The 68,836-nt window shown below is 46.5% G+C and overlaps 1 protein-coding gene across 1 annotated transcript; it reads right to left on the reverse strand.

The window, feature by feature from the left end:
• Window positions 1–25,290: 25,290 nt before the first annotated feature.
• Window positions 25,291–58,642, reverse strand: LOC147659026 (uncharacterized). Its single transcript, XM_086952029.1, has 2 exons — window positions 56,684–58,642; window positions 25,291–27,791 (listed from the first exon to the last, which is right to left on the reverse strand). The coding sequence occupies exons 1-2, from the start codon at window positions 58,614–58,616 to the stop codon at window positions 26,878–26,880; spliced, it is 2,847 nt and encodes a 948-aa protein (XP_086808155.1). The 5' UTR covers window positions 58,617–58,642; the 3' UTR covers window positions 25,291–26,877.
• Window positions 58,643–68,836: the final 10,194 nt, after the last annotated feature.

Genomic DNA, 68,836 nt, shown 5'->3' on the forward strand with positions numbered 1-68,836 from the left:
CACTATCCTGACACTTCTTTATGCAGATGACGCAATCCTATTACCAGCCCCTGGATACCCTCACGGGTGAGAAGCTGTGGTCTACAAATCTGAGAAATATTATGAATATTATTAAATAGGACATCAATGAGCCTTCAAAAAGCCCTGGATACCTTTGTGGAGTTTGTCATCCCTAGATTTGCATATTAATCAGCAGAAGTCATTTGTAATGCTCTGTTGGACAAGGAAATGTAAATCTAAAACTGTTATCATTGAGAGACCTCCAGTTGCCAAAGTAGAGAGTTTTAGGTCGAGACTAGAGTCAGCGCATAAGCGCAGCTCTGGGGATGATCTGTGGTAGTTCAGTACAGGAGAGAAGCCCCACCCATATTTGTCATTGGCTTATGTCTTTGTCCTTTGTAAATGCTGTCTTCTGATTCATTATGAGGCTTGTTAGTCCCTCCTTAGTACGGCCATGTCGTCATTTGTAACCTCCCATGGCTACTGGTCCCTTTACATTGTTGTTACATGGTATGTGTACTTTTTTATTTATTGTTTTTCTTTTACATTAGGCGCCACAACCTGCTTGCTTACATTCAGCGGGCCATGCCCGCTTTCACTTTTGCAGCAGCCAGCCTGGCCCGCCGCTCTTTCCTGGACTTGGAGCCGGAGCTGGAGCTGTAGCTGTAGCTTCTGGAGACGGGCAGGAGTCATGGCTGCACGTGTGCAGGATAAGGCGTGCTGCTGCAACGCTTTACCCGGATCTCTCCTGTTTTCTTTCCCTGGCTCGGGCTAGCCTCGCAGGCCGGTGCCCGGGTTGCGTGCAATGGTAAGCTGTGGCATAAAAGTGACTGTGTGCTTCGGGAGGACCTGGGGGGGGGGGTGGTGCCCTGCGGGGATGGTAACCTACAGGTCTCCAGCATCATCCATCAAGCGGTGACCCATTAGAGGAAGGTCATTGCGAAGGTGAGTCCAGGAGCGCTGGGGAGTACAACATGGCGCTGCCAGGGGAGGGAGAGGGTTGGCAGATCACTTCGAGGAGGGCAGCGAAGCCCCAGGACATGCTCACTGCTGCTGTCCTGGTATTCAAGGAGAGGCCGGGGCGCTTGGAAGCCCCCACAATGTTTACTTTATGATAGAGGTCAAAGAAAACACACAATAAAAGGCCTATACTGTTGATCAGTATTTGATAAGACTTTAGAATAATGGTAATTTATTTTTCCCGTAGAGCACATATGCAACGCGATACAGGATCCCAGTACATTTATACATTTATGCTTCGAATATACACGTGCACATTATCTGCCAGTTAATCTGCCCACACTGGCAAGCAGTGGATAATCGCAGACAAGAAGTAAGCAAAGTTGCTGAAAACCTACACAATTGCTTGATGGTTGGTATTCATAAATGTTTGCATGGAACATTCTCACCTTCTATATGACAGTAGAAATACGTGCACGGGGCTGCCAACTCATGGTTGCAGTGTTTAAAAGTTAATATACTAACTGCGATCATGAGTGTAATGGGGCAGTGTCAAAGGGATGGCTACAAACATCACAACATCCTGTAAATATTGTGTAGACCTCTCATCTACAGGTAACTGGAGATAAAATATTTCTTCCAACTACGCACTTAAAGATCATATCTTATGTGATTTCTAAAGAATAGACAGTTGACATTCAAAGGGAATATTTTAGGTGATTGCTAAAGAATAGATTGTTGACCTTGAAAGGCATCCTCAATATGGGTGATGGTAGTCATTTTCGTTCACCTGTCACAGTTTGTTCGGCTGTCGGGTCTCTGCTGTGACAGATATCGTGGCAGGATCGGAATTTGTGACATAGTGGCAAGGCAAACATCTCTGCTCTTTGTGCGAAGCCCAACTAATCTGTCTCTCTATGATTGGAGCCCGTGGCCGATATGCAGGGGTGATGGAATTATGTGGCAGGAGAGCACCAAGCTATGCGGCGGTGTTGAGTAAATTATGCAGCAAGAAAAGGCAAATTATGGTGCATCATTGTTTCCTCATTTTTAGATCGAGCCTAAGCAGCGCATGCGCTTCTCTGCGGCATCCCGTATTGGGGCATGGAATTGAAGCCCTGCCCATATTTGTCATTGGCTTGTGTCATTGCCCTTCGTAAATGCTGGCTTATGATTCGTTAATAGGCTTGATAGTCCCTCCTTAGTACGACCTTTTTCTTCATTTGTAACCTCCCAGGAGAACTTGCCCTTTTACTTCAGTTGTTACACGGTATGTCTTTTTTTATCCTGTAAGCACGATTTTCTTTAATCCGTTTTTCCAACTGCAAGCACAACATGTTTTCCTGTAACATGTGGCCCTACATTTAATAATATTACCCGTGCCTGCTGTGATATCACAATGTCACATGCGCCGATAAGCCACTCACTGTAAATTATTTGCACCTTATGCACAGTGCGCCACCAACGCTGTTCACTTTTCACTTGCATCGCCACTTGCACTTTGTACACGTTTTTGCACCAAGTTCCATGTGGTTGTCACTAATTCAAATTATGCAGTGCTGTTCTTAACTGTATACCTCCGACCTTGGAACTAATGATACTATATAAAGATGAATAACTATCTTTTGATATAAAAACGAGTACTCTCCTTCTTTTCTTCCAAAGTAATGCTATGTGCATGCTATTTATAATTGTCTACCGACTCCTACCTTTCAGGACACTGTGTTTCTGTTGCTTCCTGCAACATTCAGCATGCCATACACGCTTTAACCATCCGAGTAGCCCAGAACAACGGCGGACGCTTCTTTGAATAGGTCTCGCATTTACAAAAGTTTGAGCTATTGGCATCATAAATGACAATGCCTTTTATTTATGTGTTAATTAGCAAAACAAATAAATAAAAAGGTATTGTCATTTACAATGCCAATAGCTTAAACTCTCGCGAATATGAGACATATTGCATTGCAAATGCGTGTTGTTTTTTGGGGTTGCCCTTCAATCGACAAACTAACTGGGAGTTCTTGATGGTGTTGACGGTACAACAAACTAACAGTACCCTGGAAGCAATGTTTCACTCACCAGCACAGTTAGGTCATAGGCCAGTGAGGGAAATGATCACTTTATATAAAGCAAAGTGTCTTTCGATAGCCTCGTATCGGGCCGGTGTTTGGGGGATGTGTGATAGCTCTAGACTCCAAACAGCAGAGAACAGTTTTCTCCGAAGGCTCTTGATGATGCCACAGGGCACGCCAATTTTATTCTGTCACTAGGGAGTGTGCTTACATTTTGTGGGGCATATCCTGGGTCTGGCCACACTGTTATTATGGTTAAAAATTTAGCAAACTCTGGCGCTAGTGTTCTCTAAATGCATTCTTCAGGAATGCCTGACCTTGGATAATTCTTGTTATTCCTTAACTAGGGTGTTTTAAGCACACTTTTAGTAGGCTGGGAGCTTTAGAGCTTTTTAATAACCCCAACCATTTTGACCGCTCAGCTAGAGATCAGATAAAGCTGCCATTTTAGGAGCAGGCGCAGCGTATGCACAGCAACAAGCCGCTCAGCTTCCCTCTCTGGCAAATGACCTTGCTTCAACATCTGGCAACGAGCTGGAATTTTAATTCTCTTGTATTTAAAGTGCCCACAATAGCTTTTATATGAGCAGGCTTTGATTGTGGTCCCTGCATTTTCTCTTTGCTTTCCCACATCAAGGGGTTTGGTTTGAGAACCTTCATCCCGCCCTTAGTTACGGCAACGCACATTGGCCTTTCTGCTTTTCCGAGCACTTTATAAATCAGTGAGAACGCATTGTTTTATTTCCTCATAGTTTTACTTCTTTTCAGGGAGGTTTTAGATTTCTGCAGCACCTTGACCCACCTGAGATTTGCATTGATGTGATCACTTTCATTAAAGGGTCACTTATAATTAGGAAAATATACTGCTAATGGGTTGGGCTTTAGTCTTGGGATTTAAGTTATCGAGATTTTATACCATGTTTATATTTGTTGAGATCCTGAATGTGTTTATCTATGTGTTTTAATAAATGAAATTTGAGTCTAATATGCTTGTAACTTGTACTTTTATGGCCTATGTAATCCGAATAAAATGTTATGTCTGGCTGATATGCCGTAATTGTGCCAACGCAGCTGTAACAATCTTGCGACCCACTGGCTTGCTTGTGACAATTATCCGTGTGAGACTTGGCCCTTTCCCCAGAAATTTTTCGCTTTTTATCCCCTGTTAAATTAGGATGCCCCTATTGAATCAACAGTTTGTAGGCCTTGGGTGGTGGAGAATGCCCTGTGTAGTTTAAAACTAGTGTTAAAATGCAGGTGCCTTCTACCCCTAATATGGCTGCCACAGACCACTGCTGCAGCAGCGTGGTTTAGTGGGCGCATTCTAGTAGCCAGGGGCTGGCTGGAACCCTCAGGAAATGTATCCATCTAAGCCTGCCAGCCTGTCCACAGGTAGAATGGTGGAACCTCCTGGAAGCCTCTGGAACCTTCTGGGAGAGGTGAGGTGACACCAACTGCCACTACCAACTGTCAACTGGCACTATAAAAGGAAAGGGAGGGAACTTTCCTGAGGAGAGAAGCTGAGGGGAAGACCTGGGGAAGTACCTACGCAGGAGGATAGGCAGTGGGGGTCAGGGCAGGGTCTTATGATGCTGGAATGACAGGGCCTAGTGTGCTGCTTTACAAGTATTGAGGTATCCTGTTCCCCCCCCACTGACCTAGCCCCGCGGCAGGGAACCCCCAGGGACCACTTGAGGGGATTGGCTGAGGAGATCCAACACCAGCCACCAACTTAACCCCCTTCAAGGAATAAGAAACCAAAGGAAACAAGAAACCAACTGCTATTTACAAGGGCGCAAGAAACAGCTGCGCCAAGAAGAAATCAAGGAACCAGTAACCAAGAAACTTAAAAAGGCGCAAGGAACATAAGGCGCCAAGAAGAGACTGAATCACCACAGGACATTTGAAGAACCACCCAGGTATTGGCGCTGTGTTGCTCCCTGTGCCCCTGACGCCACCTGGGGTCCCTGCGCTAACCTACCACTGCTGTGTGGCTTGTCCTGTGAGCTGCCTCTATTTTTAAGCAACTACTGATGAAGCGCCAACCTAGAAACTGCCTAAGCGCTACATTGCCCTCCAAGCGCTTGACTGGTGAAGAATTGCTGTGTCCTGTGGGAGCGCTGTGAATTGCCTGCAGGGCTGTGATAATTGCTCCCCTCAAAAGCGCTGTGAACTGAGACTTGTACCCGGTAAAGCGCTGCGAAGTAACCTGCCAAGCGCTGTTAATTGCTCCACTGCTGACCCCTGAAAAGCGCTCTTATGTCGCTGTGCCGGTGAAGCGACCGGAAGTAGTGGAAGAGCGCCACTGATCGCAACCTCGCAAAGCGCCTACCTGTAGCGCCTAGTGAAACGCCGTGCTTTGTCCCCAGGCGGCCCCCAGTGCCAGGAGAGGGCCGCCTCAGCAACCGGAGGCGTGAGGGAGAAAAGGCGCTGTGTCTCGGCGTGACCTGGGGCCGCTGTCACCGCCGCGGCCCGGCCGGAGAGTGAGGGATTCCTGCGGCGGCCTCCAGAGCCTGAGGTAGGCCACAGCGTATGAGGGAGAAGGTCGCCGTGATCGTAGAAACAGGCCGCGCTAGGCCCCGAAGCCTCAGACCAGCGTCAATTGACGGGGGCGTCAACAGAGATTCCGCCCCCGCCCTGCGCTCCTTGGTCCTCGATTGTCGCGCCCCCGCAGGCCGCACTGCCATTGGCGGCTGCGGGCGCGCCCTCCCGGGAGCAGCCCTTCAATCTCGGGGAGGGCTCTGAGGGAGTCCGAGCCCTCCATCTGCCCGTGCAAGCCCCGGATGGGCCGGAGATGAACCGTGTGCCCCCAAATAGCCATAGAGCTCTGTGAGAGAGCGAGAGCCCGTCCTGTCAGCGCAGGCCTCCAGTGGGCCCGAAATCCACCGGTAGACCGAGTAGGGCCTGCCAGAGGACCGGAGCCCTCCCTGCCAGCCGGAGTTCACCGCAAGGGCCTCGGTGGCCGAAGAAACAAGGTAACCCCCAGGGAGGAGGGCTGAGGGCCCTGAGTTTGCCCCTCCCCTGGGGAAAACTAGTGACTGGGCCTGGTGGCCCCAATTAGCCCCTAACTGAAGAGGAACTGGGCTAGAGCCCTGAGAGAGTCTTATCAGGGACCTGACCTTATTAGAGGAGTTGACCCTCTGATGAGGGGAATGGTTGTTAAGCTATGTTTCCCAGTTCTTGTGCATAGAATGGAAATGCCTGGGTCTCTTTGCCTAATGCCAGGTTGGAAGTGATGTAATGCCTAATTGAAGCCTGATGCAGGGCTTATAGGGTGCTAAGGAAATACTTGGGGCCTATTGAAATACTGGGTACTGGCTAATTAAATGTTCACTCCTGCCTAGGGCAATGCCTTAGAAATGTCCTAACTTCTGCCTAGAGAACTGTTTATTTCTAGCTAAATGCCTTAGTGAATGCCCAATGTAAGGTTCATTCAAATACGCTTTGCGTAATGCTCTAGGTAATGGAATGGTTATTCCTCCCAAGTGAAACTGGTAATTAACTGTCTGGTTAGTTTATGACTAATGAAATGTTCTGCCTTTACTCTCATGATATGTATATTTCTGCCTAAGGCACTGTTATCTGAATGCTGTTGCTACCTCAGGAAATGTTTATACTACATAATTACATGGTTCCTGGGTCATATGTCATGCATACTCCTGCCTAATGCAATGGTTCCCAAAGACCTCTAGGTATATAAGGAGATGGTTACTCCCATTTGAGGAGAGGTTTATTCCTGATTAATAGGGATAGCGCACTGCTATACCAGCCTCAGGTGTTGTGATAGTTTACCCTAGTTAAAAGAAAGGTTTATTCTTACCTGATGACATGGGTAATGCTGGTTAAATGAAATGTTTTCTTCCACATAGTGCTAAATTTACTAGAAGCCTACAGTGATTTATTTACATGTTGCTGTTCTGAAATGCTCAGCTTTGTTGGTGAGTGAAAAGTAGAAATCTACTGTTATTTATTGAAGTGCTTTCTGTTATAACTTCTTAATGTATTTGATGCAGGTGCTGACCAGGAGCAAGGCATAGGTCAGGCCTGTGTTATACTAAAAATGTATTTATTCAATATTTAATATTTATGGAACATCTAATATTTATTATTTATTCATCCAGTATTTATTGCCAAGTGTTCTCACACATGTATTTTAGTGGAAAGCTAATAAGCTAATTTTATGATGAATTCCTAATACCCTGACCCAGCTCTATCTTAATAAAGTTAACTTGAGTTTTTATACAAACTCACTGGAGTGGCGTCCCTAATTGCGTGCTCATGTTTCTGACTCAGTGGTTGCGTGCGCTGTATGGTCGCTTTACACATATGCTTTCTGATGCCTACCCGCTCGTGCCATGCTACCCTAGGGGACTGGTGACCCCAGTTCCAACATATTGGTGTCGAGCGGTGGGATCCAGGACTTGTGACCATGCAGCACCCTCCATTGGCACAGGGTGCACAGCAATTGGGCTGCACAATTATCGTGTGTGCAAGCCAAAGTAATTGACCCCTCCACTGTCTAGCCTGTGAGTGTATCAAGATCTGTTAGACCTAATCCTGTCACCCACGTCCTGGTATCTTTTCCCAGATTTATCTGAGTCCCCACCTGGCATAATGGAGTTTTGTCAGGGGATGGGGGTGCCTGTTGGGCGGAGGGAAGATGGAACTCTGTACCACTTTGGGGGCACGGGTAGGAGCCCACCCAGAGGGGAGAGGGGATGGGGAACAGGAGGGGCAGGTCACACCCAGGGAGGCGGGCACACCAGAAGACCCAGGCCTACTCAAAATTGTTGTGTCTGACAATGTACTACCGGGAGGATGTTCTGGGGCAGGGAGTAGAGTAACTGGGGGGTGTGCGTCGTCTAAGATGATAGAGCATGAGAGGGAGAGTGAGAGCCTTGCAATGGATGAGAGGAAGCTGGTGCACAGGCTTCAGCTAGAAGAGTTAGAGCTGAAGGCCTTGGAATTATGTGTACCAGGTGCTTCCAATGGTGGCAGCGTACCTGAGGTTCGGAGTTTAGACCAGTCACAGAGTGTAGGACCTGGACTGGGGTTTCAGGATCAGGAATTGCCTGACCTGGAGGGTGGGGTACCGGTAACTAAGGACCCTACCGGTGTGACTCCCAGGGGTACCTCTCCAGGTAGGAGGGTGTGCGGAACTCTGGGAGGGGGTGCAGAGGGAGGAAGGACTCTCCTCTGGCACCGGTCCAGCCACAGGGCGCTGATCCTGGGTTGGGTGGCTAGGTTCAGGGGTTGCCTGACCTGGCGGGAGGAATCTCTGTATTCAGAGTTCCTCCGGTTGTGACTTCCAGGGGTACCTATCCGGGGAGGAGGGTGCGGAACCCTGGAAGGGGGGTGCAGATGGAGGAAGGACTCTCCTCTGGCACCGGTCCAGCCACGGGGTTAAGATCCTAGGTTGGGTGGCCAGGTTCAGGGGTTGCCTGACCTGGCGGGAGGAATCTCTGTATTCAGAGTTCTCCCGGTTGTGACTCTCAGGGGTACTACTCCAGGTGGGAGGGTGCGGAACCCTGGGAGGGGGTGCAGGGAGAGGTAGGTCTCGCCCCTGTCACCAGGTCAACTTAAGGGTTTAGACCCTAGGTTGAGGAGGAGAGTGGAAAAAGGTACCACGGGCCTGGGGCGACTGCCCCCCACTCTGGGAGAGAGCAAGGGCCAGAGACATCTGGATTGGAGGTCTGTCCTGGCCGCATCCCACTAGGAACACCAGTGGGGTGGTTGGATTAGCGAGGATGTCATGGTGGTATTGGGCCTGCGTCCACCTTTTTCCGCCCCAAGCAGGGAAGCCCGTCAAGGGAATGATCAGTCTACCCTGGCTTTTGGCTGGGGGGGAGATGTGTGAGACTTGGCCCTTTCCCCAGAAATTTTTCGCTTTTTATCCCCTGTTAATTTAGGATGCCCCTATTGAATCAACAGTGTGTAGGCCTTGGGTGGTGGAGAATGCCCTGTGTAGTTTAAAACTAGTGTTAAAATGCAGGTGCCTTCTACCCCTAATATGGCTGCCACAGACCACTGCTGCAGCAGCGTGGTTTAGTGGGCGCATTCTAGTAGCCAGGGGCTGGCTGGAACCCTCAGGCAATGTATCCATCTTAGCCTGCCAGCCTGTCCACAGGTAGAATGGTGGAACCTCCTGGAAGCCTCTGGAACCTTCTGGGAGAGGTGAGGTGACACCAACTGCCACTACCAACTGTCAACTGGCACTATAAAAGGAAAGGGAGGGAACTTTCCTGAGGAGAGAAGCTGAGGGGAAGACCTGGGGAAGTACCTACGCAGGAGGATAGGCAGTGGGGGTCAGGGCAGGGTCTTATGATGCTGGAATGACAGGGCCTAGTGTGCTGCTTTACAAGTATTGAGGTATCCTGTTCCCCCCCCCACTGACCTAGCCCCGCGGCAGGGAACCCCCAGGGACCACTTGAGGGGATTGGCTGAGGAGATCCAACACCAGCCACCAACTTAACCCCCTTCAAGGAATAAGAAACCAAAGGAAACAAGAAACCAACTGCTATTTACAAGGGCGCAAGAAACAGCTGCGCCAAGAAGAAATCAAGGAACCAGTAACCAAGAAACTTAAAAAGGCGCAAGGAACATAAGGCGCCAAGAAGAGACTGAATCACCACAGGACATTTGAAGAACCACCCAGGTATTGGCGCTGTGTTGCTCCCTGTGCCCCTGACGCCACCTGGGGTCCCTGCGCTAACCTACCACTGCTGTGTGGCTTGTCCTGTGAGCTGCCTCTATTTTTAAGCAACTACTGATGAAGCGCCAACCTAGAAACTGCCTAAGCGCTACATTGCCCTCCAAGCGCTTGACTGGTGAAGAATTGCTGTGTCCTGTGGGAGCGCTGTGAATTGCCTGCAGGGCTGTGATAATTGCTCCCCTCAAAAGCGCTGTGAACTGAGACTTGTACCCGGTAAAGCGCTGCGAAGTAACCTGCCAAGCGCTGTTAATTGCTCCACTGCTGACCCCTGAAAAGCGCTCTTATGTCGCTGTGCCGGTGAAGCGACCGGAAGTAGTGGAAGAGCGCCACTGATCGCAACCTCGCAAAGCGCCTACCTGTAGCGCCTAGTGAAACGCCGTGCTTTGTCCCCAGGCGGCCCCCAGTGCCAGGAGAGGGCCGCCTCAGCAACCGGAGGCATGAGGGAGAAAAGGCGCTGTGTCTCGGCGTGACCTGGGGCTGCTGTCACCGCCGCGGCCCGGCCGGAGAGTGAGGGATTCCTGCGGCGGCCTCCAGAGCCTGAGGTAGGCCACAGCGTATGAGGGAGAAGGTCGCCGTGATCGTAGAAACAGGCCGCGCTAGGCCCCGAAGCCTCAGACCAGCGTCAATTGACGGGGGCGTCAACGGAGATTCCGCCCCCGCCCTGCGCTCCTTGGTCCTCGATTGTCGCGCCCCCGCAGGCCGCACTGCCATTGGCGGCTGCGGGCGCGCCCTCCCGGGAGCAGCCCTTCAATCTCGGGGAGGGCTCTGAGGGAGTCCGAGCCCTCCATCTGCCCGTGCAAGCCCCGGATGGGCCGGAGATGAACCGTGTGCCCCCAAATAGCCATAGAGCTCTGTGAGAGAGCGAGAGCCCGTCCTGTCAGCGCAGGCCTCCAGTGGGCCCGAAATCCACCGGTAGACCGAGTAGGGCCTGCCAGAGGACCGGAGCCCTCCCTGCCAGTCGGAGTTCACCGCAAGGGCCTCGGTGGCCGAAGAAACAAGGTAACCCCCAGGGAGGAGGGCTGAGGGCCCTGAGTTTGCCCCTCCCCTGGGGAAAACTAGTGACTGGGCCTGGTGGCCCCAATTAGCCCCTAACTGAAGAGGAACTAGGCTAGAGCCCTGAGAGAGTCTTATCAGGGACCTGACCTTATTAGAGGAGTTGACCCTCTGATGAGGGGAATGGTTGTTAAGCTATGTTTCCCAGTTCTTGTGCATAGAATGGAAATGCCTGGGTCTCTTTGCCTAATGCCAGGTTGGAAGTGATGTAATGCCTAATTGAAGCCTGATGCAGGGCTTATAGGGTGCTAAGGAAATACTTGGGGCCTATTGAAATACTGGGTACTGGCTAATTAAATGTTCACTCCTGCCTAGGGCAATGCCTTAGAAATGTCCTAACTTCTGCCTAGAGAACTGTTTATTTCTAGCTAAATGCCTTAGTGAATGCCCAATGTAAGGTTCATTCAAATACGCTTTGCGTAATGCTCTAGGTAATGGAATGGTTATTCCTCCCAAGTGAAACTGGTAATTAACTGTCTGGTTAGTTTATGACTAAAGAAATGTTCTGCCTTTACTCTCATGATATGTATATTTCTGCCTAAGGCACTGTTATCTGAATGCTGTTGCTACCTCAGGAAATGTTTATACTACATAATTACATGGTTCCTGGGTCATATGTCATGCATACTCCTGCCTAATGCAATGGTTCCCAAAGACCTCTAGGTATATAAGGAGATGGTTACTCCCATTTGAGGAGAGGTTTATTCCTGATTAATAGGGATAGCGCACTGCTATACCAGCCTCAGGTGTTGTGATAGTTTACCCTAGTTAAAAGAAAGGTTTATTCTTACCTGATGACATGGGTAATGCTGGTTAAATGAAATGTTTTCTTCCACATAGTGCTAAATTTACTAGAAGCCTACAGTGATTTATTTACATGTTGCTGTTCTGAAATGCTCAGCTTTGTTGGTGAGTGAAAAGTAGAAATCTACTGTTATTTATTGAAGTGCTTTCTGTTATAACTTCTTAATGTATTTGATGCAGGTGCTGACCAGGAGCAAGGCATAGGTCAGGCCTGTGTTATACTAAAAATGTATTTATTCAATATTTAATATTTATGGAACATCTAATATTTATTATTTATTCATCCAGTATTTATTGCCAAGTGTTCTCACACATGTATTTTAGTGGAAAGCTAATAAGCTAATTTTATGATGAATTCCTAATACCCTGACCCAGCTCTATCTTAATAAAGTTAACTTGAGTTTTTATACAACCTCACTGGAGTGGCGTCCCTAATTGCGTGCTCATGTTTCTGACTCAGTGGTTGCGTGTGCTGTATGGTCGCTTTACACATATGCTTTCTGATGCCTACCCGCTCGTGCCATGCTACCCTAGGGGACTGGTGACCCCAGTTCCAACAATCCGGTATCACAGCTTCAGCTGAGGCCCCCAATTCCTAGTCTCATCATTCACTTAGCACCCAGGGCGTCTCATCATTGCACACATACATACATGCCACCGTTACCACTTTGTTCATTCCTGGAGACCAACACACGTCACTGCAGATCCAGGGCTTGCTACCAACCACAGCAAGCTCCGTGCACTCACCCAAATGTGGGTGGCAACCTGGGCACTGGAATCTGAGTGACTCCATAGGAGCCTCGCACAAAGCCTAGCACCAGGCATCAGTCTGTCTCTTGCTCCATGGTCACATGCAGTGTGGCTTAAATGAGGGAGAGCTCAGTGGGCCCTAAAGGAAACTCGTCACACATGGTCACTGCTGACCACTAGTTGATCTTGTGGGGGACACAGCATTCACAAGGATACTTCACGACTCAGTTCAGTTCAGTTCATAAGTCTTTATTTCGATAATAAAATCATAAAAGACAAGAATATCAGGAACATAGAAAGATGAAAACTTGATAAAAACCATCATTACAATCATCATTAAAAGGATATTAAACAGTATAAAAAGACTTTGAAAGTATGATACCACATATATCATTTCAATATTAAAATACATTTCAGTTCCTGGAGCGAATAACCCATGCCCACCCAAGGAATTTAGCAACACCAACCACTACCAGCTCAGAGGTATTGGTGCGAAAAATCTTCATGGCTTCGGTGCTCCCTTTGATTCCTAGCCTACAACATATAGGCCTAATCCATTTCAATCTTGGGGCATGGTATGCAGGACAGGCGAAAAGAAAATGACCCACACTCTCCGGATGGACTAAACAAAAGGGGCAAGCATCTTTTGAATTAGCAGACCACTTTTTGTAAAAGAGTTAATGGGTAGAGACCCGACTCGGAACTAGTGGTATAATTTCCGGTCGAGAGTCTTAGTGATCACGTCCCAGTAGATCTCCAGGGAGGGGGTCACTTTATGGGCCAGAAAAAGACCTGTTAGACTAGTGGTATCATCTGACTGAACAATAGCTGAGTGCTTGACAGAGGCCCAATACAGATCTTTAAAATCCTGTTTAGAAGGAAACAAAGAGGTACCCGGGGAGACCCAAAGCTGGGTTAAACCCATCTCTTCCAACACCAGTTTCACTTCCCTCAACCATGCAATATTTGAGGCGCCCCATAATGATTTTACCTCGGCTAGTTCACTGGCAAAGAGGCTGAGCTCTGGAGAAGTCCAGATCCGTCGCCACAGCGCCACCAAACGATACCGAGCCAACTCATTAACGGGCTTTCAGCCCAAATCTAACAACAGAGGTTTGATAGGTGTAGATTGGTGGAGACCTATCAAATTCCTCAAGAATTTATTTTGGGCTTTGACCAAAGAGGCTAGGTCTTTAAAACCCCAAAGGTCAGCACCATACAGAGTGGCTGCATTAATTTTTGCTTCGTAGATCTTAAGTACTGGAGCAATACGTTTGGTGAAGGACTTCTTGTGCTCCTGGATTAAACAACCCGTGAGGCGTGCAAATTTGAGGTATAATGCCTCAACCTGGGGTTTCCAGCAGAGGCGATAGTCCAATGTCACACCCAAATAAGTCATTACCTCTACCTGTTCAATACAGGCACCATTTAAACTAACCGAGCTTTTAATGGGGCGGTTTTTGCTAAAGACCATACATTTAGTCTTACCAATATTGATTTGCAGATCGTTTACCCTGCAAAACTCATCGAATCTGTTGAGTGCTATCTGTAGCCCCCTCCGAGTTTTTGAGAGAAGCAAAGTATCATCCGCAAAAATTAACAACGGGTACTTTGTTCCTCCCAGAGTTGGGGCGTCTGTCGGGGTGTCAACAAAAAACTTAACTACCTGATTAATAAACAGGAGGAAGAGGGTAGGGGCCAGCACACACCCCTGACGGACGCCGCGTGTTACTGGAAAGCTGTCCGTCACCTGCCCTTGTTTCCCCCATCTCACCCTGGCAAAATTGTCCTCGTGTAACCTAATTACTAAATTCAGGAGTTCTGGCGGCATGGCCATAGATTTAAAAGCATTCCACATTTTCTCCCTGAGCACAAGGTCGAAAGCCGACTTGAGGTCCACAAAGACGGCGTAGATTGCTCCTCCTCCTAATAGGACCACCTTCCAGTACAACATAGTTAATCTAAAGACCTGATCTATTGTACTGGTGCCAGATCTAAATCCAGCTTGCATTGGTGATAAAATGTTATCCTGTTCCATCCACCCCTGGATTCTTGTGAGGACCATCCTAGCAGCTATTTTTTGGATTGAGTCAATTAAGCTGATCGGGCGGTAATTACCCGGGGCCGATCGGTCCCCTTTTTTAAAAATTGGTAAAATTTCCGCCCCTTTCCAAGAATCCGGTATCCTTGCCCCTTTGGCGATGGCATTAATGAGCATGGTTATATAGGGAACCCAAATGTGTAAGTTAATTTTAAAAAGGTCTGCCGGTATTGCATCCATTCCTGGGGCCTTACCTAATTTCACTGCACTGAGGGCCTGCTCTGCCTCAGAAGAGGTAAAGACTAAGGTAGGGCAAGAGTTAGATGGTGAATGTACTCCCTTCATCTGCTCAGTGTGGTGATCTGTGTTTAAAGCCCTAAACTGGGAAGAATAAAAGGCCACCCACTCGACAGGAAGAACATGATTAACAGGGATTCTGGAGTCTGGGTTCGTACCCCACTTTACTGTTTCCCAAAACTTAATTTGGTTAGAAGATTGGCACGCCAAGAGTAGCTCGGACCAGTGATGCTCATCCCACTCTTTCTTAGCGGCCCATTGAGCTCTTTTATATGATTGCCGCGCAGTTTTGATGTCACCAGTAACTCGGGATTTGATCGCCTTGATCAAACTACAGTGCGCTTCCCTGCAGCTCTTATTATACCATTTATTTTGTGAACCTGATGCCTTATCTTTCTTTGGGTTAAATGGTTTTGTTAAAAGAGTTTTAAGTTTCGAGAAGCACTGGTCATGGAGGTCACTAATCAGAGAAATGCCCCCCGATGGAGGTGGGGGGGCTTTCATGTTGTTCATTGTAGCCGAGACTTCCTTCTCTATGTCATTTATTACGGAGGGATCTTCGATTACCCTGGAACACCTAACTCTTCTTCTATCAGTTGTCAGAATGGCTTCGGACGTTAGACGGGGGATTATGGGGGACCCGCCACTATCACCTTGAAACTTCAACCCTAACGAAAGGGGGGTGTGATCGCTCTCTGGGCGAACCACAACCGCCATGTCAATCACCATTGACCAGAATTCTATTTTAATCAAGAAATAATCTATTCGGCTCATGCTGACCCCGTTGTTGAAAGTGGGATGCCCTGCCTTGTCGGAGGTCGTGCGCCCATTTGCTGCTCGCAAACCTTTCTCCAAACACAGCCCTAGCCAGAGAAGTGTCGCTTCAGTATCCTTTACACCCTTATTTAGTAATAAAGGCGGGATATCCCAGACAGCGTCTTCCGCTGCCCCCAAATCCTTACCCACACTAAGCAGAGGTTCAAATGAGCAATTTAAATCCCCGGCTACAAGGATGAATTTGTCCCTTCCTATTGCCTGAAGGAGCAGATCTAAATCGTCCATGATGATCGGCCTACGACCATCTGGGCGTCCACGGGCATAAATATTTATGATTACTATATCCTGTTCGTCAGCCCTACTAAGCTTAATTCCTAAAAGGTCAGGGTTTGCCACTGTAATTTCGGTCGGTCTATATCCAATAGACTGCCTTACCCAGACCACTAGACCTCCTGAGGCTCTGCCCTTAGGGCCCTGGATCGCTGGCTTGAAAACATTTAGATACCCTGCTCGATATATAGGGTCGGGGGCCCAACTCTCCTAGAGGATGACAATATCAAAAGTGTCTATAAAAACTGCCCAATCCTCGGAGTCGTTACGACCCTTTAGTCCCGCTATATTCCAGGAAACAACCTTAAGCGACCCAACCTGACTAGAAGGTGGGATGGACTCCAATACACACAGTTCCTCCTCTGTGGTTACAACCATTCTCAGTGGGATGCTAGATGTCTGATTAAGTGCAATTGGACTAGCAGTATCACTTTCTCTCCCTGAAACGCCCTCATTAATACACTGTTCTGGGTTGTGGGCCACCAAGTTGATACTTTTAGCTTCACTATGTAAAATGCCCTCTAGACCAGACAGGGATTCAAACCGGTTTGACAGACAGGGATAGAAGGGGGAGTGGGGTATCCTCTCTACCATGTTCCTCCCTGCAGGTCTGTGCATTGGAAAACAGTTGAGACGAGGTACACCAGGTCTTTTGGGGTAAAAGTAGTTCAAGCCCAAGGATTGCACATCCCCCAACCTCCCTGCGAATATATTCTACCACCCAGGGGTCCCGAAAATTTATAAGAATACAGTTGCCTTCTAGATCCTTCGTGCAATAACCCACCCAATCAACTCTGCGAACAGTCAGGATCTTGGTTGAAGAGGAAGGTGGGAGAGGACGATTTTTATTTAACCAGAAGGCGACCTTGTTCATAAGGTCGCCATGAGATTCCGAATGACCCTCCCTTAGGGGTGCAACACCTGTAAGAACAATAGTATAAGGCGTAGCATCTATTGGTAGGTCCGCTGGTGGTGGTCCCCTTTTCATACATTTACACGCCCGGCAGCAACACCAGAATTCCCTGTAGGCTGGGAGGAAGAATTAGGCACTCCCTTCTTGGAGGTCTGGGTCAGTGTGTTGGATGCTAGTTTAGAGGAACTTGGCTGTGGCAGACCATTGGATTTAGAGCTAGCCTTCTTATGTACTGGCGAATGAACCACAGTGGTCGAAGATGGTTTGGGAGCAATATTTGATAATACATTACTGCCATTAAGATTCTCCCCAATAGGATTACTATGGGACTGCCTGACAGATGAAGGAGCCTGAGTGGAGCTAAGTTTTTTTCCCTGGGGCTTAGTATTACCAGTAACGACAGGGGCCCGTGGTGCTGCTTGGTCATTCACCAATTTTTTAAGTAAACAGGAGTTGGTGGTTACAATATTTTTAAGACCGTCTAATTTCAAGTTCATCAACCTAGTTCTTTCTAACACCGGCAACAGGAGTGTCTTAAATAAAACTTCAATTTTTACAAGTAAGTCATTATCACTACTACTCAACATACTTCTTGGGCAAGGATTCAAGACCCGTGATGGAGCAATGGGAAAAGTAACATGATCACTGGAAGGCGGGGGGTGTTGGGAGCTATTAATTATATCATGGTTGTTAGTTGGCAGGGATTGACAAGCCGTTTTTGGTATTTTTGACACACCCCCTCTCTGTCGTCTCTTATTTCGCTTCCTTTTGCCAGGGAGATTACTATTCGGGGATCCTCTTCAGAGGACGAAATAATAGGGAAGGGCTATTTGACAGCACACTACCTTCCACCCCACTCCCTAATGTGTCGACATTATCAGAGTCGATACTACAATGCAGCAAAGAGGGACCTTCAGCTTCGCGGTGAACATCCACTAAAACAGGATTAACATTAGAACTTGTGGAAGGTAAAGGTGGGGGTAGTGGACTGGTTACAGAAGCAATAGGCCCCAAAGACGAACGTTTCCCACTAATGAGGTCTATTGATAGCCTTTTCTCTACAAAGGCTATCTCTTTCTCCAGAATTCCCGTAGCCTTGGTAATAAAAGCATCCAAAGGACCAGAGACCGGCCCTTTGGATGTCTGCAGGGTAACAGAGCGGTCTTTTCCCGAGCGTAGGGGCATGTTTTAAGTGGATCAGGCTGTACAACAATTAGTAAATACAACAGGTATAGCAAGGTAAAAATAACAACACTGAAAGACTAAAAAGAGTAAATAGATCACCAACCCACTATACCTAGTAACATATGGGACGAAGGAAGAAGAGAACCGTGACCAAGGACCAAGGGGGGTGGGCCAACCCAACCGTGGCTGACCACGGACGGCCACAGACGGCCCCGCCCTTGTCCCGGGCTTCTCCCGGGTGCGCTCTCACGCAGCGAGAGTGCGGTCTTGCAGATATAGGGATTGAGTGAAGTTAGGGGGCGGAGCAGGCAGGAAGAGTGGCCCAGGTGGCGATGATGAGGGCTGGCGGGTGCTCCTGGGATTCGTAGTCCAGGGCCCGCTGGTCACTCGCAGCCCTGCTTGCTCTTGCAGCACTCCCTCGGATTGCCTCCAGCAATTCTTTCAGTCAGCCGTGCAGAAGGACCTCCCACTAAGTGAAGCGGGACCCGCGCAGCAGGTGCCGCGAGGTGTGGGAAGAGGAAGGAATCCAATCGCACCAGGTCCAGGAAGGTAGCCGCTTCAGCAGCTTAGCAGCTTGAACAAAAAACAGCGTCCCAAGTGATGTCCAGGGGCGAAGAGTTTTTGAAGATTTCAGGGGCGGAGCAGGCAGGGAGAGTGGCCCAGGTGCCGATGATGAGGGCTGGCGGGTGCTCCGGGGATTCGTAGTCCAGGGCCCGCTGGTCACTCGCAGCCCTGCTTGCTCTTGCAGCACTCCCTCGGATTGCCTCCAGCAATTCTTTCAGTCAGCCGTGCAGAAGGACCTCCCACTAAGCGAAGCGGGACCCGCGCAGCGGGTGCCGCGAGGTGTGGGAAGAGGAAGGAATCCAATCGCACCAGTCCAGGCAGGTAGCCGCTTCAGCAGCTTAAACAAAAAACCACGTCCCAAGTGATGTCCAGGGGCGAAGAGTTTTTGAAGATTTCAGGGGCGGAGCAGGAAGGGAGAGTGGCCCAGGTGCCGATGATGAGGGCTGGCGGGTGCTCCGGGGATTCGTAGTCTAGGGCCCGCTGGTCACTCGCAGCCCTGCTTGCTCTTGCAGCACTCCCTCGGATTGCCTCCAGCAATTCTTTCAGTCAGCCATGCAGAAGGACCTCCCACTAAGCGAAGCGGGACCCGCGCAGCGGGTGCCGCGCGGTGTGGGAAGAGGAAGGAATCCAATCGCACCAGGTCCAGGCAGGTAGCCGCTTCAGCAGCTTAAACAAAAAACAGCGTCCCAAGTGATGTCCAGGGGCGAAGAGTTTTTGAAGATTTCAGGGGCGGAGCAGACAGGGAGAGTGGCCCAGGTGCCGATGATGAGGGCTGGTGGGTACTCCTGGGATTCGTAGTCCAGGGCCCGCTGGTCACTCGCAGCCCTGCTTGCTCATGCAGCACTCCCTCGGATTGCCTCCAGCAATTCTTTCAGTCAGCCGTGCAGAAGGACCTCCCACTAAGCGAAGCGGGACCCGCGCAGCGGGTGCCGCGAGGTGTGGGAAGAGGAAGGAATCCAATCGCACCAGGTCCAGGCAGGTAGCCGCTTCAGCAGCTTAAACAAAAAACAGCGTCACATTTAAATCATAACACCTTTACAATTAAAGTAATAACAATGTTCCCAAAATACATCACACATAGGTAAGATTCAATCTTTCTTTTTTTCTATGATGTGTAGAATTTAGGCGTAGTCTTCGTTTCGACCCCGTAAGCGTGAAAGGGTTAATTATCCCTCATGTTGGGGACAGGAGAAAGAGCCTGGAAAACATAGCATTAACTGGTATTAGTGGTCTATGTGGTGGATGGGCTCTTGAATGTAGGTCGAAACGTAGACTACGCCTAAATTCTACACACCATAGAAAAAAAGAAAGATTGTGTGATGTATTTTGGGAACATTGTTATTACTTTAATTGTAAAGGCATTATGATTTAAATGTGATGCAACATTGTCACACCACCTTTACTCTGTCCCTCACAAACCCTTCACTTCCCTTTCTCTTTGCACTGAGAGCACCTACAATGCAATGATTTTATAATAACATTGATGGAATACAGTTGACCTTGAAGTAAATATATGCAGTTAGAAAAACCAACAAGCAAACTTGTATGTGGAATAAATACAATTGATTTCTTAATACTGCATACCCTACTCTTATTACGTCAAGCGTATTTAAGGTGAACTATAAAATGTGGTGTTTCTTGTATATACACTAATACAAAATAATTGCTAAACTACTTCTAATTGAACTCGGACCACTCCCTTTCTGTACTTACATATTGACCCAGGTCCATGAGTTTTGAGGGCTCCCCCCTTTTTGAACTCACACTCTAAGAGCAAGAGCTTTCTTGCGAGGGTTTTCCATACAAAAATATTCTGACTCACTGATCGAGTGTTGTTACACACAGGGAGGGCCATAAAAATATGGAATTAGAGACCCTCTCCTACACGGAAGATTATATCAAGGGCTTAATTGGGGGAGATACAGGGAATGCTTTCCTCTCATCCAACAGCGCAAACATAGACTACTCTCTGAATGAGAAAATTAATAAATTAGAATGTCTTGAGAAGAAATTAGTAAGAACCAAACTTCATGGGCATTTACTGACTGGCTACTTGAGAGCCAACATCATCCCTACCGGCCTTCAAGTCCGAAACGAGCCTGCTATCTTTGTGGATAGTCCGAAGTTTAAAGAAGGCTTTAGCTTTGTGGCAAATAACTGCTCCCGGCACTGGATGGTGCTGGGAGTAGAGACAGCGAAAGAACAAGTTGAACAACTGACCAAAGAGATTGATGACTTGAAAGCGGAAATATCCGGCCACTCAGCATTTGCGGATGCAAAAGAGGCCCTATAAAGATTGAAGAAAACCCTGAAAGACTTCGATATAGAGACGCAGACGAAGAAACTGGATAAACTATCTAAAGACATCCAATATTACGATAAAAAGAAGACGTATCCATATCTCCAGGCAGACTACTACAGACAGGACACACAGGGCCGCTTCTATAGAGGAAGAGGAGGATACAGGGGTCAACGCAGATTTACAAATTTCTCTGACTCCTCATATAGTGGGGAAAGTGAAAACGAACAATCAGGAGCAAGCTACCAAGCACAAGACCAATGGTACCAGCCCCCTCAGGGACACATGAGTGGACAGCAATCGCCTTTTTTAGGAGAAACCCAATGGAGGCCACCACAAGGGAGAGGCAGAGTAGGTTCCTGGAGCAATTGCCCCAACCGGGGCTAGAATCAACAAACTTGGGACGGAGGAAGACAACAGGGTCAGAATACGAAGCAAGTACGTTTTCAGCCAGAGGACCACGGCGAGAGGAGCACCAGGAGGAATACCTACAGATGGGAACAGGGGGGCCCCGCATGAACGCTGGATCAAGTGCAATTAGAACAAGTCCCATAATTAACCTGTCAAGCTACATACTCACAGAAGATGAGGCAAATGTGCTTTCCAAAGGATTATCATTTGTACCCACGCCACATGTCAATCGATTCAACATCCAAGCAGAACTAACTCGATTCTTTCGCAAGCTACGATTAAAAAACTTTTTCAGGAACCGACCGACGACAACCATGACAGCATTTACCAACTTCAGACCTCCTTCGACATTCATGCCAAGCATGGCATCTGTATCTCACAGGATCCTAACCTACAAGAGTGTGGTGATGCGAGATGTCCTCAAGACATGTGGAAAAAGATCATATGTGAAGCATAACATCACATCCGGAGAAAGGAAAGCGCTGGATACTCTAAGGGACAATAAAGCGGTCGTGATCAAACCGGCCGACAAAGGGGGCTCCATTGTGATGCTGGATGTAGAAGACTATAAGGCCGAGATTCTATCACAATTAACAGATGGAATAAGTTACAGGCCAATACCACTGGACCCCACATAGGAGATTAGAAAGGAGATCATAACCATCACCAAAAAAGCTCTTGAAATCGGTTTCCTCTCAAAAAAGGAATTTGAGTATTTGAACGTTGACCAACCCAGAATTCCAACAATGTACGTACTACCCAAGATACATAAAAACCCTGATAAGCCACCAGGCCGTCGGATTTTGTCCGGATGTGGGTCCCTCCTAGAACCTCTATGTAAATATGTGGATGGGTTCCTCAAACCACTAGCGATTATTACACCTACATGCGTGAGGGACACAATGCAAGTGATAAACCTGGTAGACCAAACAACCTTTAATAAAGAGAGTCAGCTCCTGGTTACGATGGACATCGTCTCTCTTTATACCAGCATTCCGCAAAGTCCTGCCTTGGCGTCCATGAGAAGAGCTTTACAAACTAGGGAACAACCGGCTGGTGTCCCCACAGAGTTCATTATCGATCTGTTGGAAATCGCCATGACAAGGAACTTTTTCTTTTTCCAAAACAAATTCTATATTCAGAGCAAAGGAGTAGCCATGGGCGCGGCCTTCGCCCCGGATTTGGCTATTTAGTTCATGTCTGAGTACGAACAACAATGTATCCTGTCACAGCATAACCCATACCATTCAAATATCTCGTCTGGTATAGATACATAGATGACGTCTTCATGATCTGGACGGGCGACGAGGCCGATCTGGACGTTTTTTTTGAATGGCTTAACAACCAGTCAGATGACATAAAATTCACCATACATAAGAGCAGAGACTCAATTGATTTCCTTGATATCACCATCAAAGAAAATGAAGGGAAACTATACACCACGTTGTACCGTAAACCAGCAGAAAGGAACACGTTGCTGAGATATAAATGCCATCACACTAGAGGATTAAGGGACAATCTACCCTTTGGGCAATTTCTCCGCATATGGAGAAATTGCTCTCGTAAGGAGGACTACTTCAGAGAATCTGATGACCTAATCCTTCGCTTGATTGAAAGGGGATACCCCAGAAGATTGGTGAACAGATCTAGGAAAAGAGCCTGGTTTCAAGACAGAACCACCTTACTGACACCAAAGGAACGCCGGCTACCAAAGGAACGAATGATATGTGTCACAACATACTGCAACAAAAGCAATGAAATAAAGAGAATAATAAACAAACACTGGGGCTTAGTAGCTGATATTGTTGAAAGTCCAGAACCACCAATGCATGCCTTTAAGAAGGCAAGGAGCATAAGAGACCACGTTGTTCGCTCCCTGCTGGATACACCGCAGGCACCAACTGTACAGAGACTCTGGAATCTACCGGAAGTGGTAGGCCACTTCCGTTGTACTACATGTAAAGCTTGTCCGACATGTTGGGAGACCAAACAAGTTACCAACAACAATTTAACTATAGACCTCAAATCTTTTTCGAATTGTAACTCAAGTGGAGTTATATATGCAATCATCTGCCCATGTGACTTTATGTACATAGGGCAAACAAAACAGAAGATCAAGAATAGAATTTTACAACACTGTAGTAGAATTCGATGCCAGGCTACAGGAGCACCTATGGTGGAACACTACACGGAAAAGACCCATACTCCCTAATCCATGAAGTGGGTGGTACTGGAAAAGATCACTCTGGGACCACGAGGGGGCAATCTTAATTCCATCTCAAACATCAGAGAATGCAAATGGATGCAAAAGTTCAACACCATAAATAGAGGCCTAAATGAACTTGATGCGAACTTCGCACAGATGGCAGGACTTGATCCAGAGTAATCACGGTACAGGCCTATACTCTACCCATACAGATACTACACAACATTAATATATGGTAGTTGTAAGGTACTATCTTTCACCCAGAAAGATAATAAACTCCAGTAGTATATCTCAGCTGTAAGGTACCATCCCTCATCCCAGATGAATGGCGCACAATATTTAACAGGCACCCCGGCGCTGCCAGGCGTAGGCTCCTAAGCACTGAAATTATTAGTACAACATAGGCTGGCGACGAGACTATCATGACTATAAACATGTTGGAAACTGTTATAATGTGATACATTTCTGTGATATCTGAAAATAACTGCCGTCAGTTGATGTGCTGTAATATGTTTATAAAATGCAGATTGGACATGGTGGATATAATCGTTAGACCTGATGAGATGGAGCACTATGTTCACACAGTGGACAATGTTGATAGAATTGTTAGACCTATAATGTTATGAGCAACGCGAGACTTCCGATCATGTATATATATATATAGGGTTGTTAACAAGACCATTCCAAATATAAATGTAACATTATTGTCAATGTGTGGTAATTCTCTGTCATGTACATACTAAGAACAACTATCCTAACTCCGTACCAAGCACTCACAATCGGGTGCTATGAAGTGCTGCCCCACCTCCGGAGCCTTTGTTTATAGTATCCTACACACAAAATCCACATGAGGGAACAACACGAACATCAGTCCATGTGGTTACATCCCCTTAACCTTACTACGAGTGAAGTTCTTTTCAGACAGTCCCCCGGCCCGTCACGGCACACACACATGGCAGCTTCTGATTGGCCGCCTGTGACGAGCCCTCCCGAATCCAGCATCTAGCGGCAGCACCGCGAGTATCGCATCTCCACAACCTCGGAGGACGCAACGCGAGCAGTCCGCTACAATTCTTATTAAAGGTATGAAACCCCAACATAGTGTCCATCACTTAACTCTTCTCCTTAAAGATTATGAAGACCTGTAGAACCAGCATGGTTGTATTAGTTGTGCCGTCCTGGCGGTGATAATTACTGTTCCCGCAGATCGTAATTAATTATATTTAGCACAGTAACGGCAACAACAGACACTATAGCAGTAATCCGAGAGGAATGCTGTGTTACTGCTAGAAATGCAAATAAGTGTTTTAATAACACAGCGGTGGCAATAGATTTCCACCAGCTCTTGACTAATTATTCAGGCACAGAATATAAACATTTAGTTTTAAATGATTTAAACGTGTCAGATTTACCGTTTGTGACCAACATCTGTCTCATGCCCCATTTCAGAATGATGTATGGCGCACGATGAAGAAACACATATGAAGAACTTACAATGACCTTCACTTTATAAGATGCCAATTTGAAGTAAGTCTAAACCAATAAGTCTCACTCACCTGCCAGTTGGTACGATGAGTCGTTGAACATTCCTGCTCTAAACCTCCGTCATCATAATATATTTCAGAAACGTTCAGGAGTGCTACCAGGCCCTTGACGTGACGCGAGAATCACCGTCCGCCACTTTCTATGTAGGTAATCTCCAAAATCAACCTACATTCAAGAGCCCATCCACCACATAGACCACTAATACCAGTTAATGCTATGTTTTCCAGGCTCTCTCTCCTGTCCTGATGAAGACCCCAACATGAGGGATAATTAACCCTTTCACGCTTACGGGGTCGAAACGTAGACTACGCCTAAATTCTACACACCATAGAAAAAAGAAAGATTGTGTGATGTATTTTGGAAACATTGTTATTACTTTAATTGTAAAGGCGTTATGATTTAAATGTGATGCAACATTGTCACACCACCTTTACCCTGTCCCTCACAAACCCTTCACTTCCCTTTCTCTTTGCACTGAGAGCACCTACAATGCAATGATTTTATAATTACATTGATGGAATACAGTTGACCTTGAAGTAAATATATGCAGTTAGAAAAACCAACAAACAAACTTGTATGTGGAATAAATACAATTGATTTCTTAATACTGCATACCCTACTCTTATTACGTCAAGCGTATTTAAGGTGAACTATAAAATGTGGTGTTTCTTGTATATACACTAATACAAAATAATTGCTAAACTACTTCTAATTGAACTCGGACCACTCCCTTTCTGTACTTACATATTGACCCAGGTCCATGAGTTTTGAGGGCTCCCCCCTTTTTGAACTCATACTCTGAGAGTGGATTGGTGCGCGGCCCAGGAGTAACCCCTCTTTGAGACACATGGTTCTCCCGCGAGGTTCCATTAGGTTTGGAGCAAATGGCTGAACCTACTGTTTTAAATTGCCAGCTTTGGCTCTCCCGTGTAACGGGGTGCTACTTTCCAGCTTGGGTGGCTTGCATAAATACTCCTGCACTAACAGTGGAGTTTTTTACTGTCTGTTGGAGGTGGAATTGGCTTTACTGTGTAAGATGTATGCTGTCTTTTTGTTTGTTTTTCAAAATGATAATAAAATTGATTATCAAAAAAAAAAAAATTCTCACCAGATTAAACCATCTCAAAACAATATGAATGGTGTAACAGTCTCGGCAGTTGAAACTGCAGAATGACATGGTTGGTGCCGCCTTTGTAAGTTGTTAGAATCTGGACAGCCATGAATCCTCTTTTGATCTCTAAGCCTGGATAGGTTGTACAGAATATTTACACAGCAGGTCTGAAGATACTGATAGGGAGTAGATGTTCCTGCTTTAGTGATGAAAGGAGTTTATATTTTTTGTCCTCAAGTGGTTTTTGATTCCTATTTCTTCTCCTAGTTTCTTTTTCCTATGTGTTCAGGTCTTTCAATAATTTGTTGTTGAATCCCAGACGTTATGTTTATCAGGATAGTTCATGATCCACACTTGGTAACATGTCCTCAACAATGCACACATTTCATGAGAGTCGGACAGGTTTAATTCGCAGTGAATCAGCCTCTGTGAAGTTTGTTGCTTGGTGAAGTGACGTTAGTGACGTTGAACAACCTACATTCTGTTTGGAGACGTTGCGAACGTTAGAGTTTGTCCTTTAACTCAAAGCTCTTCTGACATTCAGAGGAAAGGGAGGATCTCAGCCCGGAAGGATTGTTAGATGTCATGGGAGGTTTAACTTCAGCTGTAGATTCTTAGATGATGTAAAAGATCAGATTTCTTTTTCTAAATGAAGGTTTTTTGGCAGTGCTTGGAGAAGGCTTCCATCTTGTATGTGTTACTTGAGGTTGCTGAGCACCACCTTTTGTTTACAGCAGTTTCCATATCCCATGCGGCGTCACGGCCGTCGCCTGTGTGTTCTTTGATGGCGTACAAGGCTTGCCTTAAGATTAAAGCCCTTGCGACACACAGTGCAGTGATGAAGCCTCTAGTCCGTGTGTACGCTTTGATGCCGTACAAGGGTCGCCTTCAGAGAAAACCTCTTGGAACACACAGTGCAGTGATAAGGCCCCTCTCCTGTGTGTATGCTTTGATGGCATACAAGGGCTGCCTTAAGAGTAAAGCCCTTGGAACACACAGTGCATTGATAAGGCCTCTCTCCTGTGTGTACGCTTTGATGTTGTACAAGGGTCGCCTTTCGAGAAAACCTCTTGGAACACACAGTGCAGTGATAAGGCCGCTCTCCTGTGTGAGTTCTTTGATGCAGCACAAGGTTTGTCTGCTGAGCAAAGCACTTGGAACACACTGTGCAGTGATAAGGCTTCTCTCCTGTGTGAGTTCTTTGATGTAGTACAAGGCTTGCCTTAAGAGTAAAGCCCTTGGAACACACAGTGCAGTGATAAGGCCTCTCTCCTGTGTGTACGCTTTGATGACGTACAAGGGTCCACTTCCGAGAAAAACTCTTGGAACACAGAGTGCAGTGATGAGGTCTCTCTCCTGTGTGTATTCTTTGATGCTTTAGAAGATTTCCCTTCTGAGTACATCTATTCTCACAGATATTCCAGTGAAAGGGCCGCTCTTCACTGTGAGTTTTTTCATGTGTTGCCTTATCAGCAAACCTCATTTCATGCTCAGTGTAGGGATACCGATCTGTGTGTGTTTGTTCGTGCAGTAAAAGCTGCGTCTTTCCAGTAAATGCCTTCTTACACTCAGCACAGGCATAAGCTCTTAGGCCGGTGCGTATTCTTTTCTGCCTTGCAAGTGGTGTTTTATTGTTAAAATTCTCCCTCCTCTGTATTCCTTGGTGTTTTCCTTCATTCATTTTATAAGCAAAATTCTTCCTTCCTCCAGAAGCTTTACGTTTCTCTTTCCCATTCATACTTTCTGTCGTCGGCTGCTGTGCTGCAGAATGAAATGAACACTGAGAATTATACATGGAAAATATTTCTTGAAAGAAATGCACGGTTATAATATGAGAAAGGTGGACAGTAATATCTAGGAAGGAAGGAAAATGTTACTACCTGTAAACAATCATTTGCTGCTTGTAGTTCTACAGTTAACATGTGGTGATCTCTCATGAGTTGGGTTCTGACTACTAAAAGAAAATAATTTAAAGATTGAGTTTTCATCTGGAGAACGACTCGTAATCCCATACCAGAAAGGCATAATGCATCAGCGCGCAGACTCCAATTAAAATCATTGTGCTGTTTTCTCCATCGGAGTACAACTGCTTATATGTGTAAAATAAAAAAAATAAACTGCTTTATCTGAGCAACCTATATACTTTCCAACCATTCAGCAAGTGGGTGATGCATGTGAGCCTGCAACATGACAAGCTGACAGTATTTGCAAGTGAGTAACATTTTCCATTTGCAGCAAGCCGTGGCACATCACAGGTTGTGCAATAACTTAAAAGAATCGGTAAGGTCCAGAATGCCGCAGCCAGGCTCATTCTAGAGAATCCACGCCACAAACATATGACCCAACACCTACGAAGAGTCCACTTGCTCCCCGTCGAGAAGAGGATCACCTTCAAACTCCTCACCCACACCTACAAATCCCTCAACAACATCAGACCCACATACCTCAACAACCGAATATGTTTCCACGTACCCAAGAGGAACCTCTCCTCCACGGACCTTGCAGGTGAGTAGCGCACTCTATAAACCGCTGATTGATTGATTGAAATGAAAGAATACCTAATTGACTTACTAATATGCTTAGAACAATTAAACACTTCTGGGTATCTTCCTTGCATTGATGTCACCAGAGAAATATTTTATGAAAGGATGCACAGAACCACATGTTTCTGCTTTACAAATATTTACTAGAGCTATGTTGGGTAGAAAAGCCATGGATGCATCTTTATCACACGTGGACTCAGCCTGTGGTATTTCTATGTGGTGTCTCCGCTAGGCCTGGGCGGTAAATTCAGTTCCACTTGCGGCAGTTGTCGAATTGTCAAAACTTCCGCGATCCGCAACTTCGCAGAATTTTTTGCTTGTTCGCGCTTTCAAAATGTGTGTTTGCAAGATATTTCCCCCCCGAGCACGCAAACAGCGTTCGCGAACAGGAAAAAAGCAATGTGTACGGGAAGTAGAAGCAATTCTGTGTTTTCGCAGAATTCTGCGTGCTCACGGAGATTTTTTTCGCTGAGCTTTGCGTAATATGACTACGCAAATTTCGCCCACCCCATGTCTCCGCACGATGGTAGAAAACCATATGCCAAATTGTGCCGGTGCAAAAACCAGTCTTATTTTTCATACCTTTTCAATTCTGATAATGTAGAGCATGAGTGCATGTTTAACACTGGATGCATATTCAACTTTGTCTTTGTAAACTTGCAGGAACTGTTCATCTACTTATGGGGCGTGCCGTTTGCTAACTGTTTGAGGAAGTGACTGCTACTAGGTGGACAACTATCCCCATTAAGGCTTGCAGTCATGTAGTGGCTTAAAAGGTGGACTTGTTACTCATAAGACAGCATTAAAATCTTAACTGGATGTCAGGGGTGCTCTGGTGGGATAACCATTCTCAACTCTCCCATGAAGATTTTCACAAGAGTTTTTTTAAAAGTATTCAAACATTATTGTAGGCTAGGCCAGCTTCTTTATGTATGTATCTATATGTTGTTATTTCTATACTGCAAACTTAGACTAAAGCTAGAGCTAAGGATGAGCATAAATTATTTTTAAAGAAGGGAGTCCTCAACTCTTTCCTACACGGGAGCAATGTCGGGCGGTCCTGATGGATACAGGGATGTTGTTCCAGATCATGAGTTCATAGATGGAAAAGGCCTGCTAACTTGTTGTTTTGTTACAGTTCTAAGTCTACAGTCTGATGGAGTTCTCCAACCTCACATTTGTTGCCCTTGAATATAAGAGCTGAACTTAAGGACAACGAGAATGATGAGCAAGTGATAAGAAAGAGGTAAAAGCTACAAAAGAGGAAATTCAAAAGGGAAAAGCAAGACTACTGTCCTGGAAGAGTCTTAAACTTTGTAAAATGATACGAATAAGTAAGGAGAGCGGTCAAAATTACATTGACACAAAGACGAGGAATCAAGCTCAGAAGGTGACTCAGACGACTCTGCTAGCAACTACCTAGAAAAAAAACTACTTGCCCCTTTTTTCACTGAGTACGGGTTACTGAGACAAGGACCGACAATGGAATATTATAAAAAAGGAAAAACAAAAGCAAGAGGCACAAACAGAGGAAGAGAAAGACAGGAAAGAGCAAATGGAAGACAAAAAGATAACTCACCCCTTAGGAAGAGAAAGGTGATAGAGCAAGGCGAGATATGAATTAAATCTCCATTATTAACTCATCACAACATTAACTGACAATGGATGAATTAAATATCCAGAACCTTGGCTTATATTTCTGCCCCAGTAGAGACTTAGATTACAGTTCATGTAGAATCGACATATTTCCATTTCTAAGATTTCAACATAAAATCAGACCCAAGCCAATGAACATGAGAATAGGGGGCCCAATTCAGAAAACATGACTTGTGTTCAAGAGACGCTGATACTTCATGACATCGGCTGGTCTGGATGATGGAAATATATATGCAACGAAAGAGCGGGAAGCGTTGCTCGGAAAGAGGGCACAGATAGATCGGGGAAGCCTAACTCGCTTCAAAAAGCAAGCTGCATATAACTCCAACTTGCCTCATGATAATCTGGATGTCTTTAGTGACTCGGTCGCCAAAGACTTGTTCAAATAAATTGTTCACCAGTCAACGCAAGAAGGGAAGAATCAGATCCAACTTGAGTAACGGACAAAGGAAGGCCATTAACACATTCCGTAATGACAACATAAGTACCAATGTCATCCGATAAGGGGCAAGAATGTGGTTTTAATGATTGTTTGCAATTATGAACTAAAGGCTTTTCAATAATTATTAAATTCGGATTGTTGTGAAAAGGGAATGGCAACATTTTCATTTGTGTAAAACACTACCCTCTACTGTACCATGCTTTTACCTTCTAACAAATGTATGCAAGAACAAGGGGGGCGTTTAGCGCCCTCCAACAATCGCTTACTGGAAAACATAGCAATAAACTAAAACCATTTATTGCTGATTCTTGTGGAGAGCCTCCCATCATATTGTATAGATGGAGAGAATTTCCCACCACAAAAGATATACACAGGAGACAATAATATTTGACAAATACCTAGGATGTGATCTTGCTAATTATGCATACAACACACGCAAGGTCTACGAGCCTATGAACACGCTTTTTGCAATAGACCAATATCTCCATATGACTATACATGGATGCTTAGGACCATGACTGTTGCCTAAATAACAATATTTTCATATTTAACTATAGGTATTACAGATAAATCTCAGGAACAGCAACGGGCACCTTCTCTCCCAACTATGCAAATGTAGTTGTGGTATGGTGGAAGGAACAGGTGTGTCGTGTAGTTCCCACTAATCCGAAGGACCTGCGCGTTTGTTGGACAAAATAAACTTTGGATGAGGTGCCTAGACTGCTGCTAGAGCGGAGGGACGCAACTCCTCCCACCTACAGCTTCACTTCCGGGGCACGGCTCACATATACCAATGTGCATCCGGCCGCGCAGCGGACGAGAGCAGCAGGGCGCGACGATGGCGCGCCAAAGTTAAGCCTGTCTGCGCCCGTCCGCGGCCCAGTGCCCTACCCCCTGCTCAATCCTCCGCGGTCCCTATAGTCTATGACGGACGCTAGCTGTGGGAATTACGTCCAGCGGTTGCGGATTGTTGCAGGCACACTTTGTAGGTAATCTCGTCCACCAAGTGCCCCCATTGTTCCTTTAAAGCTAAGAGAGAGCTAGCATGTAAGGCAGGGGTAAGTAGTTTCCACGGGGCCCTACTGAATTGCAGATCACTCCCTAAACATGGTTTGCAAATTTGGTATCTTCTTTTAGAGGAGAAGTTGGACATACTCTTCCTGACAGAAACGTGGTTGGGGGCGGACTCAGACCCTGAGGTCATTGAGGCATTACCGCCGGGTTATAGCATGGCCAGGGTGGATAGACCCTCAGGAAGAGGTGGGGGAATTGCAGTGATCACTAAAGCGCCTCTTGTGTGCTCTTTTGAATCTCTAGGGATAGAGAATTGTGAGGCCGGCAGGTTTGGACTACAAATTGGCCCTCAGGGTCATATATCGGGTATCCTTCTTTACAGACCACCGGGGAGTTTAGGCAATTTTAGACAAAGTCTGCAAGAATGTGTAGCACATATGGCGCTTTGGCGTAGTAAGTTTATGCTACTGGGAGATATGAATATTCACTTTGAGGATGCACGACTGAAAGAGGCTGTAGAGATTAAACTGGAATTACAGGATAACTATTTAGAGCTGCTAAATCACACCCCCACCCATACGCATGGCCATTTATTGGATCCAGTGTTTGCCAGCTGGGATGGTATAATGATGAGAGCCCCAAGTCTGCTCCCTTGGACTGACCACTTTCTGATTCCTTTTGATATCTGTATCACTGAGGCTGAAGATATCCTGAGGAGGGGGGTGATAACAGCTATCCCCACCGAAAGTGGAAGAACTTCTCCCAGTCTATATTTAATGAGAAGCTACGCATTGGGGGATGCCGGGAGGAGCGGATAGTGAAAGCTCCAATTTAAATCTGGAAGCCCGTATCCTTGAAACCCTGAATGCAGTAGCGCCATTGTATACCGCTAAGCAAGGGAAGAGAGCTAGAAAATCTGCCCCATGGTATACGTCGACCTGCAGTCACTCAGGTCGGAGTGTAAGAAGCTGGAAAGAAGCTGGCGGAGGGACTTTGACACTCTTAAAAAGAATGAGTATAGATTTGCCCAGAGGGGCCATCAAAGAAAGGTGAGAGAAGCAAAGGCCCTTCATTACAAAACTAGAATCAGTGAGAGCTTTTTAAAATTTATAAAGGAGATCTCAGCGGTTTCCAGCTCCAATGCGCCTGAGTCGGACTCTATCATGGAATGTAACAGAGTGGCAGAATTCTTTGCTAGTAAGGTGCGTAAAATTTATAGCTCCTTCTCCAGCTGTCCTGCAAGTGGGGAGGCCTTTGTAGAAATGAGGGAGGCTGACTCTGACAGAAGGCTGGAGTGCTTCACAGTACCTACATCTAAGGAGCTTGTAAGAACATGCCTTAGGGTGAAGTCAGGATCTCCTCGTGATCCAGCCCCCCCTAGAGTGGTGGGCGAGAGCTTAGAGGTTTTAGAACCATACATTCGCCATGTCCTTAACTTCATTTAGCACCCAGATCCTTCCGCTGAGCTGGAAGAAGGTGTAGCATTGTAGTAAAGCAAAGGGAGACAATGGTGATATCCAAGAGTTTATTATGTACAGTATCATAAGATAGTCACTGCACACGACACCAGCCACTGGTCGCCAGTCCGATCGCGGCGCCTCAGGTCACCGTTCTAACCACGGCGCTCACCCTGGAACCTTCGCAGCAGTGACATTCTAAGTGATGTCACTACGGACTGTTCCAGGGTGCGTGAAGGGCAGAGGTCAAGGTGGAAGATACCACAGAAGGCTATCGTTCTACCGATAAGGAAAAAGGCCAACATAAGCCTTGCTGTTTTAGACAATCTGAGACAGATTTCCTTGCTGCCATATACCGCGAAGGTATTTACAAAAAGGGGTGGTGAGGGACAGAGTCTCTGAATTAAACAGAAAGCTCTCACCCAGTCAAAAGATCAGGGCTAGATCCAACACCGTTTTTTAGCTCACTGCACCATCCCAGTTTCAGAACCTGACTGTATGCAAATTAGTCTGTTCCTGTCCCAGTGCATGATGGGAACAGGACAAACCAAACTACAGAAGCCAATTCTTACACTGGGAAGGAAAAAAGCTCCCGGGGACCGGTTTCTGGCATTACAGCCGTCTTCGGCCCGGTTTGCTTGAATCCTGATGGTGCAATGAGCAAGGGTCTCACATCTGAGAATACCCTTCCACGCTTAGGGTGGACAAAAATATTTACAAAAAGGGGTGGTGAGGGACAGAGTCTCTGAATTAAACAGAAAGCTCTCACCCAGTCAAAAGATCAGGGCTAGATCCAACACCGTTTTTCAGCTCACTGCACCATCCCAGTTTCAGAACCTGACTGTATGCAAATTAGTCTGTTCCTGTCCCAGTGCATGATGGGAACAGGACAAACCAAACTACAGAAGCCAATTCTTACACTGGGAAGGAAAAAAGCTCCCGGGGACCGGTTTCTGGCATTACAGCCGTCTTCGGCCCGGTTTGCTTGAATCCTGATGGTGCAATGAGCAAGGGTCTCACATCTGAGAATACCCTTCCACGCTTAGGGTGGACAAAAATATTTACAAAAAGGGGTGGTGAGGGACAGAGTCTCTGAATTAAACAGAAAGCTCTCACCCAGTCAAAAGATCAGGGCTAGATCCAACACCGTTTTTTAGCTCACTGCACCATCCCAGTTTCAGAACCTGACTGTATGCAAATTAGTCTGTTCCTGTCCCAGTGCATGATGGGAACAGGACAAACCAAACTACAGAAGCCAATTCTTACACTGGGAAGGAAAAAAGCTCCCGGGGACCGGTTTCTGGCATTACAGCCGTCTTCGGCCCGGTTTGCTTGAATCCTGATGGTGCAATGAGCAAGGGTCTCACATCTGAGAATACCCTTCCACGCTTAGGGTGGACAAAAATATTTACAAAAAGGGGTGGTGAGGGACAGAGTCTCTGAATTAAACAGAAAGCTCTCACCCAGTCAAAAGATCAGGGCTAGATCCAACACCGTTTTTTAGCTCACTGCACCATCCCAGTTTCAGAACCTGACTGTATGCAAATTAGTCTGTTCCTGTCCCAGTGCATGATGGGAACAGGACAAACCAAACTACAGAAGCCAATTCTTACACTGGGAAGGAAAAAAGCTCCCGGGGACCGGTTTCTGGCATTACAGCCGTCTTCGGCCCGGTTTGCTTGAATCCTGATGGTGCAATGAGCAAGGGTCTCACATCTGAGAATACCCTTCCACGCTTAGGGTGGACAAAAATATTTACAAAAAGGGGTGGTGAGGGACAGAGTCTCTGAATTAAACAGAAAGCTCTCACCCAGTCAAAAGATCAGGGCTAGATCCAACACCGTTTTTTAGCTCACTGCACCATCCCAGTTTCAGAACCTGACTGTATGCAAATTAGTCTGTTCCTGTCCCAGTGCATGATGGGAACAGGACAAACCAAACTACAGAAGCCAATTCTTACACTGGGAAGGAAAAAAGCTCCCGGGGACCGGTTTCTGGCATTACAGCCGTCTTCGGCCCGGTTTGCTTGAATCCTGATGGTGCAATGAGCAAGGGTCTCACATCTGAGAATACCCTTCCACGCTTAGGGTGGACAAAAATATTTACAAAAAGGGGTGGTGAGGGACAGAGTCTCTGAATTAAACAGAAAGCTCTCACCCAGTCAAAAGATCAGGGCTAGATCCAACACCGTTTTTTAGCTCACTGCACCATCCCAGTTTCAGAACCTGACTGTATGCAAATTAGTCTGTTCCTGTCCCAGTGCATGATGGGAACAGGACAAACCAAACTACAGAAGCCAATTCTTACACTGGGAAGGAAAAAAGCTCCCGGGGACCGGTTTCTGGCATTACAGCCGTCTTCGGCCCGGTTTGCTTGAATCCTGATGGTGCAATGAGCAAGGGTCTCACATCTGAGAATACCCTTCCACGCTTAGGGTGGACAAAAATATTTACAAAAAGGGGTGGTGAGGGACAGAGTCTCTGAATTAAACAGAGAGCTCTCACCCAGTCAAAAGATCAGGGCTAGATCCAACACCGTTTTTTAGCTCACTGCACCATCCCAGTTTCAGAACCTGACTGTATGCAAATTAGTCTGTTCCTGTCCCAGTGCATGATGGGAACAGGACAAACCAAACTACAGAAGCCAATTCTTACACTGGGAAGGAAAAAAGCTCCCGGGGACCGGTTTCTGGCATTACAGCCGTCTTCGGCCCGGTTTGCTTGAATCCTGATGGTGCAATGAGCAAGGGTCTCACATCTGAGAATACCCTTCCACGCTTAGGGTGGACAAAAATATTTACAAAAAGGGGTGGTGAGGGACAGAGTCTCTGAATTAAACAGAAAGCTCTCACCCAGTCAAAAGATCAGGGCTAGATCCAACACCGTTTTTTAGCTCACTGCACCATCCCAGTTTCAGAACCTGACTGTATGCAAATTAGTCTGTTCCTGTCCCAGTGCATGATGGGAACAGGACAAACCAAACTACAGAAGCCAATTCTTACACTGGGAAGGAAAAAAGCTCCCGGGGACCGGTTTCTGGCATTACAGCCGTCTTCGGCCCGGTTTGCTTGAATCCTGATGGTGCAATGAGCAAGGGTCTCACATCTGAGAATACCCTTCCACGCTTAGGGTGGACAAAAATATTTACAAAAAGGGGTGGTGAGGGACAGAGTCTCTGAATTAAACAGAAAGCTCTCACCCAGTCAAAAGATCAGGGCTAGATCCAACACCGTTTTTTAGCTCACTGCACCATCCCAGTTTCAGAACCTGACTGTATGCAAATTAGTCTGTTCCTGTCCCAGTGCATGATGGGAACAGGACAAACCAAACTACAGAAGCCAATTCTTACACTGGGAAGGAAAAAAGCTCCCGGGGACCGGTTTCTGGCATTACAGCCGTCTTCGGCCCGGTTTGCTTGAATCCTGATGGTGCAATGAGCAAGGGTCTCACATCTGAGAATACCCTTCCACGCTTAGGGTGGACAAAAATATTTACAAAAAGGGGTGGTGAGGGACAGAGTCTCTGAATTAAACAGAAAGCTCTCACCCAGTCAAAAGATCAGGGCTAGATCCAACACCGTTTTTTAGCTCACTGCACCATCCCAGTTTCAGAACCTGACTGTATGCAAATTAGTCTGTTCCTGTCCCAGTGCATGATGGGAACAGGACAAACCAAACTACAGAAGCCAATTCTTACACTGGGAAGGAAAAAAGCTCCCGGGGACCGGTTTCTGGCATTACAGCCGTCTTCGGCCCGGTTTGCTTGAATCCTGATGGTGCAATGAGCAAGGGTCTCACATCTGAGAATACCCTTCCACGCTTAGGGTGGACAAAAATATTTATATACCGCGAAGGTAGCTGAAAAAATAGTGAACTCACAATTGATGGCGTTTGTTGAGGAGGCCAAACTCCTTCATCCTTCCCAGTCGGGGTTTCGGGCAGGATATTCGACCGAAACTGCCTTACTGCGTGCCACAGAGACGCTACGGCAGGGCGCTGACGCAGGTCACACCATGGCACTGGTCATGCTTGACCTAAGTGCAGCGTTCGACACTGTAGCACATATCACCTTGCTACAGTGTCTGAACAGGGGAGGTGTGACGGGTCAGGCGCTCAGCTGGTTAAAATCCTTCCTGACTGGCAGAAGTTTCCAGGTCCAGAGAGGCCCGTTTCAATCTGTGGAAATGGCACTGGAACAGGGGGTGCCGCAGGGCTCGGCCTTGAACCCTACCTTATTTAACTTATACATGGCCCCCTTAGCAGCTGTGGTTCAATCGTTTGGTGTAGAGATAGTATCCTACGCCGAAGATACTCAACTGCTGCTCACCCTCTCCCAGGCACCGTCAGGTGGAGCCGACAACTTTAGAGCATGTATGCAGGCCTTAGCAGTGTGGATGGATAACCACTGCCTAAAGCTGAACGGCTCAAAGACGGAGGTGCTGGTGGTCGGTGGTGATCAACTCAAATGGACGTGCGACTGGTGGCCAAGCTGTCTGGGTACAGTGCCTACCCAGTGTACGGAAGCGAAAAACCTTGGGATTTGGGTAGATCCCACACTTTCCTATGAGGCACATATTGGGTGGTTGGTGGGGAAGTGTTTTGGGGTGCTTAAGATCCTGAATAAAACCTTGGACCTGCTCCCCTTGGAGGCTAGACGCACGATGACCCAGGCCCTGGTTACATCCCGGCTTGATTACGGGAATGTCCTCCTCTTAGGAGTTTCCAGCAAAAGTATAGGTCGGCTTCAGGTATTACAAAACGCAGTGGCACGTCTAGTGCTTAGACTACCTAAGAGAGTGACATCCAGAGTCGCATTGGCAACCCTCCACTGGCTTCCAGTAAAGGAAAGGATACTGTTTAAGGCCCTCCTGACATGTCACCCTATCCTATGGCAGAAGGCTCCCCCATACCTTACTGATTTGATCACTAGGTATGAGCCGAGGAGAGCGCTGCGGTCTTGCGGAATGGGTATGTTGGTGACCCACCGTTTTAAGAGGGCTAAAATGGGAGGTCGCTCTTTTAGAGTGATGGCCGCCACAAGCTGGAATAAACTCCCGCTCAGTCTTCGCCTCCAACAATCGGAAACTAAGTTTCGGTGTATGTTAAAAACTCACCTGTTCCAAAGGTGAGTTCGATGCTGGTCTCTGATGTGGGTCAGTCAAAGTGCCTGGCTAGTATTGCTCTGGCAGCGCGGGGACACGCCGAGATGGCGCAGCCATAGCACTTTACAAATATCTTTATTATTATTATTATTAGACTGGCTCCGGGCACCTCCGCAGGATGAGTTGACCTAGAGACCAGCTAGCTCACAGTGCCACCAGAAGCCTCCATAACCTTACCAGTAAGCGAATGGTTTCTGGCAACCTCTGAACGTGACAACCCTGACCCCTCAGGGATCGTGGAAACAGAACAGAACCTTTCTCTCAGTCACTCAAGCTTACTTGCTCTCAGAGAAATATACAAAGAAAACACAGTGGGAGGTTTTCAATATATTTATTGAGCCAACGTTATTCTTGTATAGAATACATAAGCTGCAATAATCAGAAGATTGAAGCAGTTGAAAGTGATTACAAACACGTAAATAGTGGATATAGTTCTACCATGGTGCTAAAACACTGTATATATGCAGGCATAAAAGCAAGGCAGTAATCAGGCGTACTCCTACTATGCACTCCCTACTCTGCGTGTACCTAGAGTGTGTGTGGGTGTGAAGCCAAGAATCCCGCCTAGGGACGATCCCACCCCATTACCTGACAGGAAAGAATGCAGGCCCCGTATTGATTACAAACTGAACTCCCCCTCACGGAGATGCCAGCCCGCTGCATAGTGAAGTCTCAGCCTGCACAGACCCTGGGTGTCAGCTGTAGCGCCTCCTCTACTAATCGATTGGGATGCTCATTATTTATAATAGAAACCATCTTTGTGATGTACGTATAGATTAGTCTATGTTCTAGATATGTAGATAGCCCTGTCACCCCGTGGATGAAGATACGACATTTGTACATAGTGCGTCAAGAGGCCTTGTACTTAGTGTTCGAGGCATCGTGATAATGTTGTGCGAAGCTAGATGTGTAAACAAAGTAATTTCAGACAAACTAATCCAACATTGTCGTGCATGCAAATATGTGCAAAAGGTCACAGCAGAAATGTTACTGTAAAAAATAGGACAATATATGAAATGAGCCACTTTGCTATATGGGCCTAGACCGGGCACATAACGGGTGGTCTGGACATCACAAAATGAAAACATGACAAACCATACGCTGATTTGGATCGGGGATATAGATGACCTTTCCCTGCTGTGGGACGGAAGTAGGGAAATGTCTAAAAGATTAATCCAGAGACAGAAACTGATCTCAACCTAAAATTCACTCAGGGGATCAGAATTAAATCAATAAATGAGAACCCACAACATGAATAAACTACTTTCAAATCAGAGACACCAAAGGAGGGACCTGATAGTACAGTAAGGTTCATGACTACAAACAATACGAGGTACACAGCAGCAAGACAAATTCTAAACATTGGAAAATATTAAAAGCTGATCAGGTGATTGGACACGATATTACCTCACATCCCTCCATTACGTATCGTAAAGCCCTATCCTTAAAGGACAAACAAGCCCATAGCTATATAGATAGTCCAATGAAAGAAAGGGGCCATCTAACCTAAAAGGTTTCAGAAAATGAGGGAAATGTATGGCTTGCAAATCTGGTGTCAAAATAAAGGAGGTTATTCTGCATAACAGGAAGAAAAAGCAATCAATTCATAACCTGTAGCACAGATTTCTGGGTATATATACGTGAAAGAATGTACACACAGAAAACAATATGTGGCCAACTGGATGTTCCCCATTGGCAAGTGATGGAGCACATGGCATCAAACACGCGACTTAAATTCACCAGCGTCTGGAGATTTTGTAAAATGCCACGATAGCATTGTAGACTCGCTCATTTTCCTTGGCCTTATATCAGAGGAGGTGATCAAGAGAAGAAATTGAAAAGAATCGATTTAAGATATAATACAGAGCTTGGTACCGAGGAAGCCAAGGGCCTGAATAAAGATCAGGAATTACACGGGCACATAGGATGCTTACTGATGTCGAATCTGCACACTTCCCCACTACTGACACTCTCTGGAACACATGTTAAAAAAAGCCATCATTTCCTTGCAAGATTAAAAATATTGAATTTCTTTACATTTCTCAGTGCTCTACTTAGGGTAAGGGGGGTATACCTCATAATCATACTAGATTGATAATGCTCACCAAGAAGGCGCAAGAAGTTGGACTTAAAATCAGTGATACCACTGCGATCCCCTGCGGCTACAAAATCACCCGTAAATACAGCGTCGACCGACCAGGAGAAGGCAAAGCCATCATCCTCAAGAACACCCACCAACTGACCATTTACTCGAATGACTCAACGACGGGGCTACTGTTAGAGAAGTGTGTCAGCGCTGGGGGAAAATCACTGTCCCTGCCACTGGAAAAGTCCAAAACTGCAACGCCCACGCAGCGCCCGGTCTCTCCCTGCCGTCGGCGCTCCTTCAACACCAGCGCGACAGCAGAGGAGGGGAGATCGGGGGGCACGGAGAGACTTCATCTCCCAAGTGCCCTTGCGCTGTGCAGCTGACGCCGGGGGATGACGCGCCAGGAGGCGCCTTAAAGTCATCACTGACCTCCGCGTCGCGAGAGCGCGCGGGAGCTGCGCCGGGCAAAGCCCGGGCAAAGGGCGGGCCCTAATCTACAAGACCCCCAGCAGCCACCCGACCTTCAACAAAGCCATCGTAGACCTCATCGCACCCCAAGTTCTAGCATCCACAGATTACATCCTATTCGGAGACCTCCACTTCCATTTGGACAACCCCAGTGACCAAAACACTGACTACCTACTGCAGAGCCTCGCCAACATCGGACTCAGCAGCTAGTCACTACATCAACCCATACAGCCAGACACACGCTAGACCTCATCTTCTCCGTCAGTGGGAACATTACCTACAGCCACACCACCGAACTCCTCTGGACCACCCCCACTGTGTGCACTTAGCCATTCCCACCGTTCACCACCACCCTCACCACCCCCTCCGCCCCATCTGTTGTAGCTGAAACAAGGCCACCGAAGAACTTCTCGTCAACTTTCTCAGCATGACCGCACCACCAGCAGACGCCAACACCGCAGCACACAACCGTCATCAATGGATCTCCAACTGAGCCGACACACCAGCACCCCTAAATAAGACACCAGGCAAGCAAAACTTCAAGAAAGCCAGCTGGTTCACTTCAGCCCTCCACAAGTCCAAACGTAACAGCAGACAACTTGAGAAGAGATAGAGGCACAACAAAATCCCAGAAACCCAAGCAAACCGCTGTCAACGCACACCACCTTCTCCTTAAAAGCACAAAGAAAACGGCCATCAAAGACAGAATCAACACCTACGCACACAACAGCACAGAAGTCTTTGCCATCGTCAAGGAGTTCGCCAAGCCCAACAGCGAGACCACAGACTTCCCACCCTCCCTAAGACCTCTGCAACAAACTCAGCACATTCTTCAGCACACGTTCAGACATAACTACGACAGCTTTGACACCCAAGACCCTGCTACAATGCCTGCCACCATCGCACACAACAAAGCCTTACCCCCAACATATCATGCTCAACTGGACTCCACTCACCATAGATGACACACTCAAGACCATGAAGAGCATCCATTCCAGAGCCCCACCGGTTCCTTGCCCGTATTACATCTTCTATTGAGCAGCGGCAGCACCATCAACTGCGCCATCAAAACTGCCACCTTCCCTGCCGCCTGAAAACACGCCAAGATCAACCCCCCTGCTGAGGAAGCTGTTTGCCGACCCGACAGACCTAAAGTACCTCAGACCTGTCTCCCTCGTCCCATCCCTTGCCAAGGTCATCAAAGAGGCCCTCAACGCCCAACTCTCCAAGTTCATCGAAGCGAACCATGTCCTGAACAACTCCCAATCCGGCTTCCAAAGCAATTATAGCACCGAGCTTGGACTCCTCGCCGCCATCGACGACATCCACTCCCTCCTTGACTGGGGAGGAATTGCCACTATCATCCTACTGGACCTCTAGGCCACCTTCGACAACATCACCACCGCACCTAGTCACAAGCTTCCAGTACACTGGTATCCACGACAAATGCAGCCACAAGCTACAATGCACAGAAACCAGTAGGGACTCAAAAAGGCAATAACTTATTCACCAGACGTGACACTGACTGAGTTCAAGGCCGGGGTCTACGCGACCCACTGCGCACCAGATACCTGACAGTGAAAGGGGACACAGCACGCAGCTTCTCGAAGAAGCGGAGGCGGTGACAGGCGGACTCCCAGGGACCAAAAGTCTTGGCTGAAGGGGTACGCAGTGTGCACCCACAATGATTCGGGCACTCTCGGACAGGCGGGCTCTTACCGGCAGCATCACGTGGCTGCGGCCGCCCGGGCTGGTGGTGGCAATGACTCTCGTCTTGCAGCTCCGTGGTGGGCTCACAGCGGCAGCAGCTCTCTCAATCCTCGACAATGGTGAGCAAGATGCGGGCACACAGCGACGGCAGCTCTCTCGTATCTGCGGTGGCCCACAGGACAAATCACGATGATGCAAAGTTGGCAAAGGTGAGGGCACTCAGCGGCAGCAGCTCTCTTAGCTGCGGCGGCCCACAGGACAGATCCCAATGATGCAAAGCTGGCAAAAGTGCGGGCACTCAGCGGCAGCAGCTCTCTCTTAGCTGCGGCGGCACACAGGACGAATCACGGTGATACAAAGTTGGCAAAGGTGCGGGAACTCAGCGGCAGCAGCTCTCTCTTAGCTACGGAGGCCCACAGGACGAATCACGGTGATACAAAGTTGGCAAAGGTGCGGGTGGCAAAGGTGCGGGCACTCAGCGGCAGCAGCTCTCTCATAGCTACGGCGGCCCACAGGATGAAGGATGGTATCGACCAGGCTGACACAACAGTGGGCACTCAGCGGGTACAGCCCTCTGTTAGCGGCCCACACATATTCAGCGAAGGTTCCAAAGGTTCATATTCAGGCAGACTCTCAGCGGCGACAGCTCTCTCTTAGCTGCAGCGGCCCACGCAGATTTAGCAAAGGTTCCGGAGGTTCAAATTCAGGCGGGCTCTCAGCAGTGGCATCGCTCTCTTAGCTGCGGCGACCCACACGGATTCAGAGAAGGTTCCGGAGGTTCAAATTTAGGCGGGCTCTCAGCAGCGGCAACTCTCTCTTAGCTGCAGCAGCCCACACAGATTCAGCGAAGGTTCCCAGTCCGCGTTCCTCACATTAGAACTAGAGACTCCGGATTGCTCGACGGTGGTGTGAGAGGGAAGGGCGAAAGAAGAAGCAATTAGGCCGAATTCGTGGATCAATGGTGCCAGGCTTTTATTTACAATGGTTTTCAATAGTGAAGGGATGCACACCTTTTTTAACGTTTCTTTTCTTCTCCATTTTTATCCATCCTTTATTTCCAATTGCGTGCAGAACGGTTGTTAGGCATTTGCCCCACTGCCATTAGTCAAAATGTACTTTTAAGTGATGGGACTACGTGTAGCCCCAAAAAACCATTTGAACAGCTTCATGCCGCCCCTGGCGTGCATGTTTTCACCAAACTTTAAACCATTTCTTTATGTATTCCAATTTTTCGCCGTAATTTTTTTTCTTACTCTTGAATCATTGTTTTTCACTGTTTAATCCAAATCCACAAACCAAACAAAACTGCCAATTTTCAGTTTTCTAATATTCAGACTGTGCCAATCCAGGCCTTCCGTAAGAATATGGACAATGCAACATTCAACGCAAGCAGTCTTTATTTCATATAAAAAACCCAATGCATTTCGGGCCGCTCATGGGCCCTTCTTCGGGGGTCACTACAATAAATAATAACGGAATCATTATTAACACTCTTAGATACAATTACGACAAGATTTCATTGACATGATACTTTTTTTACACAGCCTGTCTGCGCATTGCATCCTGTCTTTCCTCTGTCTTTATATCCTTCATGTTAAGCATGTTTATTTACAATGAACAGTTTCTTTTCTGATTTCTTCTGGATATCCTGAAGATTGGTGCAATGACAACTCCTAGGGTTCTTCCTTTCAAGGTCCTTGGGATGTTTTCAGGAACGCTTCTCTCTCAACTGATGGCTTTGATGTGGTCACGCACCCCGGCAGCCTCAGGAAAAGAAAACAAAGAGAAGTGGCGTAAGATGCCTGGTTTTAGCAGACTTGGAAATTTGTTTTGTCTTGGTTGTAATAGGGATTCCCGATTGGAGGACTCATGTCCGGTTCCTCCAATTGGAACTCCAACCTATGAACTCTACGTGAAGCATGGCGTGGGTCCTATCACGTACAATGAAGTATGGGTCCGATATACTAGGAAATACGGTGTCCTAAAAGGGCCCCAATATGGTAGTTTTGACACAGAAATTTCATATAATCTAGAGGTTAGACTTTTTAAGAAGAAAGCCCGACCGGCGATGTTTGACTCTTTCCGCCTATGGCGAAAGGAAGCCAAACAGAAAGAAATTAAATTAGCGAAGAGGAATAAAAGAGAAAAGGGTATCTCGATAATGCAAGCTGCTACACAGTTTAAAGATAACGAAGAAGAGCAGGTGAGTGAACAATTGCACAGGCAACGTAAAATGGCGATTGATAAATGCTACCCAGTTTTGCCGCTTCTTCAGCAAGATGCAGCAAAAGAACTTGAAAAAGATCCTTTAATGTCACACTTATTGAGTTTGCACCCCCTTATGCGCAAAGTGCTACAGCTCCTCCGCAACCTTTAGTTGTGCAACCCCCAATTGTTGTGCCTCAAGTTCTTCCACAGTCGCCAGCTCCTCTCCAGTTGGCCCCTACTCCTCTGGTTCAGCCTTCTCAAGGGCCACTGACTTCGCTACCTGCTCCGCTACTTGCTCCACCTTTAACTCCTGCAACTTTTCCACCTGTTCTTGCTACCTCCCCTACTACTGCTCCTACGTTGACCTTTTCTCAGTCTGCTCTATCTCCCGTCTTGTCGACTTCTCCTTCTGTTCGACAGAGAATGACAAACACTGTTACTAGTCTTTTCACTCCTTTCTTTGGGTCGCATAGTGCGACCCCTGAATCGGAGGGTAAACAGTTGCGTAGCCAACTGCCTGATTCGCGAGAAAAATGAAATATTGGACCGCCTGGCGCGTAAATGGGCCACTCGTCCTTTAAGATATGATGTGGAATCTGTTACGGATGTCTTCCATCAATGGGAAGCACCAAAGCAGAGATATGTTTTCGATAAGGTGTGTACTTTCCTTCGTGAGGAATGGGAAGATGATGATGTGGGACAGGCTCCTTGCGAGTTGTTCAATATACAGTCTGAGTTTGCAAAGGGAACTATTGTGGGTTCCGATGTTGAGAAAGCAGTTGCAACGTTGTCGTCGTTTAGGAGTGAGCCCCCTTCTCAGTCGTTATTTGAGCCTGATCCATCGGTTATAAAGAAGACGCACAAATATTCGATGAGAGAAGTTCCTCCGGTATGGAGAGACGCGGTACCTGCTGGTGCGGGTAATAATCCGCCAGCTGTGCCGGCTCATTTTCAGCGTGTTTGGGTACATGTTCCATGGAAAAGAGCCGAAGTATTGGCTCTTAAACAGACCTTACCTGACCCTCGTAAAAATCCTGCAGGGTACTATAAGGAATTATCTCAGACTGCAGACTCATGTATTATGAATCTAGCTGATATAGACATGTTGTTTGGAAATGTTGTTCCGCAGCCTTTGTGGGGTTTGATTCGCCATACTGACCACGCGCAAGAATTAGGTGACACATGGACTAATATTAGCGCTGCGAATGACAGACAAATTGGGGGTGCTAAACCTGAGCCTTTAGTAGCAGAACTTCCTGGTAGAATTTTTAATTATATGAAGACTTTGATGCCTGCTATGCGAGTGAATTGGGACAAATTGTCTGCGTGTAAGCAGAAGAAAGATGAAACCGTGTCTGCTTTCTTCAGTAGGTTTGAAGAGACGTTTATCGACCACAGTGGTCAAGATATGAGTACAGAAGGTGGTCAACGGTTGTTCGTCGACAAGTTTGTGCACAATTTGCTTCCCGAGCTGTGTAAGAAATTGAAAGATTCAGAGAGTTCTTGGGCAGTTTCCTCCTCAGCACAGATATTGGCTACTGCACAGTACTACGAAAATAGGGATAAAGATGAGAAGGATAGAGTAGACAAGAAAACTAAAGAATTGAAGACGAAGGTTCTTTTACAGCAAGCGTATCCGCCTCGTGGTGGTCAGCGTGACTATCAGCAACCTTAGCAGTTTCAGAGGAACTCGCAAAGGTTTGAGTATCCTCAACAACGTGCTCTGGTAGGCCCCAATCAATGTTCATATTGTAAGGAAGAGGGTCATTTCAAGTATAGTTGCCCTATTTTGTTACAGGGTATGAATGGTGCTTCTGGTGCAAGAGGTCGAGGTGTTCAACAAGCTCCCAGAGGTAGAGGACGTGGAAATTTCCCCCAGAACGCGCGTCCCTTTCCGCCTCAAAATTCAATGAATAGTTTTGATCAGCAGAATAACGTGTCCGGTAGGACGAGTCAATACTATGCTGATGACTACTATGCAGAGGTTGAGAACATGGAAGGTGATGATTGCTAGGACAGCCTTAGACAAAGAGAGGGAGTTGTTTCAGTTCCATTAGATCAGAGTGGACCTTATGTTGAGGTAATTACATCAGGTGTGTCAGAGCCTTTTCTGTTGGATACTGGTGCTACAAAGAGTTCTATTATGCACTCTAAACTCCCTAGCGCACCTTTGTCTGGCGAGACGAATGTTTCAATAGGTTTTTCTGGCGCCCCGGTTCGAAACCCGATCTCTAGTCCTATGTCCCTTTCTGTTGGACCTTGTGAATTCGAAGCACCCCTTATTCTGACGACAGGTTGTGGTGAGAATTTGTTAGGATTGGATCTGTTGAAGAGATTGTATGCAACATTGTATTGTTCTCCTTCGGGAGTACAACTTACACTGGGTAAGAAAGTGGTCTCCCCGATGTGTTTGTCGAAGGATAAACTTCCGACAGAATTGTCTTTACTTCCGGATATTCTTTGGGCTACTGGTCCTAATGATGTGGGTCTTTTGGAAATACCGCCATATGTAGTGACATTGAAAGCCAATGTTAAAATGCCACGCATTCCCCAATACAAGATCTCTAGTGAAGGTGAAAAACCGTTGCTAGCGATCATTTATGATCTGATTGAAAAAGATGTAATTGAAGAAACTAGAGGTAATGTTTGCATTAGTCCTGTTCTACCTGTTTTGAAGCGCACTGACCCCTCTCAGCCACCTGTTTACAGGTTTGTGATTGATCTTAGAGAGGTGAATAAAATCGTTGTGCCACAATTTCCAGTTGTTCCTGATATCACTGCCCTATTGACTATGATTCCAGCTTCCGTAACTTGGTTCTCGGTGATTGACTTGAAGAATGCTTTCTTCAGCATCCCGATTGGTGAAGAGAGCAGGGATATTTTCGGCTTCTGTTTAGGAGGTCGAAGCTTCCGGTTCAAACGCGCTCCCCAAGGCTACTGTGAAAGTCCATCAATATATAGTCAGGCTTTAAGAACACAGCTTGATACGATTGTTTTACCTGATGGCGCTACCCTTATTCAGTACGTTGACGATTTATTAGTCGCTGCAGATACTGAAGAAATTTGTAAAGAAGCCACCTTGTCGTTGTTGCGTCATTTGTCTGATTTGCATCACAAAGTGTCTCTCTCGAAATTGCAATATTGTCGACAAGAAGTGACCTACTTAGGTCATCTCTTATCGAAGGAGGGAAGGAAACTGACCCCAGAAAGAATTCAGGCAATTGCAAAATTGAGCGTGCCAAGGACACAGAGAGAAGTGCGTGCTTTCTTGGGTATTACATCATATTGCAGACAATTGATACCGAATTTTTCTTTATTGGCCAAACCTTTGGTAGCATTGACTTGTAAAGGGGGGCATTCCCAGCAGCCCCGGGTCCTGGCGTGCTCGTGACGCTCCCGCTGCGCCTGGAGGCGCCTAAAGAACGCGGAGCGCCCAGCGGACCTGGGGGCATTTCCAAACATACCTGCAGCGGTGGGGAGCCGTGAGGGGAACGGCCAAGCAATCCCTTCTCCTTTACAGCCGTGAGGGCAACGGCAACCGCAGCGGTGAGACAGGGACTCTCCTGGCCAAGTCGGGCAGTTGAAAACTACACTTCCCAGCAGCCCCGGGTCCTGGCGCGCTCGTGACGCTCCCGCTGCGCCTGGAGGCGCCTCAAGAACGCGGAGCACCTCCCGCCCCGCGGGACGCGCGCGGGTCGGCGCCGGGCTAAGCCCGGGCAAAGGGCGGGCCCTCTGTGGCCCTCCGTGGACCGAAGGGGACAGGACAGGCCTCCCCCCTTGTCATTTCTGCTAAAGGAGGTACAGTGTACACACACTTATTTGACTTTTCTGTAACACTACTATCTCTACTCTGATCATGCCCTGTAAGGGGGAAACAAGCCCAGCTGCGCAGGGGTGCCCAGGTCAAGTGGTGCAAATGTACCAAACGATTAGCACAAGCTCACTGCCTACTGTTCATGTGATAGACATAAACTGTCCTTGTTACTCTCCATCTAGTACGCTATCTCCTCCACTAATCTCCCCAAGAATGCATAACCTGTCCCTGTGGGATGAACTAAACAGTCTATGCAAAACAAAGTATGTCAGTGTGGATTCACCCTCTCTCGCCAAAGGCACCTGTACTACAAGTACTAAAGGCAGTACACAGGAATCCTCCTTTTTATTGAACAAATCCAACACACAAGCCTTAGTACTTTCACGGCAATTACCCGTCAAAAGAAAGCATGATGAGGAAAATGCCGAAGGGAATCAATCCAAACTCCATAAACCACCTGTAAGCCCCGCACTGTCTGTTCACAATCCCCCTATCACCATGGAGACTGATGTCAAACTGGATGAACCAATATCTTATTCCCAGATTCCTCTACTGACTCAGATTGAACAACTTGTTAAAACCATCATTTCCCCACTAACAGAAAAAATCAACGCCATAGGGGAAAGGCTCTCGGGTCTAGAGAATAAAATCACGGCTATCCTGAAACCCATCAATAATTCAGTAACATCGAACCGACCCCAGCCATCTACTACTTTCCCAACAGCTAAGCCAACTCCCAACCACAAAAGCGTTCAAGTCACTCTACAATCCCATAAAATCCCAGATTCGACCACTTCCAAAGCTCCCTTCAAATCTGTTATATCAAGGCCCTTAGAGGTTAAAACAGTACGCAAAGTACCACACATACACCTCCCGCCAGAAGCCGCGCCATATGTGTCCGTCCTCTCAGGAGTTCCAGCACTTGCGATGGGAAAAGCTGAAAGACAGCAGGACCTATTGAACAAAATTATATTCTGGATGGGAAGAAATAGACCCCTACCACCGGACAAAGATGGCGGAATCTTGAGTGTGAGAAGGGTGGGCTGGTTGGGCCCACTACCAAAAAACATTTCAGGGGACTTGGTACTGGTTAGATTCAGGAACCGGAACATCGCTCCATACTTAAGATCTTGTCCGCCCCAAGAAGGGGATGGCCCAATACACATTTAGGATCTACTTGACTTTTATCCCTGTATGCAAAATATCCCCCGGTTAGGACCAACAATAGCCTACCACCACCCGTTGGGTGGGGGAGTCCAGGTACCCAGTGGTATTAGTTTCTCTGTTTCCAACAGATTTGATCCATTGTACAACTGTTGCAACTCTTGAATCTACTCACCTTAAAGGACAAACCCGTGTATCTTTACTCCTGATAGGGATAAACCCCTTCAATAACATGTCACACCACTGAACTTTGAAGTTGGGGATATGTCTTTTTTTTTAAGTTACGTTATTCTTGAATGTACATATTTATTTTTAATGACTGTCTTTTTCTTTGTACGCTTTTATGATTTTAAAAAACAAAATCGAATAAAGCATTTTCGTATTTCATATTCGACTTGTAAAGATACACCGAATCCCGTTCCGTGGTCTGAAGATTGTCAGAATTGCGGGAGGCATTGTGTTCGGCTCCTGTGTTGGGTACCCCCGACTACAGTAAGCCCTTTACACTGTATGTCCATGAGAAAGAAGGATGCGCATTGTCAGTGCTGACACAGTCCTTTGGGGACAAGCAACATCCATGTGCATATTTCTCGTCGACTTTGGATCAGGTAGCTAGAGCATTGCCGAGTTGCTTGAGAGCCACGGCGGCAGCAGCTGTTTCTATTCGACAGTCTGCTGGTTTGGTAATGAATAACATATTGATTGTAATGATCCCACATGCAGTGGTCACTTTGCTAAAGAGGACCAAGAGACAGCACTTAACTAGTGCTCGATTGTCCGGATATGAGTTGACACTGTTAGCAAGTCATGTGCACATAAAGAGGTGCAACACGTTGAACCCAGCTACGTTGTTGCCGGTTGTAGCAGAAACAGATGTTTCTGAACAACAGGATTGTTTTCACAGGACAGAAGAAGAAGCGAAAGGGAGAGTAGATCTCAAAGACACTCCTCTTGTGAAGTGTGATGGTACCTTATGGGTGGATGGTTCGTGCTCCAAGCTTCCGAATGGTCATACGACTGCGGCATATGCTGTTACGACTTTGCATACGATTGTTGAAACTGCACGTATCCCACATAATTCAGCTCAAGCAGTAGAGTCGATTGCACTTACGAGAGCATGTGTGTTATCAAAAGGAATGAAAGTGACCATATATACTGACAGCCAGTATGCATTTGGTGTGGCTCATAGTTTTGGGCGCTTGTAGAAAGAGCGTGGGTTCCTGACTTCGCATGGAGCCAAGATTCAGCATGGTCAGTTGGTGAATGAGCTTCTTGAGTCACTTACTTTGCCACTACAAGTCGCGATTGTAAAATGCAATGCACACAAGAAGGTTACTGACGATGTTGGTCGTGGTAATGTGTTTGCAGACGAGGTTGCGAAAGAAACGGCAAAAGATGTGATGAATCGAATGTATGTTGCGGGTCCAGCAAGATGGGTTGGTGACGTTGGAATGTGTGAAGATACGATAGAGAGTGTGAAGTCGATTCAAGCTGAAGCTACAGAGAAAGAGTTGAGTGTGTGGAGAGAGAGTATGGGTAAATTGGATGCGAATGGTTGTTGGATTGAGTTGTCAGAGCATCAAAGATGGTTATTACCCGATGCGTACGTGCTTGCAGTGGTTACGATGGCGCATGGAATGGCTCACATCAGTGTGAAAGGGATTTTTTAAGTTGTTGGCTCCAGTATGGCAAAACGCTGGAATTCCTAAGTGTGCAGAGAATGTGGTCAAGAATTGCATGGTGTGTCTGAAATACAATCCTGGTAGGGGTACCCCAACTCCAGCTGGTCATTTTGCTCCTCCTACGTACCCGTTCGAGGTTTTGCAGCTAGATTTCATCCACATGGAAAGGTGCAACAACTTGAAATACGTACTCGTGGTTGTTTGTGCCTTTTCAAGATGGGTAGAATCATATGCCTTAAAAGACAACACTGTTTTATCCACAGCTAAAGCCCTTGTCAAAGAATTTTTCCCGAGATTTGGTTTGCCGAGAATGGTCTGGAGTGATAATGGGAGTGAATTTGTGGGACGAGTGATGAAGAAAGTATGTGAGGGGCTAGGGATCCAGCAAAAATTCCACGCTGCAAATCACCCCCAATCAGCTGGACTAGTAGAGTGCTACAATGGCACTCTAAAACTGAAACTGGCCAAAATACAAGCAAGCTCTGGTCTTAAATGGCCTGATGCTTTGCCTTTAGCACTTTTATCCACAAGAATGACTGTGCATTCACGAGTGGGACTTAGTCCATATGAGATCGTATTCGGTCGCCCGGCCAACATATGGGGAGTGCCGAGGCCGACGAAATACAGCGAGATTGAACACCCTGTACTGCTTGATTATTTGTATGATTTGACGGCTACATTTCGTGTTTTACATCAACAGGTTCACAATACTCTGCCTCAGGCTTCTACAGATCCAGGCCACATCATCGATCCTGGCTCATGGGTTTTAGTGAAAAACTTCCAGCAGACAAAGAATGACCAGCCCCGTTGGACCGGCCCCTATCTAGTCCTGCTATCAACGAGATCCGCAGTACGAGTGCAAGGAAAGAAGAACTGGATCCACGGCGTACACTGCAAGAGGGTCCCTCTGCCATACGACCGGTGGGTCCGGGAGGGTATCGCTGACTCTGAGACTGAGACTGTGCCTCGTTTTCTGCCTTTTAGCGATGCATGTGTAAAAGGGACAAGTTCTGAACATGAAAACGACGATCTTTTGCAAAAAACTGTGCCACCGTCAAATCAATTGGACACTACAGAGCCTGAACTTTTGTTCCAAGACCAGACACTATCTGGAAAAAGCCGGTATAACCTGAGGCCGAGAACTATGGACAAATAAAATTCCTTTTCTTTGCTATTTTTGAAAATGCAGCTCGCTCTCCTCCGAGGAACTACTTTGATTTTTGTTTTTCGAACCGCCATCCGGGTTCAGCTGTAGGGTCGTGGCTGCCCAAGTCTTTGGGGTGCAGCCGAAGACGTTAAGTCGACGGTTCTGGTTGGTCTAAGGGAGTTGCCCTGGACTGACAGAAGCATTCCTTAGCATAGAACACCCTACCACCGCGAGCAGCAATTAGAGAGGATGGAGTTTTTCGAGATGGAGAGACCTGCTAAAGAGATGAACTTTAAAGCCAAAATGTGTATAATGATGACCAAGAAACGTTTTTTGATATTGTGCCTTTTTATGTTGCTCAGCCTAATGATGTTTTTAATGGGATATGTGATATTCTCCCTTCAAGTGACATTTGCACCCACTGCACAGCCTATACCTTCTTCTACTGTTTCCTCACATTCTTTTCACCCCCTGCCTGAACACGAGTCCGCTAGAAGATTAGAGTTCGTTAATAACTCCTACGTTCAGCTCTTACACCAACACCAATTAGTAGTGAACACGACAAACTGTTGGGTGTGCGGTCTTATGCCTCATACCACTGATAAAGGTATCCCTTACCCGATCCTGCCATTCAGCCATAATGGTTCTGTGTGGGCATACAGAACGATGTTCATCTATGCTCGTGAAGTCCACCCCCTACGTTCTATAAAAGACAATCCAAAGAATAGTGCTCTAGTCAAGGGTATAGTAGATATGATTAGAGGAGCTACTTCCTACGAGACTATCCCGAGAGATGAGACACTAGCATATATTGGATGGAATGGAACCGGATATGGAGTTAGTCTGAGTGAGAACCAGCGAGCAAAAGGATCCTCCCCGATTTGGGTTGTACTCTCTGCAGGGTAATGGCAAGAATCCGAGAGCTCAGCTAGGGAAGAGTATCTGCACTGAGACGTATGTTTTTGCGTCCCGGACTTCCCCATCGTTTTTAGCAGCCAAGGGTACCTACTTTGTCTGTTACGATAGAGCGTACACATGGTTGCCCCCTGACTTCTCGGGCACATGTTTCGTTTCATTCCTGTTGCCTCCCACCTACACAACTGCGGCAGATTACCACAAGACAAGGGTAGTTAGAGGTGTCTTCAGCAAGGAAGACACTGCAGAACAAGAACTGGGAGATTTCTTGAAGGGTTTTCTGCCGTTTTGGGGACCTATGGTTAACAGCAGGAACATAAGGCAATTGACAAGGGTGGTTGAGTCCACTGTAGTTGAAACTGCCGGTGCCCTTAGTAACTTGACTGCTGAGCTCCAGTCGGACCGTCTTATGACTCTTCAGAACAGAGTTTCGTTAGATGTCATACTCGCAGACCGAGGTGGGGTATGTATTGATCCAATCCAGTTGCTGCGTTTTCATTCCGGATAACGCTCCGACAGTGTACCAGGCTATTTCCAGACTGCACAAGATCTCTGAGTCCATTCATGTGGATAAAGGAGATTGGTCATTGATGGGATGGTTCTGGGAGCTGTTATCTGCCTGGGGATGGAAGATTCTAATGGTCATTGGGATAATCTAAGCCATTCTTTTCCTGTTCTGTCTGTGCGTACAGTGTGCTCCTACTATATGTGGCCTCTGTGCTACGTCGTGTATAAGGAGACCTGTATCGAGGGACAAGCTAAGTAATAGGATGATGCTACAGCAACATCTCAATGAATTTATGAATATCGACCTGGACTCAGATTAGCGTGAGTATAGGTTATTGCCTATGTAAGGGCAAAAGGAGGGTCTGTGGTTCCGTGGATTCTGGACCCATGTAATAAACATGTTCGTATCAGGACGATTTTAGTATCATTAGACCGAGAATGACGAGTATACTATATACGAGTATTTCCGTCATGTTAGAGTGACGTGATCACCCTGAAATCACAGATTCCGTCTTGAACCCTCGGGTTCCATTTGGTGCATGGCAGCCATTTTGTGGTTGCCCTCACATAGGCCGATGACTAAGGCAAAAACGAGTCTTAGAGACACGTACACCTTTGCTGACTTTTGTGTGACCTGGGCAAGCTGACTCCACTGCCCGGAGCCAAACCTGTTCGGCCAGTTCCTTTCCCAGTGGCCGATCGAGATTGAGATCAAGGCACAACCTACCATAAACCCTTTATTGCACACAACTATGTCTAATCTTACACACACCTGTCTCTGCTCTTTGCTTTATGACCTGGTTTACGATGAGGAGGTTCCCATTTTTATTAGGGGCCCGACCATCTATCTGATGAAGAGTGCCGGGTTTTTGCCAAGTCATTCTTGGTGGGCTGGACTATGAAATGTGGGCTTGTCATGCAATACTTTTGTCGTATACACATGGGATTAGTTTATTGTAAATAAAGAATTTTTGCCTGAAGCACAATATTTAGTATAAGAGGAGTAACTTGCTTTGTAAAGTTGAGCAGTCTCCTGAGAATATACACTGTGTTGTACTTCTAAGATATCTGTTACTGGCTGCAGCCAATACAATTAATCTTTGAAGTCACCAAGAAGACTCTGCGTTTCTGTAGTCTGAGACAGAAGAACTCAAAGTCTTTGGGTGTTTCCCCTCGCACCGCTGGGTTCTTAAAAACCCAGTACTTCACTATCCTGAAGAATTTAGTTGTGCCTTACAAGGCCAATAGAGCCTTGCGCTCAGATCAGAAACATTTGCTCAAAATTCCTAAAGTTAAAAAGGCACGAACGGGAGGGAGAAGATTCTCAGTGAACACAGCGATTCTTTGGAACGCACTCCCCGTGAGTTAGCGATCGGAGACTTGTCTTCTCCGGTTTCGCAAACTCCTCAAAACGCACCTCTTTCCTAACTGATGCCTCTGACTACGCTTGACTGCTACCTTTCTGTTGTTCTGGAACAAGCGATGGGATGCTCTAGGGTAACTACGCGCTATACAAAATTCGAAATAATAATAATATTATATGAGATAAAGTACCACCTGGCGCACATTATAAGATTACTGCAAGTCACCCCGGCGTCCCATAACCTTATAAATTACCTCTGCCTTCGACCTCGTTCCTCTATATAGTTATGGAACTCCTCACTGACATGCAATATCCTTATCATGTGTGGCTGGAGGTACTTTATCCCTAAAATATTTTCACTGAATAAGATAAAAGTGAAATTATAGTTGGTTTTGTTATAACACCTTAATGGATCTTTAAAAAATAAAAAATTACTTCGCTTAATAAACAAGGGTAAAGTGCATTTATAGTTAAAACTTAAAACTCATCAAACCACTACAATATGCAAGTTCTAGTTAGAACCACAATCCATAACTCGCACTACGGGTGTGCAAACCCTAACTCATGATGCGATGACATTTTACATACTTAAAGAGTTTGCTAAAGGCAGGATGCTGCTGTAGGGAGATCATCGCTACTTTTGTCTGAGCATAAAACAATTCATAGCACACTTGGGACTGAGCTGGAGGTTGGGAGGGTGAACTCACCAGTGACACATAAATCACTTTGTGTATCTGTCTATCATGGGGTGGTGTGCACTCCTGGAGAACCCTGCAGTGATAAGAACATCCCTGGTCGGCCCTGCTGTTGAGGCCGAATACAGGCTAGCATTTTTATGTCAGGAACTGGAGACGACTGCGTGTTACCCAATGTAACTGTGCAACAGGAAACAGTTCCCTCTCTAGACTGCGCATGTCTGCTATTCTCAATAAACACCACATCACTTGCATCCGACTATTACGTGTGATTCCGGCCAGTAATTCCTCCCATGAATAGCACTATTTCCAGTTCCTCAGCCTGGAATGGGGACGAACAAGGAAGGACGGGAGCTACTGGCCTCCTTGTCTCATGCAGAGTCCCATAACCAGGCCTGTTCCTGCACAGGAAGGATGCAGTCCTGTGTGGAACCAGAGAAGAGTGCAGGGACACACCTGAACCATGGGTACTCGTACTCTGGGGGTCGGTATCTCTCAGGTGGTTCCACCCAAACCATATTAATCCCCTCGGAGACTTACTAAAACCTGCCCATATGCATTCTAAAGAGGTTACATGTGTTAGTGCACTCCATGTGTCCATTTATAGCGAAACACATACCTGGGGTGGCTTTGGACGGCAATAAATCTGACTGTGTTGGTCCTGTCTCCATTGAGTCTGAGGGGGCATCTTCATCTGCAGTAAGTGTGTCCAGTTCTAGGCATGATGGAGGCACAGGCTGACCCCGCTCTTCAGGACAGAGCAGTTCTGCCTTGCAGTTCTGATGTTGATGCTGTGATTCAGGGTGCAGTGGTTCGAGTATGTAGTTCTGATCTGAGCCCTGTGCATCAGTACAGGCTGGTTCTAGCTTGCAGTTCTGATTTGAATCCTGCTCCTCTGGGTGTAGTGGTTCCACCGTGTTTTTCTGATCTGTTTTTTGTGCTTCAGGAAGCGCCGATTCTCTCTCTCGATCCAGTGCAGCAGTGTGCAGTGGTTCCACCGTGTTGGTCTGATCTGAACCCGGTGCATCTGCACAGGTCTGTTCTAGCTTGTGTTTCTGATCTGGTTCCTGTGCTTCAGGGCGCATGGATTCTAGCTCGTAGTTCACGTTTGGATCCTGGGTATAAGGAAGTTCCTGCTCAAAGCATAGGTGTTCCTGTAGGCACTGGGTTTGTTGTGACCCCAACTCATCAAAGGACAACAGACCAGACTCTAAGTGTTCGTCTGATGACATCCCATCAGGTGACACGGGTTGTAGGCTGCGGTTCTCCTGGGGATCTTGGCAATCAGAACACATCAATTCTTCCTTCAAGGGATCATCGGGACTGTTCCCATTTGGGAGTGCAGGTTGTATACAGTGATTTTGCTGTGGCTCGTGTCCATCAGGAAATACTGGGTGTGGGCAGAGGTTCTGTTGCTGGTCCCAGCAATTAGTAGACAATGGGGATGGTTCTTGCTTCAGGGGCCCATCTGGTTTTCTCTCTTCTGGGAACGCTGACTGTACGCTCTGGTCTTGCTCTGATGCCGGGCCAAGAACAAATTCTGAGGGAAGATAGAGGTTTGCCTCCAATGATCTGCCTGGAGGATCTGTCTGAGGGCACCGGGATAGAGTACAATCCTGCTGTACTCCATTTCCATCTGGAAACCCAGGTTGCATGCACTGGTCTCGCTGCGACTTGTGTACATCTGGAAACCCACGTTGCATGCACTGGTCTCTCTGCGACTCGTGTACATCTGGAAACCCAGGATGCATGCACTGTTCCTGCTGCGACTCGTGTACATCTGGAAACCCTGGCTGCATGCACTGGTCCTGCTGTGACTCGTGTACATCTGGAAACCCTGGCTGCATGCACTGATCCTGCTGTGACTCGTGTACATCTTGAAACCTAGGCTGCATGTGCTGGTGTTGCTTCGACTTGTGTACATCTGAAAAACCAGGCTGCATGCGTTGATCTAGCTTCGACTCATGTACATCTGGAAACCCAGGTTGCAAGCACTGGTCCTCCCGTGGGTCACGTCGATCTGGAAACACTGGCTGTAGACAAAGGTTTGGCTCATATAGACGCACTTTAACATCAGACGGAGAAGAGAGCGTACAGTCCTGCTTTGGTGCATGCCCATCAGAAAACACTGTCTGAAGACACAAGCTCGGTTCCCCTGACCTGTCCAGTTGAGGTGTCACAGGAGACCGGCTAACAGTACAATCTCTAATTCTCGCTGGACAGACCTTCTCCAAAGACACTGCACCATTATCTAGGGAACCTTGATCCTTTTCTATCCAGATATTCTTAATCAGCCCAGCGACTCTAGAAGGTACGTCTTCCACAGTATTCAGCAAGTTATCCAGTTTGGCTTCCAACTCCTCCAGCATGGATAGAAGGATAATGTGGGACAGGTTCTCTGACAGCAGTTCCAGGGCCTGGTCCCTCTGAGCATCATTTTGAGATCCTGAAGTTGAGACGTCATGGAGAGGTAAAGATGGGACTGTGGCTCTTACGGATTCACGTGAACATTGCGCTGTCACTTTCTTTCCTGGAGCCCGTCTTCTGCCCATTCTGGTAAATTGACGTTCAAGTCTCAAGTGTCTGCAGAGGAGAGGAAAAGAGAAAAGACAACACCTTATAACAGGACAACTAGGCCAAAATACTCCTTCCTGACTCACCAACCCCAGTGTGATCAGAGGAAATTGCGAATTTCTAAAACCCAGAAAAAATTCAATCATTGAAATTTAACAATATCCATAACATCTATCCATAAAAATAAAAATGTAAATAATCATTTGTTCAAAATCGTAAATTTACGAAAGTTCTTCACCGATTGCTTTGAAATTTTGACACAACGTTGGATTCGAATATGCGCGGGTCGAACACGCGCGTGTTTTTAATCGAAAGCCCTAACAGACACATAAAATTGTCAATGTTCGTTTGTTCAAAATCTTAAATCTCTGAAACTTCTTCACCGAATGCTTAGAAATTTTGACACAACATTGGATTCGATTAAGCACGTGTTTATATATACACAACGTTGGATTTGAATACGCACGTCTCCAATACGAATGTGTTTTTAATTGAAAGGCCGAACAGACCCTATCTATTGGGTTGCTGCACAACAACTCCAAGGGACGCATACAGACAATAGTCATAAAAACATATTGTATACCCACAAGCATTGTGAAATTAGGAGTTGGTTCACTTTGCAACATTAAGAAAGGACGCATAGACAATAGTCTACATATATTAGGATGGACAGTTGGTGTCAGGATGGCAGACCGGGAAGTGGGTGGAGGGAGTGGGAGGAGTTGGTTCACTTTGCAACATTAGCGCGTGTTTATATATACACCTTGTTGGATTCGAACACGCGCGGGTACAAGAAGCGCGTGTTTTTAATCGAAAGGCCGAACAGACCCTATCTATTTGCTTGCTGCGCAACAACTACAAGGGACGCATATAGACAATAGTCACAAAAACATATTGTATACCCACAAGCACTGTGAAATTAAACATATCAGAAACGTGCGCTTACTCTTTTCTTTCTCTTCCATTTAACCAGACTGAGCCACAGCAACGCGTGGCAGGGTACAGCTAGTAGTACATATATTAAGAAAGGCACTGATTTGAAATGCATTTCCAACACTATGTGTGTTCCTTGGTCTGCTCAAATTGCAGACTTTTATGAAAAAAATTGAACAGCCTTGCAGCAATGAAAGGTTTATAATTCCCCAGCAGACAAGACTGCTCTATCATTCTCACTTGCACTGTACAGCTCTCTTTTGCAATATTCAGTTCAGTGACGGAAGCACGCGCCAACATACCAAACCTCTACAGGATCTACAAAATGCTTATTATGTCATTGCATATATAGAGAGCATGTTCAACCTGGGGTTTCTTTGAGCGGAATCAGAAATACGCAAGAGGAGACAACCAATCAGACCAGGGAAGAATGTGGTATGAGTAGGCTTGTGGGCTGTTAGATTTCTGGCAAAACACTTGAAGTAAGATTCAAATGGATTTAGCCGGGAGAGAGCCCCGTATGGAAGGAGCTTGTACCACAAAGCTGCGTCCACCTGATCTGATCTTCTGTAATTTCGGAATAGCAAGTAAATTCAAGTGAGATCGTAAGTGTTTTGCGGGTGTATCTTGCAATGAAGTGAGGGGCTAGACCTCTCAACCCTTTAGGGCTGAGGCAGAGGGTCTAAGACTGGATTTGTTATTTCAATATAGGTGTAGCTCGTGCCCACCTCTGAAGATGATGTAGTAAACAAGCAGCGTCGCTGTGAATTACTTGCAGTCTATGAATGGTGATACTGGGCATTCTTCCATATACTCTGTTGGCATAATGCGATCTGGACAGGACTGCGGCCACCACTATTGCTTTTCTGTTCTAAAGTGGGAGGAGTGGGGTTAGTTTCTGAAGCAGTTTCAGCATCAATCTGCATTTACATCCTACTGCTCCAGCCTGCTGGTTCTTGCTAAGATTACTATTGATTATCACTCAGATGCTTTTAGCTGTGGGGTTAGGCTCCGGTAGCAATCTCATTTTTGTTGGAGAGTAAAGTTGTTTCCAAACGTTGGTCTTATTCTTTAGAATTTCAAACTCGGTTTTGTCCACATACGGTTTTAGCTGATTCAACCTCATCAAGTAATCATTAAATTGCATCATATTTTGAGACTAGAGTGGTGAGGCGGATATTCCATCTATAAGAATCATCTGAGAGCTGGTGTAGTTATAAAGCCTGGAACCTCTTGAAGGCAGTTCTCTGGCCAATAGTTTTTGCAGGTTAAGGGGGCAGAGGTATTGCCCTATAATTCCTGGTTATATCCGGGACTTCTCCCTGCTCTTTCAGTATCGTGAGCTCTACAGCATTTTGAAACACGCTTGGAAACGATCGCTTGAGCTGCTGAATTGATGAAAGCGCTCTGCAGGGGATTGCTCAAGACCTGGCTTTTCGACGGAGACACAGCAGCCTCAGCGCCCAGATACTATTAGGGGTGCACTTTACAAATGCTGATTGATTGATTGATTGAGGTCAGAGATTCTATGACTGCTGGAGGGCAAGGGTCAGTTGGTGACCCGGATTTGACCTTGATCATAAATTCATGAAGCTTGTTTATTTCTTCAAACGAGGATAAGGTGGTTGAGTTCTTTTAGACTTGACATCAGAAAATAAAGCCTTACATAAGAAAGTAAGAGATAAGGAGGAAAATAGGAAATGTAGGAAGCTGTACAATGAAGCTAGAAAAACTGGCGCAATGAAATGAAAGAGAAGACTTGGGAGGACCTTAAACAAGCTTCAACAAGTAAAGACAGCTCCCTATTTTGGCAGGGCGTGAACGCACTTTTTTTACTAACAAGCCCGATGCGCCTTCCATTGAGGTAGCAATTGAGGAAAAACTTGGGTGGACTTCTTTTCAAATGTTTACTCCCTACTGAATGCCACAGAGAGGGAGACAGACTGCAGGCAAGAGCTCGGGGAGGGGTGGGGGGGGACCAGGGTTTTCTGCCTATTGACTTTCATATCATGCTGGAAGATGTAACCATGGCCACAAATGCAAGCAAGAGTGGCACGGCCCCAGGCCTGGATGGGGTACCAATTCATTTATTTAAGTCAATTCCGCAGCTGTGGTCCCCAATATTAACACCGTTTTTACGAGCATGCTGTGCAACAGGATTTATAGATACATGGTGCGAATGGATCATTGTCCAAATTTTTATGAAGGGGGATCGGGAAAATCGCGCCTGCTAACGCCCGATATCCTTATTAGAGTCCCTTATGAAGTTAGCAGGAAGGATTGTTTTAGATCGGTTGCAAACACGGGCAGAAGAAAAACAATATTTTAAGTAATGTACAGTATGGTTTTAAATCTGGTTTAGGAATCAACTAATTGGAAAGTACACTCAGGCTAAATCAGGGACAGTTTATTTGGCATTCGTCGACCTTACAGCCGCATTTGACTGCATTATACACAGCGAACTGTGGGGCGTTCTTAGTGATCTCAAGGTCGACCCAATACTAAACCAGTTTCTAAGACATACTCTGGTGCCACAGCTAAAGTTCGTTATGGACTTAAGGGAGAGTGTACCGCTCTGTTCAAAGTGGAGAGGGGAGTGAGGCAAGGATGCGTTTTGGCACCACTCCTGTTCACTCTCTATACCAAAGCATTGGAACAGGAGTAGGTGTCAAACGCTAGGGACCCGCCATATGTAAATAAGCGTCCGATAGTCTCCCTTCTCTACACTGATGATGCGTTACTTATGGCGCGTACCCAGATTGGTTTACAAAGGGCTCTTACTTTTTATACTAGTTTTATGGACAACCTGGGTTTGAAAATGAATGCAAAGAAAAGCTTTATAATGACTTGTGGGAGGGGGAAACAAAAGTGTCGAAGCTTTCAAGGTTCAGGGAGCAGGGTGGAACCTATTAACTCTTTTACATATCATGGTGTCCTATTTAACCATACTGGGTCTTGGGCTCAAGTGATCAAGAATAGGAGCCTTTGGTTTATGAAGTCTACTGTGGCCTTAATTAATTTTATGAAAAACTGGGCAAAAGGCCACCCGAAATTCTCCTGATAATCTACCAGGATAAATGCGTGAGCATAGCAACCTTTGGGACAGGTATATGGGGATTTCACGATTGTGCACCAATCCAACATGTCGAAAACGCCTTAAGATTTCTCACCAGCACCCCATTTTTAACTGCCACAGAGAGGTAGGAGTATCATTCATCTCAGACTTAATGAAGGTACAACCTGTGCTGCTCTGGCATAGAATTTGGACCTCCACCAGCACAGATCTAAAAAAGGAAATCCTGACCGACGCAATGAAATTAGACCATGCCAGCAAGATTACTTGGCTAAAATACTTAAAAAACTTTATGCAGGATATTGGGCGTCCGGAATACTTTTCCCTACTTGAAGCAATGAATTCCATACATCGGAAGGAATTCAAAAAAGCTTGTATGACTTTCCTGGAAGAGAACAGGCTAGCTCTGGAAACGAATAAATGTATGGTGGTTCAGCACCAAATAATTACTATAAGGTATAACATCCATCCGTATCGATTGTGTTGTATAGGGGGATACGATGGATACGTGTTAACATGTTTTAGAGTTGGGACCTTGCATCGTTTGATTAGTCACCCAGACATGAACAATTGGTCAAGGGAATAATGCCCGTGCCCCTGCAATAATATCTCTCCATAAACAACTATCCATTTAATCCTATTCTGTACATAAATGAACGACATAGATGGATTATACCTCTATTAAAACAGGGGGGATGGAGACAATGCCGTCCAGCTCTTTTGTATTTACAGATGTTGGAGAACTATTATTGCATTGGAACGATGGTGGGTTTCCTAAAAAGCATACTGAGAGCAAGGAACATTTTAAATGTTTAGAGGTTTGACAGAAAATATATGGGATGTGTTATTTTTATGTTGACGAACTAGAAATAGAGACAGTAAATGAACTGTTTTATGAACTTGTACATATTTATGTTTACCCTTATATTTTTAGAAGTGAGATGAGATGTTTTTAATTGACTGCTTTTATGATTTTAAAATCGAATAAAGCTTGTTTTGATTTGATTTGACTTCAGAATTACTGCTGCTGTATTTGTTTATACTATATTTGAAGAATTTTTTTGTTAAGTATGTAGATTGTCACAGAATGCCCCGATAGGAGTCAGGGAAGTTCTCATTTCATCTGGGGGCGACAAATCATTTAGGATATAAAAAATAATTTTTATTATTTGCCTATTCAGAGGACTTTGCATGAGCGGTTTTGCCTTTATATTCTGCAAGCTCAATTTTAAATTTGATTTTTCGCTCTTCATCATCCCTTTCCCGCCAGTTTCGAAGCAATGCAGGTTTCGCCTTCTTTAACTCTACCTTGTACCAGAGCACCGGTCTGATGCGGTTTATAACTAGCCTGTCTGAGCCACAGAGTGGATTATTTTTCTTTGGAGAGAACGTCTTCAATTGATGGTAAGTGGGGCAGGGGTGGGATTGTGAGAGTGTTGATAACACTGGTTCTGTATTAATGTATCGCCATGTGTGTATGGTTTCATTTGCTGCTTGTGGATCAAGTTAGAAAAATCTACCGGAATACAACGCTGATCAAATACTGATTGGACCGTATGCAAGATGGGATGATTATATTGGATCGATTCAAATTATATGCCCAGATCAGATCTTAGGGACTTCATTTCATGTGATCTGAGCATGTCATTTGCTGGTGTAAACTCAACATCATTAACTCAGCAAATTCATTATCTTTAGGGGCCGAGTTGTCGTCATCAATTCCAAACTTGAGAAAGGAAAGCAGATCTACCCCTTCAGTTTGAGTAATTTGTTTCAGAGATGTGTGGATCCACTGGTGAATAATTGCTGCTATCTCACTCCTTCCTCTGAGCTTGTTCTCTTTTGGTTATCTTCGGGTTTGGCTTCTGGAGATGTGGAGTAGATTCCTCGGACAACCAGGTTTCAGTTAAGAACAGGATATCCGGCTTAGGAGATTCTAATATTTTGAGTATTTCCACCATATCTTTGCCTAGGGAGGGTGGGTTTAGTAAAGCCGCTTTTAACGACTCCTCAATCTGAGGATGTAGAAGAGTCTTATTGTTTGTTGGTCCGCAGTGAGTGCTGTTGAGTGCCCGATTACCCTATATGTGTGGCTGGCATACACAACATTTACTTCTAAAGTCGAGGCAAGCATGGGGGGGGGGGGGATACTAAAATCTGTGTACATTAAAGACAATAGATCCTTTGCTGATTATGAGAAATATTGAGTATACTACGTGTTTCCTGGTCCCAGCGAATGTGGACAGGGGTGCCTGGGAGCAGACAGGCTTGTCTTTGGCAACATTTTTGCAGCACACACACAAAGAAACTGCTCTTTAAAAACTCCATTCAACTGTATACTCACAGATGCGACACAAACTCCAAATCTCACTTGTACAGCCTCGCACCTCATTTATAAATGGATTAATGTAACAAACCAGATATCTCTTAACCACATCTTCAATGCTGCACAATTACACAGGCATTGTGCTCTGCTGTGCACACACACACGTGAAACACAATTCAACCCCCAGGCACAAAGACCCACACACTGGAAATAAGTAATCAGACGGATCAGTCGCTTACACACTCATATATAAAATGTATCCACCCGAGAGGCCCAATCATAAACAAGCACATACACACCGTCTCGCACACACAAATCACTTCCATACATTCTGTATTGAAAGGTTAGACTTCGTCTAAGCCATTCACGAGCATCACCTACTCCCAGAGACCTACACACAGGGTGGGCACAGGGTGGGCACAGATCTGCACAATCACATGTAACACCTCAAATAATCACGGGTCACTCTTCACACAGAGTCTGAGGCAACACTGCATCTGGAATGATGTTGAGGGAGTTGGAAGGTGTCAGTATCTGAGGAGGAAGCGATCTGTGGATAGAGCATTCTGTAAGAAATAAATTCCTCCTTTCTATCACTACCATGGACACGCGATACTTCATATATTAGCGACGCGCGGAAATATGGAAAAATGTACAAGGCTTCAATATCGCATTGTGAGAGTACTGAGGGTCTGTTAATTTTATGTTAAAAAAGCAATTGAAGTAGGTGATAACACGGAGAAACATTGTCACTTCTTCAAACACTCCACACATTGCATGTGCGCTGCACTTCACAGCACAAAAACAACCTGCCCTGCACTCCACAGCACAAACACCACAACCTGTGGAGTGTAGAAGGATTACTCTATGTGTAGGATTTTATACTGGAATGGTGTGTTTCCAGTACTAATCCTATGCTAGACAGCACACACTCCTCTGCCCTATGGTGTAAAGGTTTTGTATGGCACAAGGTAGACTGTGTACTTGTGCCGGGGCAGTGTGCAGCAGCGTGCTGTATTTCATAAATCTGGCTCAGCACTGCTTTATCTCCCTCGCACATAACAGCGCTGTACCTAACTGCTGCACTAAAAATAATGTATCTGCTCCTTACTGTGCATGTGTGGTCTGCCCAGCCTCAACCCTCACATTCTCTTGGGCACGCTTGGTCTGCCCAGCCTCAACCCTAACATTCTCTTGTGTATGCTGGTGTGCCCAGCCTCAACCCTCACATTCTCTTGTGCATGCTTAGTGTGCCCAGCCTCAAACCTCACATTCTCTTGTGCATGCTTAGTGTGCCCAGCCTCAAACCTCACATTTTCTTGTGCAAGCTTGGTCTTCCCAGCCTTAACCCTCACATTCTCTTGTGCATGCATGATCTGCCCAGCCTCAACACTCTCATCAACCTTTTGTGCATGCTTGGTGTGCCCAGCCTCAACCCTCACATTCTCTTGTGCATGCGTGGTCTGCCCAGACTGAACCCGCACATGCTCTTGTGCATGCTTGGTCTGCCCAGCCTTAACCCTCACAATCTTGTGCATGCATGGTCTGCCCATCCTCAACCCTCACATTCTCTTATGCATGCTTGTTTTGCCCAGCCTTAACCCTCACACTCTTGTGCATGCTTGGCATGACCAGCCTTAAACCTCACATTGTCTTGTGCATGCTTGGTCTGCTCAGCCTTAACCCTCACATTCTCCGGCAGCTGCTGGCAATTATAGTGAAATGAGAGTGTTTCATCCCTCTCTCCTTATTTGACATCACCATCCCGCTTAACCTATCTCTACTTCTCTATGTATACCCCCACCCTCTCTTTTATCTCTGATCTCTTTTCCTCAGCTTCGTCTACCTCACCTCTCATCAAATATACCTCACTCGGCTCCACCTTTCTATACCTCTCTCTCATGCCCTTGTCTCTCTTTCAGTCTCTGTACCTACATCTATATCTAATTGCTCTCAATTCCTGCTCTCTAACTCAACTCTCTCCCTTATCCCTATCTCTGTTCCGCACTTATTTTGTTTCTCTATTGCATCCCTTTTTTTCCCTTGATTCCATTTCACCTCTCACACTAAATCATCTCTAGATTAACCTCACCTTCTCTCTTAGCCTCTCTCTACTTCTCTATGTTCCTCTATCAATCCCTGATCTGTTTAACTCAGCCTGCTCTACCTCAACTCTCATCCAATATACCTCACTCAGCTTCTTCTTTCTCTACCTCTGTCTCATGCCCTTGCCTCGCTCTCTTTCTATACCTCTCTCTCATGCCCTTGTCTCTCTTTCAGTCTCTGTACTTACATCTAGATCTAATCGCTCTCGATTCCCGCTCTCTTACTCAACTCTCTACCTCATCCCTATTTCTGTACCGCACTTATCTTGTTTCTCAATTACATCCTTGTTTCTCCCTTGATTCCATTTCACCTCTCACACAAACTCATCTCTAGCTTTACCTCACCTCCATCCTCTCTTCATGTCTACTACCTTACCTCTACTTCTCTCCCTGCCCTTTCCATGCCTCCCCATTCTCCTCTATCTCCTCTCTCTCTGCCACACCACCCTCGCTCACTACATACATTTTAACATTTACATAATTCTTAGTTCACGGACTACTCTCGCCACCTCTCTTTCTCACCCTCTACCTCTGTTCCCTTTCCTCCACTCTCTAAATATTTACTACTACTACTACTTCTGGCTACCTCTATCCCTCTACCTCGACCATGAACTTTTCTCTCTTTAAATATGTAAAGTTCTCTCTGCCCATCCTCAACCCTCTCTGTCCCTTGCTCGCTCTTTCATGCAAACACATATTTCTCTCTCTGGACCTCCTTCTCCACTTCACCTCACCCCCTCCACCTCAACTATCTCTCTCAAACTTTATCTGTCCGGATCGCTCTACCTAAATGTCTCTTCCTCTTTAATTTTCCCACAACTCGATATCTCCATATTAACATCACCTCTCTTTCTCTAGTTATATGTTTTCAAATTCCTCTTCTACACTTCACCCCTCTCCGCTCTTGTTACCTGAAATGTTGGGCTCTACCTCTTTTCATTTTGCTCTCTCTATCGTGCATCGTCCACTTCTTGCTGCTTTTGTCTCTCTCTCTTCACCTCCCCCTTGGAATACTGTCCTCTTCTGCCTCTGTACATTACCTTCTCCCTACCTCACTCTAAACTCTACCTATTTCTCTACCTCTCTTTCACATCTTCCTCTATCTACCACTCTTCATCTTTCCATCCGGGTACCTCACATTCTTCTGTATACTTTTCCTCTCTCCACCTCACATATCCTTCTACATCATTTCTGTCTCTCCCTTCCACCTCTACTTCATGTCTTCATGATTTCCTATGAACAGTGCAGTCTCCACAGCCTCGCACCGGCTGAAAAGAAGTTCGAAATTAGAACAAAAAGATGCTGCGATCTGAGCAAGAACCATGTGGAGGCCACAAGAGGGGAGGAGGCCACCAGAGGGGAGGAGGCCACGAGAGGGGGGGGGGGGGGGCACGAGAGGGGGGGGGGGCACGAGAGGGGGGGGGGGGCACGAGAGGGGGGGGAGGCCAGGAGAGGGGGGGGGCCAAGAGAGGGGGGAGGCCACAAGAGGGGAGGGAGGCCACAAGAGGGGAGGGAGGCCACAAGAGGGGGGGGCCACAAGAGGGGGGGGGAGGCCACAAGAAGGGGGGGAGGCCACAAGAAGGGGGGGAGTCCACAAGAGGGGGGAGGCCACAAGAGGGGGGGGGAAGCCACAAGAGGGGGGGGGAGGCCACAAGAGGGGGGGGAGGCCACAAGAGGGGGGGAGGCCACAAGAGGGGGGGAGGCCACCAGAGGGAGGAGGCCACCAGAGGGGGAGGAAGCCACCAAAGGGGGGGGGGGGGA

The sequence above is a fragment of the Lissotriton vulgaris genome, unplaced genomic scaffold (assembly GCF_964263255.1).
Source record: "Lissotriton vulgaris unplaced genomic scaffold, aLisVul1.2 SCAFFOLD_2042, whole genome shotgun sequence".
NCBI classification, from domain to species: Eukaryota; Metazoa; Chordata; class Amphibia; order Caudata; family Salamandridae; genus Lissotriton; species Lissotriton vulgaris.

Bases quoted from the DNA above. Each gene is read 5' to 3' on its own strand.
- LOC147659026 (XM_086952029.1), bottom strand. From the start codon at position 58,616: ATGGGCAGAAGACGGGCTCCAGGAAAGAAAGTGACAGCGCAATGTTCA. The intron at 27,792-56,683 runs GTATGTGTTTCG...TTCATTCTGCAG, and splicing joins GCCGTCCAAAGCCACCCCAG to CACAGCAGCCGACGACAGAA.